We start from the raw sequence: 72,089 nt of genomic DNA on the forward strand, positions 1-72,089 counted from the left end.
GTATGGCCACTGGGGCTTGCTTAGCATCACCTGTCCTGTTTTTGAAGCCAATTCACTCTTTAAACAAGTTCACTTAAACTCCTGATGTCTATGTGAGAGATGACAGTGATATTTAGGGATCTTGCTGGCCAAGCCACATCCCCAGCCCACGTGGGCCCCACTAGTGACCAAGATGTTCCATCTCCACCTCCTCCTCTCCTGCTTGGAGGCTGCAGGGGCTGACCTGCTAGAGGAGCATTTTGGTGAAATCTAGAACCTGCGCCATCACCTAGAGGAATCCATCTGCATTAACAACTGCCTACGGGAGCAGCTGGAACACAGGCTCAGCTCCACTGCCCGAGGAAGCAGTAGGAGAGGCCCAGGGCTTCCTATTTCTGGTCCATTTAGGGAGAATCTGAAGGTTGCCCTTGAGAAGAGCTTCACAGATTTCTTTTTTTTTTTATTATTTTTATTTTTTTTTTATTTTTTATTTTTTTTTAAATTTTAAAATCTTTAATTCTTACATGCATTCCTAAACATGAACCCCCCTCCCACCTCCCTCCCCATAACATCTCTCTGGGTCATCCCCATGCACCAGCTCCAAGCATGCTGTATCCTGCATCAGACATAGACTGGCGATTCAATTCTTACATGATAGTATACATGTTAGAATGTCATTCTCCCAAATCATCCCACCCTCTCCCTCTCCCTCTGAGTCCAAAAGTCCATTATACACATCTGTGTCTCTTTCCCTGTCTTGCATACAGGGTCGTCATTGCCATCTTCCTAAATTCCATATATATGTGTTAGTATACTGTATTGGTGTTTTTCTTTCTGGCTTACTTCACTCTGTATGATCGGCTCCAGTTTCATCCATCTCATCAGAACTGATTCAAATGAATTCTTTTTAACGGCTGAGTAATACTCCATTGTGTATATGTACCACAGCTTTCTTATCCATTCATCTGCTGATGGACATCTAGGTTGTTTCCATGTCCTAGCTATTATAAACAGTGCTGCGATGAACATTGGGGTACATGTGTCTCTTTCAATTCTGGTTTCCTCGGTGTGTATGCCCAGCAGTGGGATTGCTGGGTCATAAGGTAGTTCTATTCGCAATTTTTTAAGGAATCTCCACACTGTTCTCCATAGTGGCTGTACTAGTTTGCATTCCCACCAACAGTGTAGGAGGGTTCCCTTTTCTCCACACCCTCTCCAGCATTTATTGCTTGCAGATTTTTGGATCGCAGCCATTCTGACTGGTGTGAAGTGGTACCTCATTGTGGTTTTGATTTGCATTTCTCTAATAATGAGTGATGTTGAGCATCTTTTCATGTGTTTGTTAGCCATCCGTATGTCTTCTTTGGAGAAATGTCTATTTAGTTCTTTGGCCCATTTTTTGATTGGGTCGTTTATTTTTCTGGAATTGAGCTGCAGAAGTTGTTTGTATATTTTTGAGATTAGTTGTTTGTCAGTTGCTTCATTTGCTACTATTTTCTCCCATTCAGAAGGCTGTCTTTTCACCTTGCTTATATTTTCCTTTGTTGTGCAGAAGCTTTTAATTTTAATTAGATCCCATTTGTTTATTTTTGCTTTTATTTCCAGAATTCTGGGAGGTGGATCATAGAGGAGCCTGCTGTGATTTATGTCCGAGAGTGTTTTGCCTATGTTCCCCTCTAGGAGTTTTATAGTTTCTGGTCTTACATTTAGATCTTTAATCCATTTTGAGTTTATTTTTGTGTGGGGTGTTAGAAAGTGATCTAGTTTCATTCTTTTACAAGTGGTTGACCAGTTTTCCAAGCACCACTTGTTAAAGAGATTGTCTTTACTCCATTGTATATTCTTGCCTCCTTTGTCAAAGATAAGGTGTCCATATGTGTGTGGTTTTATCTCTGGGCTTTCTATTTTGTTCCATTGATCTATATGTCTGTCTTTGTGCCAGTACCATACTGTCTTGATGACTGTGGCTTTGTAGTAGAGCCTGAAGTCAGGCAAGTTGATTCCTCCAGTTCCATTCTTCTTTCTCAAGATTGCTTTGGCTATTCGAGGTTTTTTGTATTTCCATACAAATCTTGAAATTATTTGTTCTAGTTCTGTGAAAAATGTTGCTGGTAGCTTGATAGGGATTGCATTGAATTTGTAAATTGCTTTGGGTAGTATACTCATTTTCACTATATTGATTCTTCCGATCCATGAACATGGTATATTTCTCCATCTATTAGTGTCCTCTTTGATTTCTTTCATCAGTGTTTTATAGTTTTCTATATATAGGTCTTTAGTTTCTTTAGGTAGATATATTCCTGAGTATTTTATTCTTTTCGTTGCAATGGTGAATGGAATTGTTTCCTTAATTTCCTTTTCTACTTTCTCATTATTCGTGTATAGGAATGCAAGGGATTTCTGTGTGTTGATTTTATATCCTGCAACTTTACTATATTCATTGATTAGCTCTAGTAATTTTCTGGTGGAGTCTTTAGGGTTTTCCATGTAGAGGATCATGTCATCTGCAAACAGTGAGAGTTTTACTTCTTCTTTTCCAATTTGGATTCCTTTTATTTCTTTTTCTGCTCTAATTGCTGTGGCCAAAACTTCCAGAACTATGTTGAATAGTAGCGGTGAAAGTGGACACCCTTGTCTTGTTCCTGACTTTAGGGGAAATGCTTTCAATTTTTCACCATTGAGGATAATGTTTGCTGTGGGTTTGCCATAGATAGCTTTTATTATGTTGAGGTATGTTCCTTCTATTCCTGCTTTCTGGAGAGTTTTTATCATAAATGGATGTTGAATTTTGTCAAAGGCCTTCTCTGCATCTATTGAGATAATCATGGTTTTTATTTTTCAATTTGTTAATGTGGTAAATTACATTGATTGATTTGCGGATATTGAAGAATCCTTGCATCCCTGGGATAAAGCCCACTTGGTCATGGTGTATGATCTTTTTAATGTGTTGTTGGATTCTGATTGCTAGAATTTTGTTGAGGATTTTTGCATCTATGTTCATCAGTGATATTGGCCTGTAGTTTTCTTTTTTTGTGACATCTTTGTCAGGTTTTGGTATTAGGGTGATGGTGGCCTCATAGAATGAGTTTGGAAGTTTACCTTCCTCTGCAATTTTCTGGAAGAGTTTGAGGAGGATAGGTGTTAGCTCCTCTCGAAATTTTTGGTAGAATTCAGCTGTGAAGCCGTCTGGACCTGGGCTTTTGTTTGCTGGAAGATTTCTGATTACAGTTTCAATTTCCGTGCTTGTGATGGGTCTGTTAAGATTTTCTATTTCTTCCTGGTTCAGTTTTGGAAAATTGTACTTTTCTAAGAATTTGTCCATTTCTTCCACGTTGTCCATTTTATTGGCATACAATTGCTGATAGTAGTCTCTTATGATCCTTTGTATTTCTGTGTTGTCTGTTGTGATCTCCCCATTTTCATTTCTAATTTTATTGATTTGATTTTTCTCTCTTTGCTTCTTGATGAGTCTGGCTAATGGTTTGTCAATTTTATTTATCCTTTCAAAGAACCAGCTTTTGGCTTTGTTGATTTTTGCTATGGTCTCTTTTGTTTCTTTTGCATTTATTTCTGCCCTAATTTTTAAGATTTCTTTCCTTCTACTAACTCTGGGGTTCTCCAACTCTTCCTTTTCTAGTTGCTTTAGTTGTAGAGTTAGGTTATTTATTTGACTTTTTTCTTGTTTCTTGAGGTATGCCTGTATTGCTATGAACTTTCCTCTTAGCACTGCTTTTATAGTGTCCCACAGGTTTTGGGTTGTTGTGTTTTCATTTTCATTAGTTTCTATGCATATTTTGATTTCTTTTTTGATTTCTTCTGTGATTTGTTGGTTATTCAGAAGTGTGTTGTTCAACCTCCATATGTTGGAATTTTTAATAGTTTTTCTCCTGTAATTGAGATCTAATCTTAATGCATTATGGTCAGAAAAGATGCTTGGAATGATTTCGATTTTTTTGAATTTATCAGGTTTAGATTTATGGCCCAGGATGTGATCTATCCTGGAGAAGGTTCCATGAGCACTTGAAAAAAAGGTGAAATTCATTGTTTTGGGGTGAAATGTCCTATAGATATCAATTAGGTCTAACTGATCTAATGTATCATTTAAAGTTTGCGTTTCTTTGTTAATTTTCTGTTTAGTTGATCTGTCCATAGGTGTGAGTGGGGTATTAAAGTCTCCCACTATTATTGTGTTATTGTTGATTTCCCCTTTCATACTTGCTATCATTTCTCTTACATATTGTGGTGCTCCTATATTAGGTGCATATATATTTATAATTGTTATATCTTCTTCTTGGATTGTTCCTTTGATCATTATGTAGTGGCCTTCTTTGTCTCTTTTCACAGCCTTTGTTTTAAAGTCTATTTTATCGGATATGAGTATTGCCACTCCTGCTTTCTTTTGGTCTCTGTTTGCGTGGTATATCTTTTTCCAGCCCTTCACTTTCAGTCTGTATGTGTCCCTTGTTTTGAGGTGGGTCTCTTGTAAGCAGCATATAGAGGGGTCTTGTTTTTGTATCCATTCGGCCAGTCTTTGTCTTTTGGTTGGGGCGTTCAACCCATTTACGTTTAAGGTGATTATTGATAAGTATGATCCCGTTACCATTTACTTTATTGTTTTGGGTTCGAGTTTATACACCCTTTTCATGTTTCCTGTCTAGAGGATATCCTTTAGAATTTGTTGGAGAGCTGGTTTGGTGGTGCTGAATTCTCTCAGCTTTTGCTTGTCTGTAAAGCTTTCGATTTCTCCTTCGTATTTGAATGAGATCCTTGCTGGATACAGTAATCTGGGCTGTAGGTTATTGTCTTTCATCACTTTAAGTATGTCTTGCCATTCCCTCCTGGCCTGAAGAGTTTCTATTGAAAGATCAGCTGTTATCCTTATGGGAATCCCCTTGTGTGTTATTTGTTGTTTTCCCCTTGCTGCTTTTAATATTTGTTCTTTGTGTTTGATCTTTGTTAATTTGATTAATATGTGTCTTGGGGTGTTTTGCCTTGGGTTTATCCTATTTGGAACTCTCTGTGTTTCTTGGACTTGGGTGATTGTTTCCTTCCCCATTTTAGGGAAGTTTTCAACTATTATCTCCTCAAGGATTTTCTCATGATCTTTCTTTCTGTCTTCTTCTTCTGGGACTCCTATAATTCGAATGTTGGAGCGTTTCATATTGTCCTGGAGGTCTCTGAGATTGTCCTCGTTTCTTTTAATTCGTTTTTCTTGTTTCCTCTCTGATTCATTTATTTCTACCATTCTATCTTCTATTTCACTAATCCTATCTTCTGCCTCCGTTATTCTACTATTTGTTGCCTCCAGAGTGTTTCTGATCTCATTTATTGCGTTATTCATTACATTTTGACTCTTTTTTATTTCTTCTAAGTCCTTGTTAAACCTTTCTTGCATCTTCTCAATCCTTGTCTCTAGGCTATTTATCTGTGTTTCCATTTTGATTTCAAGATTTTGGATCATTTTCACTATCAATATTTGGAATTCCTTCTCCGGTAGATTCCCTACTTCTTCCTCTTTTGTTTGGTTTGGTGGGCAACTCTCCTGTTCCTTTACCTGCTGAGTATTCCTCTGTCTCTTCATCTTGGTTATATTGCTGCGTTTGGGGTGGCCTTTTTATATTCTGGTAATTTGTGGAGTTCTCTTTATTATGGAGCTTCCTCACTTTGGGTGGGGTTCTATCAGTGGCTTGTCAAGGTTTCCTGGTTAGGGAGGCTTGTGTTGGAGTTTTGGTGGGTGGATCTGGGTTTCTTCTGTCTGGAGTGCAGTGGAGTGACCCGTAATGGGTTATGAGACATGAAATGTTTTGGGATAATTTTGAGCTGCCTGTATATTGAAGCTCAGGGGAGTGTTCCTGTGTTGCTGGAGAATTTGCGTGGTATGTCTTGTTTTGGAACTTGTTGGCCCTTGGGTGGAGCTTGGTTTCGGTGTAGGTATGAAGGCATTTGATGAGCTCCTATTGCTTAATGTTCCCTGAATTCAAGAGTTCTCTAATGTTTTCAGGCTTTGGATTTAAGCTTCCTGCTTCTGGTTTTCAGTTTTATTTTTACAGTAGCCTCTAGACTTCTCCATCTATACAGCACCGATGATAAAACATCTAGGTTAAAGATGAAAAGTTTCTCCACATTGAGGGACACTCAGAGAGGTTCACAGAGTTACAAGGAGAAGAGAAGATGGAGGGGGTAGTTAGAGGTAACTGGAATGAGATGCGGTGAGATCAAGAGAGGAGAGAGCAAGCTAGTCAGTAGTCACTTCCTTATGTGCACTCTATAGTCTGGACCACAAAGAGGTATTTACAGAGTTATACGGGGAAGAGGAGAGGGAGGAAGTAGACAGAGGTGACCAGGAGGATAAGAGAGAGGAATGAGTAGGAGAGAGACAAATCCTGCCAGTAACCAGTTCCTTAGGTGTTCTCTACCGTCTGGAACACACAGAGATTCACAGAGTTGGATAGAGAAGAGATGGGGGAGAAAAGAGACAGAGGCCACCTGGTGGAGAAAAAGGAGAGTCCAGAGGAGGAGAGAGTGGTCAAGCCAGTAATCTCGCTCTCAGGTAAACTTGGGTAGTGAAGTTTGGGTTTTTAAATGTACAAAATTGACAACAAAAACCTAAGAGCAAAGATTAAAAATCTAGAGTAGAGGTTGGATTTTCAAAGATACAATATTAAAGAAAAGCAGAAGGAAAAAGGAAGAAAGAAAAAAAATTATTAAAAAACAAACTAACCAACAAAAGAAAAAAAAAAAAAAAACACACCAACAACCATCCAAAGAGTATATATGGTGTTTGCCTTAAAAAAAAAAAATAGTAATAATAGGTTATAGAAATAAAAATTAGAGGAGAAATAGAAGACTTAACAATTAAAAAAAAGCTAGAAAAAAAAGAAAAAAAAACATAAAAGCAAAAAAAAAAAAGGAATGATTTTAAAAATATTAAAAATATATCTAGCCCTTCTCTGATGTTATGGGCCATGTGGGCTCACTTCCAAGGTGGTTCCCTCTGTTTAACTTCTTCTGTTTGCTGGTTTTTTAGGCTCACTAGTTCAGTCACGCTGTGGGGAGGGGGGATGCTGCAAACAAACAGCACTGTCGTGTGCACACCGCATCTCAGCCCCACTTGACCTGTCCTTTCTCGCGGCGCACAAACCGCTCCGGCTCTACGATGCTCAGCCGGGAACCGTCTGGGGCCGGCCCTAGGCTGCGTGCACTTCCCCGGTCCAAGCCGCTCAGGTTCGGCGCTCAGGCAGCCCTCAGAGGCACAGATTCAGCTGGGACTGCGCTTTGTGCCTTTCCCAGGTCCGAGTAGCTCAGGAGTTTGGCGAGCGTGTTCGCTGCGGCTTGTCACCTTTTCCGCTGCTGCCGCTCAGCTCTCTGGGTGGACCGCTGGTGCACCCCGTGAGGCAGACTGTGACTGTCCAGCACCCCCAGAAGTCTTAGCAAAGGAGCCTGCTTGCAGTTAGGTAAGTAAAGTCTCTCCGGGTCTGCAATTGCCCCTTTCCAGTCCTTACGGCTCTGGCTGCCTGTCCCCGGTGGGGGATGGTCTGCAGCCGGCTTTTTCCGTTCCGTCCTTTGTTCTGTGCTCGGTCCTGGCGGTGTCTTATGTTCGAGCTTTTCGCGTGGTAGCTATCCCACAGTCTGGTTTGCTAGCCCAAGTTAGATCGTTCTGGTTGCGCGTGGGGCGTTCCTGCCCGATTCTTACAAAGCACTGCAGCCCGCGCCTCCCGCGCGTCCCTGCCCTGCCCCCACTTCCCAATGGCGGATGCAGGCGTCTGTGCTGCTTTTCCGCTGGGGGAGTTACTGTTGGGCTTGTAATCTGTTGGTTTTAATTATTTATCTATTTTTCCTTCCTGTTATGTTGCCCTCTGTGTTTCCAAGGCTCGCCACAGACTCAGCAGGGAGAGTGTTTCCTGGTGTTTGGAAACCTCTCTTCTTAAAATTCCCTTCCCGGGACGGGCTTCCCTTCCTGGGACGGAGCTCCCTCCCCACCTCCTTTGTCTCCTTTTTCGTCTTTTATATTTTTCCCTACCTGTTTTTGAAGACAATGGTCTGCTTTTCTGGTTGCCTGATGTCCTCTGCCAGCCTACAGAAGTTGTTTTGCGGAGTTTGCTCGGCGTTGAAATGTTCTTTTGAGGAATTTGCGAGGGAGAAAGTGATCTTCCCGTCCTATTCCTCCGCCATCTTTCCCTCTCTCTCGCTTCACAGATTTCAAATCACTGTGGTCTGCTTTCCTCCACTTGCTCCTTACAGTCAGCAAGGCTGCAGAGCGTGGGGGTGGGGGGAGCGTGGGCAAGTCCCATTCCCCGCTCTTTGTTGCTGTATCTGAGCTCAGAGAGTAACTTTCCTCACTGCAGATATAACCAAGTCTGGTCCCCAGAATCCTGATTTCTCATCCATCTTAATCTGTTCATTTGCTGCCTGCTGACTTCTGTGCCCTGGTCCTGTGATTGGCAAGTGGTGGAGCCAGGTCTGCAGGGCCTCCCCCAGCCCTCACGAAGGTTTACCACCCTCTCCTCCAGGCTCTGACACTGAGGAGCCGGCCCTTCCCCATGTCCTTGTCCTACCCACACAGTAGCAGCAGCAGCTATTTAGGAGAAAGAGCCTCCTGAATAGCTCACCCAGGGCATATGAAATGCACACAAAGAACCCACACAGAGGAGCTGCAGGAAAGCCAGGCATTCTACCTACCAGGCCTTATGCCCAGGACATGAGTCCTCAGGGTTTTCTGCTGGGTTGGGACAGTGTCTTTGGAGACAGAGAAACAGTAACACAGAAAGCCTCTGTCACTCAAAGGTGTAACTTACCTGCTTGCACTTCCCAGGACAGGCTCTACCTCTAACTTCTATAGTCCAGGCCCGGAGTCCACACCTCAGCTCTGCAATGAGAACAGAGTCCTTAGGGAATAGGTCACTCTCAGGCCCCTTTTCTCCCTAGCCACACCAATCTCCAATTTTAGAAGCAAAGAGAGAAGGTGGAGAGAACAGATCCATACAGACCCACAGACCCAAATTTCTATAGCTTTCTCAGTCTAGAAAACATCCTCTCCTTCCTGCAGAAGACCATGTCTGTATGCACATGCTTCATACCAAGCACTTCTTTTCCTAGAAAATCACAAAAGCCATCCTTTTGCTCCCAAGTGAATTTGGAGAGTGAACTGACCCTTGAAGAGGAAGTGGTAGGTCTGGCTACCTGGTGTGCAGTGGCTAAAAACTGTGGTTCTTAAATTTAGAGTGCCTTAGAATCAGCTGTGGAGATTATAGAAGCTACTTCCTGGGTTTCAATTCTGAGATTTAGTTGGTATGGAGTCCTAGAGTCTGAATTTTTCACATAAGCATAACCATAAGTTTCTGATGCAGGTGAGCTGCATATCACAGTTTAAAACCTATTGTTCTGTAACACTAATTCAGCCCTATAAATAAGTTTGTTTTCCTTTGAGAATTTTTAATTGAAAAGTGGATAAGTCACACCACAAATTAACATAAAGATCTTAAATCATTCCCTAGGAAAAGTTCCTAGTTACATTCTTTCACCTTCCAGAATTAAAATCAAGTGCTCAATCCACAATTACTTCCTAATAACAGCTGAAAAAGTAAAACAAACAACAGACAAACATTCTACCACCACCATCAACAACAAAAAGTTCCATCAGAAGACTCATGCCTGAGACTTCCCTCGTGGTCCAGTGGCTCAGACTCTGCGCTCCCAATGCAGGGGGCCTGGGTTTGATCCCTGGTCAGGAAACTAGATCCCACATGTCACAACTAAGATCCAGCACAGCTAAATATTAAAAAAAAAAAAAGACTCATGTGTGAGGTAGACCATGCCCCAGTTTTATAGTAGATGAAGTGATATCAACTTCTGTTACACTTGTTTAAGTATTTTCCATAAGTGCTTTTGGCCATCACCACTGAGGGACTCATTGGCAGAAGCAGCAAAATGGGTGAGAAGTCAGCTAAACTATGAAGTAATTAGTTAAAGACAAAGTAGGAAAATTCGAGGACCTCTATCCCTGTGGTGAGTCAAGCATCCCAGCAACTCTTCCTTCATCCCTGTGCTGCCGTGGCTGCTAGGAATTGATAATATAATCAGTAATCAATGACGAACTCAAGCAACGCTTTTAAGAACTTCATTTTATGGACATAACATTTATGAAAACAACAGCATATGAATAAAGTAAATCTCAGACTGGTCAAAATCCAGTCACAAATTACTTTTGGGGAAAATTTCTAAAAGCCTTTCTTGTGTTTCACACTTTGAAAAGTAGTTTTTGGCTGTAAAAAATGCAAAACAAAAACAAACAAACAAGTATCTTTGAAATGGAGAATTCTGCAAAATTTAACTTTTCATGAAGGATATTCTTTCCTTCTATATGTTGGAATCCATTCTTAAAGGCAAATGAGATCAGTCTGTGTCACCACCACTGTCTCCCAGTTAGCTGTAATTCAAATGACAAACATGCTGAGTACACCTGCATAGGAAATAGGGTGAGAGTCCTCGAGGGGAAAAAAAAAAGAAAAGTAAAAAGACACCTAATGTAATGCTTCAAACATGTAACAATATCTCTTGACCTCCAACCTAAAACAGACAGATAACTTAAAGATTCATACAGGGTTCATTATATCCCCCATCTTATTACTGCTAAAGTGAATATGCTAGACACATTGAATTGGGGTTCTATGTCTGTTGTAACGAGTGACCATGAGTTTAGCATCTTAAAAGAACACACTTTTATCATCTTGCAGTTCTGTAGATTAGGGGCCCAACAAAGATCTCATTGGACTAAAATCAAAATGTTGACAGGACTGCCTTATCTTCTGGAGGCTCTAAGAGATAACCTGTTAACTTGCATTGTCTAAAAGATTTTAGAGCCCTCCCACATTCCTTGGCTTCTGCCCTCTTCATCCATCTTCTAAACTAGAAACTCAAAGTGAGGTAGAGTCCTCACTTTGCCTCATTCTGACCTGAAGGCCCTGTGTAATTACAGGGTATCCATCTGAATAGTCCAGGGTCATCTCCTCGTCTCAAAGTCTGTGTCCTAACCACAACTGCAAAGTTTCTTTTTCTAATATATTCACAGGTTTTGAGAATTACAGCGGTGACAACCTAGAGGGGCAGTATTCTGCCACTGACAATGGTGTTAACTAAGGTGCTAATTAATATTGAAACTAAGAATAAAAATTGTTTACTTTCAACAAAGTTTAGTAAAATTAAGACGATATATGAAGGTGCAATGCAGAACAGTAAAGACAAAGGCAAATCAGAACCCTAGAAGTGCTCCATTGATGACCATTATATTACGCAAGGGCTAGTCATTTTAGGTTCCTTTTCTCAGGTGGTGATTACCCTGCCTCCCAGATTGAGTTTGAGGATATAAATTTCATCTGAGCCTAAGAGCCTGTGATGGAGAAAGTGAAGGTGGTGATGGAGAAAGTGAAGGTGGTGATGGAGTCGCTAAACTAGAACCCTACTCTCCTTTGACTATGAAATTTCAGTTGATCTCCATGGAACAGATGGGACGATTTTCTCAGACTTAGCCTTGCATGAACACAGGAGACTCTGGTCGATCCCTGGATTAGGATGATCCCCTAGAGGAGGAAATGGCAACTCTTTCCAGTATTCTTGCCTGAAAAATCCTATGGACAGAGGAGCCTGGCGAATTGCAGTCCAAAGGGTCACAAAAAGTTGGACATGACAGAGCACACACCCACAAACTTGTTTTAAAAAAAGAAAGCAAACTCTAAGAAGACCTTTGGTGCAAGTCACTGTTACATGGAATAACTTACACTATGAAATCCTAAACCAGGTGATCAAACGTCATTCTAAAGTCATAGATCATCCTTAGCAAGAGAAAGCGGGCTGTAAGTACTATGTACAGGAACAAAACTGAGACAGATCCCACCAAGGCCCAGGTAGGAGAATATGCTTAGGCCAATGGCTAAGTAACCTCCTGTATTAGTCAGCTTGGGCTACCATACAAAGTTACTGTCGACTGGCTGGCTTAACCATCAACCTGTTTTCACACATTCTGGAGGCTAGATGTCCAAATCAAGATTGATGGTTGTGCCAATTCAGTTTCTGATGCAACCACTCTTCCTGGCTTGCAGATAGCAGATGCCTCGATGGCTCCTCACAGGCCTTTTCTTATTGGTTGAGCTGGGGTAGGGCACCTCTTAATAAAGGTGAAAGAGAAGAGTGTAAAAGCTGGCTTAAAACTCAACATTCAGAAAACTAAGATCATGGTCCCATCACTTCATGGTAAATAGATGAGGAAACTGGAAACTGTGACAGACTTTATTTTCTTAGTCTCCAAAATCACTGCAGATGGTGACTGCAGCCATGAAATTCAAAGATGCTTGCTCCTTGGAAGAAAAGCAATGGACAAACCTAGACAGTGTATTGAAAAGCAGAGACATTACTTTGCTGATGAAGGTCTGTCTAGTCAAAGCTATGGTTTTTCAAGTAGTCATGTATGGATATGAGAGCTGGACAATAAAAAGGCTGAGTGTCAAAGGACTGATGCCTTCAAACTGTGGTACTGGAGAGACTCTTGAGAGTCTCTTGGATTGCAAGGAGATCAAACCAATCATTCTTAAAGGAAATCAGTACTGAGTATTCATTGGAAGGACTGATGCTGAAGCTCCAATACTTTGGCCACCTGATGTGAAGAGCTGACTCACTGGAAAAGATCCTGATGCTGGGAAAGATTGAAGGCGGAAGGAGAAAGGGATGACAGAGGATGAGATGGTTGGATGGATCACCGACTCTATGGAGATGAGTTTGAGTAGACTCTGGGAGATGGTGATGGACAGGGAAGCCTGGCGTGCTGCTGCAATCCATGGGGTCACAAAGAGTCAGACGCGACTGAGTGACTGAACAACAACAACAAGGGCAGGAGCCTAAGCTCTCCAGTATCTTTTCTCATAAGAACACTAATCCTATCCGATCAGGACCCCAAGACTATGGTCTCATTTAATCTTAATTACTTCCTTAAAATGCCTTCTCCAAATACAGCCCCACAGGGATTAGAGTTCAAGATATGAATTAGGTGTGGGGTGGGGGGGGGCACGTGCATTCAGTTCCTAACATCCTCCCCAGCCTCCTCCCCACATGAAGGCATTCTCAGCTCTGGTCTCTGGGAACTGCCCAAGCACTGGGTCCTCAGATTCCTCTCCCCACAGACTTTGTCCCCTCTGTGTGACTCCAATGCCTCAACACGGGGCTCAGCTGTTGACTGGCTGACACTCAGAAGCAGTGGACTGACTTGCTTTCACCTGGATCACTTTCAGAAGAGAGCTTATACTTGCAGAAATGTGTTCACTGAGGAGACTGGCTGTGGTGGCAGAATAATGCTTCCCCAAAGATTTTCACATCCTGATCCCTGGAATTTGTGATTATGTTACTTGACATAGCAGAAGAAACTTTGCTGGTGTGATTAAATTAAGGACCTTGAGATGGGGGGCTCATGAAATCACAAAGATCCATATAGAGGGAGGATGGAGAGTTGGTATCAGAATAATGTGTTGTGAGAATAATTTGATCAGTTGTGACTGGTTTGAAGATGGAAGGGAGCTATGAGAGTGAAATGTGGGCATCTTCTAGAGGCTGGACAAGGCAAAGAAATAGATTCTCCCCTAGAGCTTCCAGGAAGAAACTCAACCCAATTGTCACATTGATTATAGCCCAGGGAGATGCATCTTGGACTTCTGATCTCCAGAACCATAAAATAATAAACGTGTGATAAGTCACTAAGTGTGTGGTGATGTGTTACAGTAGCAATAGGAAACTCCTATAGTAGAAATTGGTGGATAAAGAATATTTAAAACCAGTTCTGGTGGGAATTGGTTACCATGGCTTTAGACCAATTACTGTATCCCCAGAAATGCAAACTTTCAAACTGTTCAGTTCTCAGTGTAGATAATGTAAATAATACTGGATGAAGTACCAGCCATCCCCATATAAAAGGTTGAAACCCTCACTGGCACTCAGGGCTAAACATCTAATATGCTCCAAGACAGGGTTGTGCATGCCTGGTCTATTTGAGATAGGGTTGCAGGGACTGGGGCACTGGATTTATAATGTTCTCCACTGGGCTAGCTGCAGGGGCCTGGGCTGCAGAGGATTCTTCTGTCATATCCAGGTAGTCTAGTATCTGAATGCCCTTCCCTTCAATGATGAACTTCCCACATCTGCAACTTTTAAGGATCACATACCTGCTTTCTTAGTTTCCTAGGGGCTAAGTTGTGGGTCTGTTATCAACAACTGTCCAATCTTTATCAGTAACAACTACTCCAGAATCTGACAGGAGTTGAGAGACACAAGAATGCTTCCATGGTGACTCAGTAATAAACAATCTGCCTGCAATGCAGGAGACACAAGTTAGAGAATCAGTTTCAACCTCTGGGTCGGGAAGATCCCCTGGAGGAGGAAATGGTAACCTACTCCATGGATTTCCCTACTCTTGCCTGGAAAAACCATGGACAGAGGAGTCTGGTGGGTACAGTCCATGGGGCTGCAAAGAGCTGGACTCAACTGAGTGGCTGAGCACACATGCAAGAGACACAGGAGTAGGCTCTGGGGAATTTCTTTTCATCCCTGCAGTGGAAGAACCCCTCATCTCAAGATCCCTAGTTTAATACAGGCCAGGTGCCACAGAAGTGATGGAGCCATGGGTGGTATCCAGTGTGCAGGGCCAGTAGTGTCACTTGTGGAGAGCTACGGGGTTTGTCACTCATCAAGGGGCACCAGTGCCCTTCCCATTTGGCCTGTGCGCTCATTTCCATTGGCCTTCCTTATTCCTCCCAGTTTGTAAAGCCTGGTTCTCCAATTTGCAGGAGATTCTCTGGGCCATTAGTTTGGGGTTGGCCTAAAATTTCCTTCAATTTTTTAAGTAAAAAATAAAAGATACATTTTGCATTTTCACAGAGAACTTTATTAAACAACATAGTCACCATATCGTTTCACAACCTTGTCATTCTTCAGGCAACCTCACAATTCCATCTTCCCCAAATATTTTTATCTTTTTGGCAAAGAACTGTTTCAGGTGCCTTTTATAGCCTCCCAAGAAATTGAAATTTTTTCCATTAAGAGAATTTTGTAAAGACCAAAATAAATAAAAATCCAAAGTCTGGTGAATAAGGCAGATGAATCAGAACTCCCAGCCAAGCTGTAACAGTTTTTGCCTGGTCATCAAAGAAACATGTACTCTTGTGTTATCCTGATGGAACAGTATGCACTTTCTGTTGACTAATTCTGGACACTTTTTGTTGAGACTGACTTTCAGTTGGTCTAATTCGAAGCAGTGAAGTGAAGTGAAAGTCACTCAGTCGTGTCCAACTCTTTGAGATCCCATGGACTATACAGTCCATGGAATTCTCTAGGCCACAATACTGGAGTGGGTAGCCTTTCCCTTCTCCAGGGGATCTTCCCAACCCACGGATCGAACCCAGGTCTTCCACATTGCAGGCAGATTCTTTACCAGCTGAGCCACAAGGGAAGCCCAATGGGAAGCAGTACCTTTGGGAATTAATCATTTGATTTTCCAGAGGGGCTCATAATAGAGGACTCCATTCTAATCCCACGCCATATACACAACAGCACCTTTGTGGATTAAGACAGGCCTTTGGTGTGGTTGGTAGTGGTTCATTTTGCTTGCCCCACCATCCCTTCGATTCCACATTATTGTCCAGTATACACTTTTCATCACCCATGATCATTTGTTTTAAAAACGGAAAGTTTCTGTTACATTTAAGTAGAGAATCATGTGCGGAAATATGCTCAGGAAAGTTTTTTCCACTTATGTGGAGGGGCTTCCCTGGTGGCTCAGACAGTAAAGAATCTGCCCACAGTGCAGGAGACCCAGGTTCGATCCCTGAGTCAGAAAGATCCCCTGAAGAAGGAAATGGTATTCTTGTCTGGAAAATCCCATGGACAGAGTAGCCTGTTGGGCTACAGTCCAGGGGGTCACAAAGAGTCAGACACGCCTGAGCGACTAATACTTTCCATTCCTTTTAAGTGGTCTGCCTGACTGGGGAGCATACTCCAGTGAGAAATCTCTGGCACAAAATTATGCAAACCACTTTGGACATGTTCTATGAGTCATAGCACCTTCTCCATACAATGCACAAATCTTTATGTGTGTGTGTGTGTTTCAGTTGCATTTTGACCTTTCTTAACATAATAAAGCATAATATGCTGAAAATGTTGCTTTTTCCCCTTCCATTTTCAATATTAAAATGGCTACACAAAAATTATCAACTTTGATCACATTTTTAACTGCATGCTGATATGACAGTGTGTGACAGCTGTCACATAATAATCAAACAAACTAGTTTTGAATGATGTTAAAGACACTAAGTGCTACTAGAGCCACCTTATGGGAAAAACCAAATGAACCATTTGGCCAACCTAGTAGCTCTTGAATAAAGTATATTTCAGATAAAATTAGCCACAATCTATTTCTGATGGCTGCAGAGGAATAAAGCAAAAGGAGAAAGAAGGGAGGAAGGAAGGAAAGTTCTTTCTAGAAGTTAGCTAGGTGCTGAGTTTCTTTGTGTTTAACTCCAGGATTCTCTTCCTCCAAGCTAGTCACCTTCCCCCTTAAGCCAATGTCACCCTCAAGGATCAAGTTACTGCATTCCTTGCTCTCTATTCTGAAACCACAAGTTGGCTGTCTTCTCCCTCCTCCCCTCTCTGGGCCCTGGAGTCTAACCCAATCATATCCAGTGAGAAAACAAACCAACCAACAGATTAACCATACTCTTCAAGCAAGCACATCATCTTTCTAGCCCTTATTTTAGTCATCAACTTCTTTTTCAGAATCTTCATTTCTAGTATTCTAAACGGTGAGTGAAGGAAAAGCTTGGTCCTGGGATATCATGAGAATGAAGTAGGAAGGATGTGAGCAGTGAATATGCACACTGAGTTTCACTTTGAGATGTAACTCTGAATCTATTTGGCTGGAGAAGACTCTTGAGAGTCCCTTGGACAGCAAGGAAGTCCAATCAGTCAATCCTAAAGGAAATCAACCCTGACTATTCATTGGAAGGACTGATGCTGAAACTCCAACACTTTGGCCACCTGATGTGAAGAGCTGATTCACTGGAAAAGGCCATGATGCTGGGAAAGACTGGGGGCAGGAGGAGGAGACTGCAGAGGTTGCCATGGTTGGATGGCATCAATGGACATGAGTTTGGGAAAACTCTGGAAGATAGTGAAGGACAGGGAAGTCTGGCCTGTTGCAGTCCATGAGGTCGCAAAGCCTTGGACACGACTGAGCAACTGAATAACAAATACATATGACCCATACATATGCTTTTATTTTATACATTGTGGTGATTTGGTCGCTAAGTTGTCTCTGACTCTTGCGAGTCCATGGACTGAAGCCTGCGTGGCTCCTCTGAGCATGGAATTCTCCAGGCAAGAATACTGGAGTGGGTTGCCATTTTCTGCTCCAGGGGATCTTCCTGACCCAGGAATGAAACCCAGGTCTCCTGCATTGAAGGCAGATTTTTTACCGACTGAGGTACGAGGGAAGCTTTTTTTTTTTAATACTTGTATATATATATATATATATATATGTGTGTGTGTGTGTGTGTGTGTGTGTGTGTGTGCATACACTGTTTTACAGCTTCTTTATTACTTAGTCTTTTTGCATCAGCGTAACACACAATCTCAGAATTCCTGTTCTCCGCGTGTGAACCAGGACAAAAAGTAAGAATTTGAAGAGACTGGCAAAATTCGCCGTATCTCACCTAAGCGACAAGATGTTTCTTAGCACAGGATTGGTACGGTCCACAAGGCGGGGGAATCATGACGTCACGTCCCCTTCAGTAGCCGACCCGCCATTGGTCATCTTGGCAGTGGTGGGAGGGGAGATGAGGGCCGGGCGTGGGCTGGAGGAGAGGAGCGGCCTTAGAGGTCGTGAATGGGGTTGGCTTATGTAAATCTTGGGCTTCCCTGGTGGCTCAGAGGTTAAAACGTCTGTCTGGAATGAGGGAGAACCAGGTTCGATCCCTGGGTTGGGAAGATCCCCTGGAGAAGGAAATGGCAACACACTCCTGGAAAATCCCATGGAAGGAGGAGCCTGGTAGGCTAAAGTCCATGGGGTCTCAAAGAATCGGACACGACTGAGCGACTTTACTTTCACTTTCACTATGTAAATCTTGCAGCGAAGTGGTACAGTGCCCGGCGAGGCACTTCCCCAGTTATGGAAGTTTTCCTGTGATTTTGTTGGATTTTTAGAAGAGTTGTTCGGAGGGCCTCAGAGACTTGGAAAAGAGGGGGTGAGGAGGGTAGCGGAAGGGATGTGGGGAAATGGCAAAATGAGCGTGTCTAGACAGTGAACGTGTATAAGGCTGTGCGGGGGCGGGGGTGGGGAGGCAGGCTAAAGATCAACTCATGCTTATCTGGCAGAGACACCATAATCCTGAAAGTGGGTCTCCCAGAGCAAGGGTTGTCCTTTGCACTTTGGAATTGTTGATCTCTGTGATTTCCTCAAGTGTGGGAAACCACATTGTAGTAACTTGTGGTAGTTGGGGGGCAGCATGTGCGTTCTGCTTCCGTAACTAGTGATAAAAATGCAGTTAGTGACATGATGGTAAAAACTTACTCGGCCTCTTTATTTTCCCAATTATTAACTGTTGTTTTTTTTTTTTCTTTTCTTGGCATTCTTTGACAGTGCCAGGCCTCTGTCAGTTCAGATCATTCGCTCAGCTGTACCAGAGTCTTTGAATATTAGGCCTTATCCTGCTCTATTTATCCTTTTACATACCCTTCTATCAGTTCAGTTAAGTTGCTCAGTTGTGTCTGAATCTTTGCGACCTGGTGGACTGCAGCAGGCTGTCCTGTCCTATCATCAACTTCTGGAGCTTGCTCAAACTCATCCATCAAGTTGGTGATGCCATCCGACAATCTCATCCTCTGTCCTCCCATTCTCCTCCTGCTTTCAATCTTTCCCAGCATCAGGGTCTTTTCCATTGAGTCAGTTCTTTGCATCAGGTGGCCAAAGCATTGGAGCATCAGCTTCAACATCGGTCCTTCCAATGAATATTCAGGACTGATTTTCTTTAGGATGGACTGGTATGATCTCCTTGCAGTCCCAGTGAAGTCGCTCAGTCGTGTCCAATCCCCATGGACTGTAGCCTACCAGGTTCTACCATCCATGGGATTTTTCAGGCAAGAATACTGGAGTGGGTTGCCATTTCCTTCTCCAGAAGATCTTCCTGACCCAGGGATTGAACCTGAGTCTCCTGCATGATAGGCATTGTAGGCAGACGTTTTACCTTCTGAGCCACCAGGGGAGATCCAAAATCTAGGCCTTAAAGGGGGCACCCGGACTTGAACCAGGGACCTCTTGATCTGCAGTCAAATGCTCTACCACTGAGCTATACCCCCATGCAGTTCAGTGGACTCTCAAAAGTCTTCTCCAACACCAGAGTTCAAAAGCATCAATTCTTTGGCGCTCAGCTCTCTTTAGAGTTCAAATATCACATCTATAACTGACTACTGGAAAACCATAGAGGGACTTTTGACTAGACGGACCTTTGTTGGCAAAGTAATGCCTCTGCCTTTTATATGCTGTCTAGATTTGTCATAGTTTTTCTTCCAAGGAGCATGCATCTTTGAATTTCATGGCTGCAGTCACCATCTGAAGTGATTTTGGAGACTGAAAAACAAAGTCTGTCACTGTTTCCATTGTTTCCCCATCTATTTGCCATGAAGTGATGGGACCAAGTGCCATGAGCTTAGTTTTCTGAATGTTGAGTTTTAAGCCAAATTTTTCACTTTCATCAAGCAGCTCTTTAGTTCCTCTTTGCTATCTGCCATAAGGGTGGTGTCATCTGCCTATATAAAGTTATTAATATTTCTCCCAGCAATCTTGATTCCAGCTTGTGCTTCATCCAGCCCATCATTTAGCATGATGTACTCTGCATATAAGTTCAATAAGCAGGGTGACAATCAGCCTTAATATACTCCTTTCACACTTTGGAACAAGTCTGTTGTTTCAGGTACAGTTCTAACTGTTGCTTCCTGACCTGCATACAGATTTATCAGGAGGAAGGTCAGGTTGTCTGGTATTCTCATCTCCTGAAGAATTTTCCACAGTTTGTTGTGATCCACACAAAGACTTTGGTTTAGTCAATAAAGCAGAAGTAGATGTTTTTCTGGAACTCTATTGCTTTTTGGATGATCCAATGGATGTTGGCAATTTGATCTCTGGTTCCTCCACTTCTCTAAATCCAGCTTGAACATCTAGAATTTCACAGTTCACATTCTGTTGAAGCCTGGCTTGGAGAATTTTGAGCATTACTTTGCTATCATGTGAAATAAGGGCAATTGTGCAACAGACCAACCTAGACAGCATATTAAAAACAAAGATATTACTTTGCCAGCAAACGTCTGTCTAGTCAAAGCTATGGCTTTTCCAGTAGTCATGTATGGATGTGAGTGTTGGACCATAAAGAAAGCTGAGTGCCGAAGAATTGATGCTTTTGAAATGTGGTGTTGGAGAAGACTCTTGAGAGTCCCCTGGACTGCAGAGATCAAACTAGTCAATTCTAAAGGAAATTAGTCCTGAATATTTATTGGAAGGACTGATGTTGAAGTTGATGCTCCAATACTTTGGCCACCTGATGCGAAGAACTGACTCATTTGAAAAGACCCTGATGCTGGGAAAGATTGAAGGTGGGAGAAGGGGATGACAGGATGAGATGGTTGGATGGCATCACCAACTCTATGGATTTGAGTTTGTGCAATCTCCAGGAGTTGGTGATGGACAGGGAAGCCTTCCATGCTACAATCCATGGGGTCGAAAAGAGTTGGACTCGAATTGATTGTACTCTGCCATTATACAGAATTCGGTTGTTGACTCTGCTAGTTATTGGAAATTTGTCTATGTATAGGAGCGCAAAGAGAGTGGGAAGTGGAGAACTTGAGCCCAAGAGAAGCTGGAGTTGTCTCATGTAGGTCAGGAGCAGGCTTGAAGGGTCGTGAGCTCAGCGTTGTTTCATCGGAGCCCCGCTCACTAGGGCTCAGTGTCCACAGCCTGGCGTGCTCGACACCGAGACTCAATGCCTCTGGTGCCGGCGAGGCTGGACCAAGATAGAGACATTTGAATCACTTTTCCACAGTAGTTGGAAGGGACAGGGAAAGATTTGCAGCAGCTGGTCTCTGTGGCGTATCTGTTTAGCGTGTTCGGCTGTTAACCAAAAGATTGGTGGTTCAAGCCCATCCAGGGACCGATTGGTTTCAACTGTGGCGATGTTTTAACTATTGTTTTTATGCACCTGCAGCGCCTGAAATCTCCACCTACTTCACCTCAGCATGTTCTTTCCTCCCTTCCGGTTGTTAACTGGTGCCCCTGGTCTCTCTGACGCCTTGTACATTCCAGGGCAGCTGCCAGAGGATGAAGGCACACGCACACAGGTGGGAATTGGGGGGAATCCCTTACTTAAGATGGGACATCGCAAATTAGGCTCTATGTCACCACCTGAGCTGGCACCCCACTGCCACAGGATCTCACCGACACCCCCACCCTTTCATTTGGGACTGTCACTTTCTTTTTTTGTTTTCTTTTCTTCCCCACCACAAGTACCATCATCCAGTTTCAGAACACTCCTTTCATCTTCATTTCCCTTCAGTTCAGCTGTAGATAATCCCTTTTCTTTCCTCTAGCCCCAATTACTGTTACTCTGCCTTCTGCCTCCATGAATGTCTTTTCGATACTTCAGATAAATAGAATAAATCAATATGTAGTGCTTTCTGACAGGTTTCTTTCACTTAGTGCAATGTTTTTGAGGTTTATCCAGGCTCTGGCTTAAGTTTGCTTCTTATTACTGAGAATTTCATTGTGTAAATATACCACATTTCATGTACCAGCTGATGGGCATTTGAGCTGTTTCCACTTTTTTTTTTGTTATTATGAATAATGCTGCTACAAATATTTGAATAATTTTATCTGCACCTATTTCATTTTTTTTTCATTTCTCTTGAATAGATTTATAGAAGTGAAATTGCTGAGTTTATAGTAAGCTTGTTTGTAGTAATACTTCCTAAGGCCAACTTGACTTCACACTCCAGGATGTCTGGCTGTAGGTGAGTGACCACACTATTGTGGTTATCCGGGTCATTAAGACATTTTTCATATAGTTCTTCTGTGAATTCTTGTCACCTTTTCTTAATCTCTTCTGCTTCTGTTAGGTTCATGCTGTCTCTGTCCTTTATTGTACCCATTTTTGCATGAAATATTCTCTTGGTAGCTCTAATTTTCTTGAAGAGATCTCTAGTCTTTCTGATTCTATCGTTTTCCTCTATTTCTTTGCATTGTTCACTTAATCATAATATTGCATGAATCTCCTGGCCCAGTATCAGTCAATGAAGTGTAACTGTTATTATGACATTTTAAATGAAGGGATGTGATACGTATTTCTTTCCCCCACAAAATGTCAGGGCACACAGACACCAAAAATCAAATTTCTTAAATATCTTTGTTGGATCTCACATACCAATATCATTAAGAAGGGGAGGAGGAAGACTATGTGGGGTAAGGGGGAAGATTAACTTTTAAAAATGTTTATCTCCGTTTCAAGTGGTTATGCTCTTATGCCACTCACTGACCTTTTGAAATATAAGTTTTAACTTCTTCAAAAGTCACTGTTGGTTAAAGTCAAACCAGGCTAATCAGTGTACAAATTGATTGGGAGAACACGGATTAAATATTCAATAGCGGAACCCACTCCACTACTCTTGCCTGGAAAATCCCATGGACAGAGGACCCTGGTAGGCTGCAGTCCATGGGGTTGCTAAGAGTCAGACATGACTGAGCAAATTCACTTTCACTTTTCACTTTCGTACATTGGAAAAGGAAATGGCAACCCACTCCAGTGCTCTTGCCTGGAAAATCCCAGGGACAGGGGAGCCTGGTGGGCTGCTGTCTATGGGGTCGCACAGAGTTGGACACGACTGAAGCGACTTAGCAGCAGCAGCAGCAGCAGCAGCAGCAGCAGCAGCAGCCTTTATAACCACATATATGCTAACGTGTCTTCCAAAGTCACTGTTGCAGGTATCATTATCAACTCCAAAAGCCCAAAGCCATATTTCCCTGATACCTTGTGGTCACTGTCATCACCTTCAGTCACTTTATCCTGAAAATTGAAGGTCTCTGTGTTATTACATGATCTTAGAAGCAGAGGTGTATGTCCAATTGGTTTCAGTGCAGGAAGAGACCCTGTTTCTCTGTGAACCAATGGAGCTGAAGAGCACTCTATGTTCCCAATAAGCCCTATCAGATTTTTTTTTTTTCTCAAGAATTGCTGATTATTCCATTGTGGTGACATCTTTATGCAGACTATAAACTACTTTGTGTGCATGATAAGTTGCTTCAGTCACGTCCAACTCTTGGTGATGCTATGGATTGTAGCCCACCAGGCTCCTCTGTCCATAGGATTGTCCAGTCAAGAATACTGGAATGGGTTGCCATACCCTTCTCCAGGGGATCTTCCTGACCCAGGGATTGAACCCATGTCTCCTGAATTGGCAGGCGGTTTCTTTACCACTGTGTCACCTGGGACTATATACTACTCTGAGTCCTATTAAGAAAATAGTTTCCATGACACAAGAAACTAGAAGCTAAAACATCACTCTGAAAACTAGCCTTACTGCACTGAGCAAGTTCTCCCTAGGACTCCAGAAGTTTTTAATAAGCTTGGTGCTTAGTTGCTTACGGTATGGTATATGGGATTAAGGCTATTTTTTCACAACACTTCAGATAAATTATTGCTATGTGACTTTAAGCCACATAAACCTAACTTTTATTAGGTTTCAATTTTCGAAGTTTAGGAAGAAGTTGGACGACAATTGCTTTTCTGGTGTACTCTCGAGTTTCCTCACATAGCAGTGTCATCCCTCAGTTTGTACGGGGGGTTGTGATGGAGGTGGAGCCCCAGTGTTGAAAAGCAACCTGCCCACTCCTTCCTTCACTTAGTAATGAATGCTTAGTGGAGCACTTGGTCATTGTAGCCATTTTCAACCTTGTGAAACCACCAGCCTAGCCAATCCCAGCAGAGTTATAGTGACACACATATCAGGAGAATTTCCTATGGTTTGGACTTACAAACTGATAGGATAGGATGTAGGTTAGAAGAAGACTCTCCTTCCCAGGGTAATCCATAAGCTCATTCACCTGTTACTTGAATGGTTGGTGGTCCCAGCCCCAAAAGGATACTATCCTTATGGTTTCTTTTTTTTGACAGATCTCAGGTATTTTCATGTTATGTTTGTGATGCACAGTCTCTGTTAACTACTTCTCTGATCCTTAACCTCAACCTCTCTCTTTCAATCAGATATGGAAAAATCTTGCTTATACTCCTAAAGGCTCACATTAATTACTAAAGGGTTTGGTGGAAAGAATTATTTTTTAGAAGGATAAAAATAAGTTCTGGAGTTTCAAGCTCACTGACAATATAACATTTCTGCCTGAGGCTGAGTTTCTGCAGCTGCTCATTCCTGGAAAGCTGGTGTCGATTCCCTGAAGACAAATACCAGGAACACATCTCTCATTGAACAGCTTAGGTTTTTTTTTTTTTTTTAATTCCTTGAAGCCAAAAGAACACACTTCATGATCTAAGTAAGACAGTGGTAACAAGGCTCTATTATAAGATTTGGGCTTTGGCTGGGTGATAGGGGGAGGATGGGAGGAAGCAGGGTGTGTTCCATATTGAGGACTCTTAGCTCCAGCAACTCTATGATTGAAGTAAAGAAGTAACATCATTTTGTTATGAAGAGGATGTTTGGGATTTTGTAGTGCAAACATATCACAGTTGCTTGATGGATGCTGTTCCCTGCTGGGTTCATATGTTGTTCAGGATTTTGAGAGTGAGGGATTGATTCACAGAAGAGATTTGATGTTGGGTTAATTTGACTTCCCTTGGCAAGACAGCCAGGCTGCTGCCAACTGGGAACTCACTCATCCTGAAGAGTGAGTCTCCATGATTGAGCTTGAAGAAAATAAAAATTGGAAAACTGATACTTAAGTTTAAATGTTCATTCAGTTCAGTTCAGTCACTCAGTCATGTCCGACTCTTTGCAACCCTATGGACTGCAGCATGCCATTCTTCCATGTCTATCAACAACTCCCAGAGTTTGCTCAAACTCATGTTCATTGAGTCGGTGATGCTACCCAACCATCTAATTCTCTGTCATCCCTTCTCCTCCTGCCTTCAATCTTTCCCAGCATCAGGGTCTTTTCCTGTGAGTCAGTTCTTCACATCAAGTGGCCAAAATATTGGAGCTTCAGCTTCAGCATCAGTCCTTCCAATGAATATTCAGGGGTGATTTCCTTTAGGATTGACTGGTTGGATCTCCTTGCTGTCCAAGGGACTTTCAAGAGTCTTCTCCAACACCACAGTTCAAAAGCATCAAGTCTTCGGCCCTCAGCTTTCTTTATGGTCCAACACTCACATCCATACATGACTACTGGAAAAGCCATAGCTTTGACTAGACAGACCTTTGTTGGCAAAGTAATATCTCTGCTTTTTAATATGCTGTCTAGTTTTATCATAGCTTTTTCTCTAAGGAGCAAGTGGCTTTTAATTTCATGGCTGCAGTTACCATCTGCAGTGATTCTGGAACCCCCAAAATAAAGTCTGTCACTGTTTCCATTGTTTCCCCATCTATTTGCCATGAAGTGATGGGACTGGATGCCATGATCTTTGTTTTTTGAATGTTGAGTTTTAAGCCAGCTTTTTCACTCTCCTCTTTCACTTTCATCATGAAGCTCTTTAGTTCCTCTTCACTTTCTGCCATAAGGGTGGTGTCATCTGCATATCTGAGGTTATTAATATTTTTCCTAGCAATCTTGATTCCAGCTTGTGCTTCATTCAGCCCATCATTTAGCATGATGTACTCTGCATGTAAGTTAAGTAAGCAAGGTGACAATATACAGCTTTGACATACTCCTTTCCCAATTTGGAACCAGTCCTTTGTTCCATGTCCAGTTCTAACTGTTGCTTGTTGACCTGCATACAGACTTCTTGAGAGACAGGTCAGGTGGTCTGGTATTCCCATCTCTTGAAGAATTTTCCACAGTCTGTTGTGATCCACACAAAGGCTTTAGCATAGTCCATGAAGCAGAAGTAGATAATTTTCTGGAATCTTTTGCTTTTTCTATGATCCAGTGGATGTTGGCTAATTGATCTCTGGTTCCTCTGCTTTTTCTAAATGGAACAAATGGAAGTTCTCAGTTCATGTACTGTTGAAACCTAGCTGGGAGAATTTTGAGCATTACTTTGCTAGTATGTGAGATGAGTGCAATTGTGCAGTAGTTTGAGCATTCTTTGGCATTGCCTTTCTTTGGGATTGGAATGAAAACTGACCTTTTCCAGTCCTGTGGCCACTGCTGAGTTTTCCAAATTTGCTGACATATTGAGTGCAGCACCTTCACAGCATCAACTTTTTGAATTTGAAATAGCTCAGCTGGAATTCCATCACTTCCACTAGCTTTGTTTGTAATGATGCTTCTCAAGGCCCACTTGACTTTGCACTCCAGGATGTCTGGCTCTAGGTGAGTGATCACACTATCGTGGTTATCTAGGTCATTAAGATCTTTTTTTGTATAGTTCTTTTGTGTATTCTTAGAATAGGACTTTAAATATTAGGTTTTTTTCTTCATTTGTAGTCAAAATAAAAGGAGAGGCTGTATCCAAAGGACTTAGTGACTTAGTTTGAGGAACTTAATAACACTAGCTGATCTATTGGTCTCCTTAAATTGCTTCACCTATGCTGGTAGAGGTTGTTTGGTAATATTAAAGACACATTCCTCCACACAGAAATGCCCTTCATAGTATCCTTCACGTTGTGTGTGTTAGTGGCTCAATCATGTCTGAATCTTTGCAATTCCATGGACTGTAACCTGCCAGGCTCCTCTGTCCATGGGATTCTCCAGGCAAGAATACTGGAGAAGGTTGCCATTCCCTTCTCCAGAGGATCTTCCTTATCCAGGAATCGAACCTGGGTCTCCCACATTGCAGGCAGATTCTTTACTGACTAAGCTACCAGGGAAGTCCTCAACTGGTACTTTGCATAAACCTTGTCTGGAGAGCCCAGGAGAACAAGGATTTAAAAATAGATCTGCCACAGGAAACAGATATATGATAAATTCATAGATAAAATTATGTGCAGTTAAGTATTGTTCCCTTTTTATTCTTTTAGAGGTTGTTTGGTAACAAAGACATACCTCCACAGGAGAATGCTCTTTATAGTGTCCTTCATGTTATAAGAGCTTAGAAACAGTAACATGAAGATGAGCCCAAAATTGTTACTGTGATTCTTTTATTTTATTTTTTTGCACACAACGTTAGTGTATATTTTTCTGAAAAGTCAGAAAATCAGGTGAGTAGAAGTAAACATCTAAATTAGTTCCCTATTACTTCCTATTAACAGGTTACAAAAACAATATTTTAAAACCACCAGGCTCCTCTGTCCATGAAATTCTCCAGGCAAGGATACTGGAGTGGATAGCCATTCCTTTCTCTTGGGGAACTTCCCGACCCAGGGATCAAACCCTGGTCTCCTGCATTGCGGGCAGATCCTTTACCATCTGAGCTACCAGGGAAGCCCAATATACTCATTATCAGAGTTCTGCTGATCAGAAGTTTGGAAGGATGTGACTGGCTTCTCTGCTCACAAAAGCGATCAGCATGTCCTCCCCGCCTGAACAGGGTGATATTGACCACGTCATGGTTCTGACCATCTCTGGTGAGGGACTGCCCTCATGGTCTCATGCTCCTCTGGGGTCACATTTATTGACCTGAATTCCATAACTCCTGATTTCTTTCAGCCCACCTGAAAGAAAGTAGCTTAGGATAAAGTCTAGAACTGTGGAGCCCTTGAACTGATCTATGCCATATCTTTCTCCAAGAGGAGAATAAAATAGCAGAGGTCTTCATAAAGATATGACCCACATAAGGGCTGAGATGCTCCAGTGATTGGAGAAGAGGAGAAAACTCAAAAGACAATGGAGGCACTATAAGCCCAAACTGGGGAAGCAAGGTCCTCTTTGTGTCCCACCTCAGGTGGGTACTCCTCTGGAAAAGAGGCATTTCCCCTGCCACAGCACCTTGGACAACAAACTTGATCTAAACCCACTGAGTTGTTCTTGTTGCTGCTAGGCTTTTGGGGTCTCCATTCTAGGGTGTTTGTTTAAAGGTAGGGCTTTTTCCTTGCATGAGAATCTTCTTGGAATTTTTGTATGAAATGCAGTTTCCTGGGCCTTCTCTCCGGATGTTTTTAACAAGCAGCACAATGACTGTGATGTAGGCATTCTTTAGCTGTGCAGCTAGTGCCCAGGGAATGGAACCCTATCTGCTGCATAGTATCTATCACACTTACTCATCCAAGTTTAATGCTGCCGTATCTGTTTTACATGATACATTCTTCTCTATTATACATAAGATCCATATGCTCAAAGACGGTAATGAAATCACCATGTAAAGCAAACTTGGTACATAGTGGAATAGGTATTTGCATCTTTGACGGCTGTTCCTAGGGCTGTGCTTTCATTGCTTTAGCACAGACCTAGGGTAAGATTTGATGGAAACAACGTAGGGAGTAGAGGACATCGCCGAGAGTTAGTGATTCCTGGTAACTAGTATTGATCAATTTGACAAGTATTTGCTGAATGTTGTATCTGTCAGGCTCTTGAAGAGGCACTGGGTGAACAAGGCACGCAGAGCACCTGCTCTCAGGAAGACGACCTCTAGCACAAAAGCCAAGTGTCTTACAGAGAATCACACATATTTTTTAATGATGACTGTGATGTATTTAATACATCTATGTTCCTTGCTCCCATTTTGTCAGCAGGGATTGAAAACTGAGTGTATATAATCATACTCTGGAACTCTGATAAAAGAATTGTCACAGAAAAGCTCTTCTAGATAGGTAGATAGATAGCTAGATAGATAGCTCTTCTAGGTCTCCAGAGTAAATGTTGATATCTGTCTCTACTGTCTATGTCTTGGTCAGCAGGAGAAATAAAGAGGCAAGTTTAATAAGTCTTATAGATTTATCATTGTCATAACAATCAGGAACAATTTGTCTTCTCTCTGAAAAGGTAATGCCTTTTGGACTTCAAATTCTCACCCCGTTTCAAAGACAATGTAAATATCAGTCATAGTCCTAGAATTGTAGGACTTGGTATTTTATCCTTAAATTTTAGATCAAATAAGTAAGTTTAAAAAGAGTAAAGCAACTTTCATGTTTTGCAGTAAGAATGTATGGGGGTCTGGCACTAAAATCCTGGCTTTCACCTGGTTGATGTGTCTTTAGTGTTGTTAGAAACAGAATAGCCTAATGCTCCTTGATTCACTCCTCTATCTCATCATGTTCTATAAAATATAATATCTCTGCTCATCTAGATAATATGGATCCTAAATTAGCTGAATTCCATGAATGCATTTACAGAGCCCTGTGGGTAAAGCGTTGTGCTGTTTCCATCGGAGGGTACAGAATGAGGATACACATTCCTTACTGGAGGCAGTTCAAAGAGGACTGTTCCCAGTTCAGCCTAGATATCTGTCTGTAGATAGAATAACAACAGCAGACACCAATAGGTTCAACCTGCTGAAAGGGAAGATGAGGATGGGGAACAATAACTCAGCTCAGGGTCCTCAACTCAGTGAGGCCCACTGGGCTTCTTTTCAGTTGCCTCTCCCCAGCCACGCTTAGAAACTCACTCCAAGTGGTGAACTGGAGCAACTGTAGGGCTTATCTGTTTATTTTTCATTTCTCAGGTCTCACTCACTGACCTTTACTGCCTGATGCCCAGTCTCTTGAAAATCTTTGTCTCATATGTTTTGTTCAGTTTGTTGTTGTTGTTTTTTGTTTGTTTTGCTGTTTCAGGTGGGAGAGTAAATCCAGTTTCTGTTAGTTTATGTTTGTGTGGCATCCCTTTTTATAAAATCAGTTGGAAAATATCTATCAAGATCCTGAAAAGACTTCTACAAAATAAAGAACACAGTCACAAACATGGTGAAACTGTGAACTAAGGAAAACCCTTAACACTTGACCGATAAGGTGTTAATATACAAATATATAAGCAGTTCATACAACTCAACATCAAAAAACCCCAAGCAACCCAACTAAAAAATGGGCAAAAGAACTGAGCAGACATTTTCCCAAAGAGAACATGCAGATGGCCAATGGAAAAGAAGCTCAACATCATCTATCATCAGGGAAATGCTAATCAAAACCACAATGAGATATCACCTCATGCTATAGAATGGCTATCATCAAAAAGAACACAAATAACAAATGCTGGTGAGGATGTGGAGAAAAGGGAACCATGGTCACTGATAGTGGGAACTACCATATAACCCAACAATCCCACTGCTGGGTATGTATTTGGAAAAAAAAAATAAAAAAAACAAACAGAAACACTAATTTGAAAAGATACATGAAACCCAATGTTCATAGCAACATTATTTACAGTTGTCAAGATATGGAGGCAATCTGTGTGTCCATCAACAGAGGAATGGATAAAGAAGATTAGGAATATATAATAAATGGAATCGTTCTCAGCCATAAAAGCAATGAAGTTTTGACGTTTCCAACAACATGGATGGACTTGAAGAGTATTATGCTAAGTGAAGTAAGTCAGACATCACTTATATGTGGAATCTACAAAAATATAACAAATTAGTGAATAAAACTAAAAAGAAACAGACTCACAGATATGGAGGACAAACTAATGCTTTCCAGTAAGGAGAGGGAAGGGGGAGGGACAAAATAGGGGTAGAGATTAAGAAGTACAAACTACTATGTATAAAATAAGCTACAAGGATATATAAAACAGCACTGAAATATACTCAATATTTTATAATAAGTATAAGTGGAATATACCCTTTAAATTCTGAATCACTATATTGTACATGTATAAATTACATAAAAATTTATGTCAACTATACCTTAAAAAATACTTTTATTTTAAAAGTACCATACCAGTCCTAAGGACAATGTTTGCTTAGCTATATGTTGGGGAATGCAGTCCTCACAGCCCCTTGCCCAAAGGCTGAGGGGAGGCTCCTCTGAGGTTTGTTGTGGAAACTATTCCTTTGTGAATCAACATGCCTCTTTATTTTTTAAATTAATTTTTATTGGTGTATAGCTGCATTAAGGTTGTGGTTTCTGCTGTACAGGAAAGTCAATCAGTTATATGTATACATATATCCCCTCTTTTTTGCATTTCCTTCCTGTTCAGGTTGCCATAGAGCACTGAGTAGAGTTCTCTGTGCTACATAGTAGGTTCTCTTAGTTATCATTAGTTATGAATTCTCATTAATTATCAGTTATTTTATATGTAGTAGTTATATAGGACATGCCTCTTTAAAAGCATGTCACCCTTGATTATTTCTAATCTCCAAAAGGTCCTTCAAAGGAAAGGGTGAACATGACTACAAAGTAGCCCAGTGGAAAGTTCCAGCTTTGAAGCTTTTGTGGAGAGTCTCTCAGGAAACACTTCCCCCAGGCTGACTTATGTTCCCTGGAGAGCCAGGGAGAGAAGCCAGACATTTCAAATCCTTAGGTTACAAACAAGGCACTGAAGGAGGAATAGAGATTCCCAAACCCTCTCTCAGGAACCTCATCTGTTGCTCCAAAAGAGATCCCAGAAATTCCTCCTCTCGGTAGTCTAAAATGATCCTGTGCCTTAGTTACTAAGCAGGGGACACAGCACTAGATACCACCGTTTGTTAGTTGGGAGTATGGCCATGCCAGTTATAGAAGAGAAAAGAAAGTAGGGAAAGTCAGGTGAGATATTAGAAATATCTGTCCTCCCCAGACTGGAAGAGGCACAGGTCACACGAGTCTCCCTGAGTTCAAGATCGCTGGTGTTTCTGCAGTAAAGGAATAACCTGGTCCACTCCCTTTCCAGGGGAAAATGGGAAGTGCAATGATGGGGAAAATGATGCAAAAATGGGAAATGATGGCTGTCAATTCACAGTCTGGCACTGGAAAGGAATACAGCATTTTTATTCCCCAAAGCAACTTAGAAGGGGAGCAGGAACATTTATCTTCCAGGAAAATGAATCTAGGAAATGCCCCCAAAAGTACACACAAACTACTGAATATATATTTAAATGGTCTGTTATTAACCATTAGGGCTTCCCAGGTGGCTTAGTCCATAAAAAATCTGCCTGCAATGCAGGAGACCCAGGTTCAATCCCTGGATCCAGAAAATCACCTGGAGAAAGAAAAGGCAACACACTCCAGTATTCTTGGCTGGGAAATCCCACGGACAGAGGAGGCTGACAGGCTATAGTCCATGGGGCTGCAAGAGATGGACACAACTTAGCAAAACTAAACTACCACAATTAACCATTAACTGTCAGGGGAAAGTACAAACTCAGTCCCCCGTTACCACAAATTGTGCGTTGGAGTTTCCCAAATTTGGGGAAATCAAAGCATTCGGCACATCTGGAGTGCAATAGATAAAACTTCATTTTTTTGAAAACCATTTTCCTGATTATGAGATCTTTGACCGCCCCCAACTACCCCCCAGCTACTCCCCTACCCCCCATGACACTAACGCAAGACAGCAATAATAGAAGAAATTGGGTGAGGGACAACAGAGTATGTGTGAAAACTCTCTACTATGTGCTCAATTTACCTGTAAACCTAAAGCTGTCCTAAAAAGTAATGTCATTCATTTTAAAAAATGTAAGGATGCAACACCTCAAATCAAAGTGTTGGTGGCATCCTATAAAGGCATACTTAATATTAGCTGTTGATGTGCACCAGCCTGGAGGCTGATCATGGTGACTCCCCTGCCTGTGCCTTCAGCCTCTGCAGCCTGGAAGTTCTCCTGGAATCGCTATGGAATCATGCAGGGTAGGGTAGTTGCAGGGCTGCAGATAGTGCAGAGACCAGTTGCACCTAATGAGGGCGGGGAGAAACCATCCTGGGGCCAAACAGTGAAGATCCAGGAACTGCTGAGTTTCGGCCGCTGCCCCGCCTGTGTCTACAGAGCAAAGGACAGTGAGAACGGGAACTGAGAGCTACCGCTTGAGGCTGCTGCCCAGAGGATACAGGCGGCAGAGGAGGCTTTGGTCAAGTTTGAGACTTGGAAGCAGGAAAATAAGTTGAAGTAAGACTAGAACGTTCCGTGGTGGCTTCAACCACCAGTTTCCCAATTAACAGTCATGCTCGTGTACGGTATTCACAGAGCAGGATTATAAAATCGTATGCTGTTAACATGAGGTGAGAACGAGCTCCCCAAGCCCTCTCTTCTGTGCTGAAAACACAACACAGGGCTGAGTCTTAACAAGCGGACGTCTGGGCGCTGACACCAGGGAGAGGCCCTCGACGCCCCGAAGCCGGCCGCACGGCCTGGCTGCCTGCTCCTCGCCATCTCGGGAGGCCCCGCCCAGGTGACAGGCGACAACACAGCCTCTCCGGCTGCAGTCAGCTACGTGCCCCCCTTGCTCGTGCATTCCCCTCTGCAGAATGGGAGGGTGTGAAAGGCTTTCAAGCGTGGCCGATGTTCAAAACTTTAAAACTGGCCGCTGAATCATATAAATATCGGGAGAATGGAAAGGCCCGTGGGCGCTGAGCTCCCCTCTCAAAACCGAGAGGGTGGCGCCGTCTTGGGGACGTGGGTGGGTGGGGAGGGGGTGAACCCAGAAAGCTGAGGAGAAGGAAGGTTAGGAAGGAAACAGCCTAGAAGAAACACTGTCAGCTGCTCGCATCCGACCGCACCCCACGGGGCGCCAGCGGCGTGGGCGCTCGCGGCGCGACGTGCGGGGCCGCTGTCGCTTTAGCTTCGATCGGGTTCCCAACACAGAGGACGTTCTGTCCCCCAAAGAAGCTGGCAGTGCCCCGCGATTCTACCCTTGGACCTGGGGTCCCAGGAAGGGGACATCCCACGAAGTCCGAAGGGCTCTTGTGGGGATGTTCAGCGCTCCCAGGGCAGCGGGAAGAGGACAACTGCAGAAAGAAAAGGAACTTTTTTTTTCTGGCGAGAATTTTAATTCTGGGTAGAAAACTCTAGAAATGCTGGCAGAGCAGGTGCATTTGGAGGAGGCCCCAAAAGCCCTTCCTTGTTGTTCACCCCGAATGGGTTTCGTCTCATTCCACGAAGTCCAAACCCGAAGAGACGGCTGCGGGCCGGCGAGTCAGGCGCCCCCTGGCGTTGCGGAGGAAGCTGCGCGGGGCTGGGTGACGAGAGCGCCCGGCCGGAAGCGGGTCCTGGGCCGGCGCGGCTGCGCCAGGCCTGGCTCAGCGGCGGGAGTATCAGGCCGGTGGCGGTTCCATGGTGTAATGGTGAGCACTCTGGACTCTGAATCCAGCGATCCGAGTTCGAGTCTCGGTGGGACCTTTCTCTTTAGGCTGAGCTAAGTGTCTTTTACGCGCTTAGCCCGAATTTAGTCTCCTCCTGAAAGCGGATGCGCGCCGAGTGGACCTGCTTTCTCGCCCCAGCGTCCCCCTCCCTCCTGCTCGCGGGACGAGAACTTCTGGGACCCGCAAAAGAGGCCACGTTTCCCCCATACTCTGCAGCCTCCCCCTCAGCAGCCGAGGTCCCGGAAACTTATCCGAGCTGTGTAGGTCCGTGATCCACGGGGAAGTGGCAGGCAGATGGGGGTCGAGCCCGGGGCGTCCCCGCTGGACCTAAATGCTCTGCTCGTCGCTGGCCATCGGAGGCCCGGCCCCGCCAAGGGGCGCAACGACCGAGCCATTGCCACCTCCACCCCATCGGGTCACCCTGGGTCTCCGGGGCGAAAGGCAGAAGCTGAGCCCACTGAGGGGGCTTCTCACCGCATGTCTTGTCCCTGTGAATAAATGGTCGCGGGGGCTGTAATATCTTTGATCGGCCAGGTTGACAGCTTTCCGGTGAGAACAACTGTATTTTAATTCTTGTGCCCAATTCTATTTCGCGTTTTAATTGATCCTATTTCAATTTACTTCGATTTTTTTTTTTTTTTTTTTCAGAATTTCTCGCCCCTAAGTCTCCGCTGGACACGAAAAGCTGCTGCCAGGCTAAGATTTGAACTTGACTCCAGGAAATCTAGTCCTTTCCTCCCAAGTTCAGGCAGAAAGAAGAGCCAGGGCCGCGGATCCAGCGTCTCTGGAGACCAAGGGTCCCTTATCCAACTTCATCCTGGCCTTTGAGACACCTGTGGATTTATAGTCAAGGCTAGATTATAGTGACTATACCTTATTTAGTTAGATTTAAGTTGGAAGCTACGTCCAATTATAAAATTAAAATAAAGCAACAATTTATGTATGCCTCAGGACAACAAACCCCAAAATTGCTTTCCCCAATATCGTTGAGGACGACAGAGAATGAGATAGTTGGATGGCATCACCGACTCGGTGGACATGAGTTTGAGCAAGCTCCGGGAATTGGTGATGGACAGAGAAGCCTGGCTTGCTGCAGTCCATGGGGTCTCAGAGTCAGATAGGACTGAGTGACTGACCGACAAGACTGAGCGGTATTCAGCGACCGAATACCGTTGATAGCGGTATTTTTGTATTATGTATTGTTTTGTCTATGCAATGTGAAAAAAAACTGAAGGACTTTCTGGAATATCCTATTTCTATTACTCCCAGTAGTACCCTTAAAAACAAAAATGCTTGGTGTTAGAGAAAGAGATTCACTTAAAAGATAGATATTCAATAAAAACCCTGTAGTTCCGAATTGAAATTGGATGTTTACGAATCTTTGTGAATTCATAAATACATTCAATACATACAAATACATTCCTTGGGGCCAGAGGAAAGAGCAGGAATTGTCTGCAGCCGGGCTGGAGGGAATGGAAGATGACAGTAGTGTTCTGAAACTGGATTATTGTACCTGCGATGGGGCAAGGAAAGAAAGAGAAGGAAGGAAGAAAGTGATAGTTCCACAAGAAAGGGTGGAGGCATCGTGAGACCTGGCATTGCCGTGCCCCTGCAGGTGGTGACATAGGGCCTAATCTGCGACAACATAGCTCGAGTAAGGTATTCCCCCTCCCCACCCGCCAACCCCTGGTGCCTGTGTCTTCATCCACTGGCAACTGTTCTGGCAGGTTCAAGGCGGATGGCTTAGTGAGGGCAGGCCTCAGGGTGGTGCAGAGAGATCAACGGCACCAGGTAAAAACTAGGAGGAAGGAGCATGCGGAAATCAACAGCCTGGGGATTGCGGGTGCTGGGGAGGAAGTGAAAGGGCAGATGCATAAAACTAACGGCTGAGACATCGCTAGATTCAAAGCCGAGTTCGTCCCTGGGTGGGCTTGAACCACCAACCTTTCGGTTAACAGCCGAACGCGCTAACCGATTGCGCCACAGAGACCAACTGCTACAAGCGACTCCTGTAACATCCTGCAATGAGAATGGATTTCCCCGGTCCCTTCTAACCGCCGCGAAAAAAAGATTCAAATGTCTCTATTTTGGCCCAACCTCGCCGGCACCGGAGACACTGAGTCTGGGCCCCGAGCACGCCAGGCGGCGGACCTGGAACCCGAGTGAGCTGGGGCTCGGACGAAACAACGCGGAGCCCACAACGTCCTCGCCTCCTCCTGGCCGCCTCCAAAGCTGCCCCGCTACCCGAGGCAACGGCAGCTTCTCTCGGGCTCAAGTCCTCCACTTCCCACTCGTGATCGGCCTCACCGGTCGCGCTCACGGCACTTGCCCCGGGGCCCTGGGGGTCGCACGGGGCAAGAAAAGCAACTGGCTGTGTCCCCACTGCACTGCTCCTTCTCAGCGCCTCCAGAGAACAATTCCACGGGGCACGGCCTGGAGTTGGCTCACCATGCCCGGAACGGGGCCTGGCACCCAGCAGTCGCCCAAGAAATGCTGGGCGGTGGATGCATTCGGTCTCAGCGGCTGGGAGTGGTCGGTAGACCGAGAATTCTTACGACTCCTGCAAGTTTTCAGTCCTAGAGAAATCTAGATTTTTCAGGTCAGTCGTTTTCAAAACTTTTTTTCTAGCAGGTGATTTAAGGAACAGATAAAAGTTCTAGAAAGGCCAAGATGGCACCACCTGGACCGGCTCTGAGCTCCCCACCCAAGACGGTTCTGCGCCTAGTTGCTTGGGTCTGAATTCGTATCCTAACAAAGAACCGGTTTCTCGTGCCTGATCACCGCCAGCAACATCGTGCGGTTCTACCTTTTGGACTTGGTGGCTTGTCCCTTCCTGCCCACCGAGCAGGTGGGTGGGATGGCGAAGCGGACACCGCTCCAGAGAACTCAAGCTCTGAAGTATCCCAGACCCCAGCCGAAGCCCCCGAGGCCTGGAGTCAGCTTGGCCTTCAGCTTCGGCCTCGCAGGGCTCCAGGTGCCCCCCGGAGGAGGATGCCTGCCACACCGTAAATAACCTCCGCTGTCTAATCGGGGGCATTTGGCTGAGGTGATAGGAATCCGCCCTTTTCTGGCCTCAGGGGTCCTCGAGGGGTCCCCCTAATCCTGCCAATTGAATTTGCTTGCAAAGAGAGAGGCTCCCCACCTATCTCCATTTCTCTGGCCTAGGCTGTGCATGCTGGTCCAAGACTCAGGGGTTACTAGTAACCCCAAACAGGTAACCTCCTGTCTGTCTTTCTCTTTGCAGACAGGTGCTCCTATACATATAAAAGTCCCCAATAACCCTGCACACAAGGAAACTACCAGAGTCAAAAACTGAATTCCCCATAATGGGTACACTACAGGCAAAAATCAGTTGTTTCTATGCAATAGGAATGAACAATCTGGAAAGAAAGTTAAGAAAACAATTCCACTTACAAGATCACTTAATTAATTATTAAGGGAGGCGAAAGACTTGAACACTGAAAACTGTGAAACATAGCTGCAAGAGATTAAAGAACCCCTAAGGAAATGGAAAGACAGCCTCCATGGATTGGAAGATTCAGTATAGTTGAGATGCCAGTACTACTCGAAGTGATCCACAGAGTCAGTGCAATTCCTATAAAAAATTATCCTCTGCATTTTCTAAATGGTCCTTGTTAATAGATTTAAGGGACTAGATCTGATAGATAGAGTGCCTGATGAACTATGGACTGAGGTTCGTGACATTGTACAGGAGACAGGGATCAAGACTATCCCCATGGAAAAGAAATGCAAAAAAAGCAAAATAGCTGTCTGGGGAGGCCTTACAAATAGCTGTGGAAAGAAGAGAAGCGAAAAGCAAAGGAGAAAAGGAAAGATATTCCCATTTGAATCGAGTTCCAAAGAACGGCAAGAAGAGATAAGAAAGCCTTCAGCGATCAATACAAAGAAATAGAGGAAAACAACGGAATGGGAAAGACTAGAGATCTCTTCAAGAAAATTAGAGATACCAAGGGAATATTTCATGCAAAGATGGGCTCAATAAAGGAAAGAAATGGTATGGACCTAACAGAAGCAGAAGATATTAAGAAGAGGTGGCAAGAATACACAGAAGAACTGTACAAAAAAGATCTTCACAACCCAGATAATCATGATGGGGTGATCACTCACCTAGAGCCAGACATCCTGGAATGTGAAGTCAATGCTTTCAAGGCCTTAGAAAGTATCACTACGAACAAAGCTAGTGGAGATGATGGAATTCCAGTGGAGCTGTTTCAAATCCTGAAAGATGATGCTGTGAAAGTGCTGCACTCAATATGCCAGCAAATTTGGAAAACTCAGCAGTGGCCACAGGACTGGAAAAGGTCAGTTTTCATTCCAATCCCAAAGAAAGGCAATGTCAAAGAATGCTCAAACTACCGCACAATTGCACTCATCTCACACGCTAGTAAAGTAATGCTCAAAATTCTCCAAGCCAGACTTCAGCAATACGTGAACCGTGAACTTCCAGAGGTTCAAGCTAGTTTTAGAAAAGGCAGAGGAATCAGAGATCAAATTGCCAACATCCGCTGGATCATGGAAAAAGCAAGAGAGTTCCAGAAAAACATCTATTTCTGCTTTATTGACTATGCCAAAGCCTTTGACTGTGTGGATCACAATCAACTGTGGAAAATTCTGAAAGAGATGGGAATACCAGACCACCTGACCTGCCTCTTGAGAAACCTATATGCAGGTCAGGAAGCAACAGTTAGAGCTGGACATGGAACAACAGACTGGTTCCAAATAGGAAAAGGAGTACGTCAAGGCTGTATATTGTCACCCTGCTTATTTAACTTCTATGCAGAGTACATCATGAGAAACGCTGGGCTGGAAGAAGCACAGGGTGGAATTAAGATTGCCCAGAGAAATATCAATAACCTCAGATATGCAGATGACACCACCCTTATGGCAGAAAGTGAAGAGGAACTAAAAAGCCTCTTGATGAAAGTGAAAGAGGAGAGTGAAAAAGTTGGCTTAAAGCTCAACATTTAGAAAATGAAGATCACGGCATCTGGTCCCATCACTTCATGGGAAATAGATGGGGAAACAGTGGAAACAGTGTCAGACTTTATTTTGGGGGGCTCCAAAATCACTACAGATGGTGATTGTAGCCATGAAATTAAAAGACGCTTACTCCTTGGAAGGAAAGTTATGACCAACCTAGACAGCATATTCAAAAGCAGAGACATTACTTTGCCAACTAAGGTCCATCTAGTCAAGGCTATGGTTTTTCCAGTAGTCATGTATGGATGTGAGAGTTGGACTGTGAAGAAGGCTGAGCGCCGAAGAATTGATGCTTTTGAACTGTGGTATTGGAGAAGACTCTTGAGAGTCCCTTGGACTGCAAGGAGATCCAACCAGTCCATTCTAAAGGAGATCAGTCCTGGGTGTTCTTTGGAAGGAATGATGCTAAAGCTGAAACTCCAATACTTTGGCCACTTCACGCAGAGTTGACTCATTGGAAAAGACTCTGATGCTGGGAGGAATTGGGGGCAGGAGGAGAAGGGGGCGACAGAGGATGAGATGGCTGGATGGCATCACTGACCCGATGGACATGATTATAAGTGAACTCTAGGAGCTGGTGATGGACAGGGAGGCCTGGCGTGCTGCAGTTCATGGGGTTGCAGAGTCGGACACGACTGAGCGACTCAACTGAACTGAATCCCCTGCAATACAGTTCATTTCAGACATTGTCGATTTCATCTCTTAAAGTTTGACTGTGTCTTTGTTTATGTTTGCATGTGTCTACTTAACTGTTTGAACTTATGTAATGTTGTTGTTCAGTCCCTCAGTCATGTCCAGCTCTTGGTGACCCCATGGACTTCAGCTCATCAGGCTTCCCTACCCTTCATTAACTCCTGGAGTTTGCTCAAACTCATGTCCATTGAGTCAGTAGTACCATCTCACCCTCTGTCGCCCCCTTCTCCTCCTGCCCTCAGTCCTTCCCAGTATCAGGGTCTTTTCTAATGAGTCTGCTCTTCACATCAGGTGGCCAAAATATTACAACTTCAGCTTCAGCATCAGTCCTTCCAATGAATGTTCAGGGTTGATTTCCTTTAGGACTGACTGATTTGATCTCCTTACAGTCAAAGGGATTCTCAAGAGTCTTCTCCAGCACTACAGCTCAGAAGTATCTTCAGCTCTCAATCTTTTTTATGGTCCAACCCTCACATCTGTATATGACTACTGGAAAAAACAAGCTTCCCTGGTGGCTCAGATGGTAAAAAAAATATCCACCTGCAAAGTGGGAGACATGGGTTCGATCCCTGGGTTGGGAAGATTCCCTGAAGGAGGGCATGGCAACCCACTCCAGTTTTCTTGCCTGGAGAACTCCCATGGACAGAAGAGCCTGGAGGGCTACATACAGTCCATGGTGTCTGTAGAGTCGGACACAACTAAGCACACGACACTGGAAAAAACATAACTTTGACTGGAATATAGTTGGAATAAAAGTTTAAATGTCCTTCCCTGGTTATTCTGACATCTGTGTCAGCTCTCGGTCACTCATAAATGATCAATGCATCCCTGCATTGTGAGTCATTTCCCCTTCCTCTTTGGATATCTAAAAATCTGATGGAATGCCAGACATTGTAAATGTTATTTTGTTGGGTGCTGGATACTTTTGTGTTCCTATAAATGTTGAGTCCTGTTCAGGGTTGCCCTTAAGTTATTTGCAAACAGTTTGATGGTTTCAGGTCTTGCTTTTATGATTTGCTAAATGGTCTGGAGCAGCTGAACACTCAGTCTAGGGCTACAAGTTCCTGCTACTGAGGTAAGACTTGAGTACTCCACTCCATGATCTCCTTAATTACAAGGTTATTATTATTATTTTCTAGTCTACCTGTTGAGGGCAAGCATGACTGTGAGTGCCAGGCTTTCTGTTTTCTCTGACCCTATCAAAGATTTCCCCCTGACTTTGGGGAGTTTTCTCCCAGGGCTGCACTGATCACTACTTTGCTGCCCACTGCAGGAGTCTCCTTTGCAGAGCTCCCCCTGATTACCTTCAGCATCTCTCTCCTCCCTGGGGGTTTGTCCTATGGACTCTAGCTCCTTTGGCATCCAAGAACTTGTGTCCTCAGCTCAGCAAGGTCCACTGGGCTGGTTTTCAGTTTGCTCCTGGTGCCTCTTGGGAACTTTCCATGCAATAAGTTGGAGCCATTGTTTCCCATCTCTCAGGGATCACTCCCTGTCCTTTACCTGATGCCAAGTCTCCTGAAAATCTTTGTTTAATGTCCCCAGTCTGACTTTGTTGTTTCAGCAGTTAAGTAAACTTGGTTTCTATTAATTGTATATGGGTGTGGGGACCCTATGAACTCAAGATGTGCGAAAACCATTAAGATTCTAAAAAGAGTTATATATGGTACAGAACACAGGTTCCCACTAAAATCTTTTGAGGTCTGTATTTGTCAAACAACAAAAGACTTCACACAAAGTATCACAACTAGCAAACATCTTGCAAAGAAATCAGACATCATTGAGTGAGTGAACAACTGCAAGTATCTCAATAGAAGTTTTGCCTGAGGTGTCTCAAAAGTAATCACACCCCTTCATTCAATTTCTTAAAGATAACTTACAACTTTTGGCACCAAGCAAATGGGGAGAAAAATAGTTGCAAACCCATACCTACTACAACAGAGAACCTATTAAAAAAAATAGACATTCTTGGAGTTTTACTTTACCCCCACCCCAGCCTACCCGTCTTTTCCAACTCTGCTGCTGCTAAGTCACTTCAGTCGTGTCCGACCCCCGCGACACCCCCCCCGCGACTGCCCCACACCCCCCCGCGACCCCCCGCGACTGCCCCCCACCCCCCGCGACCCCCCACGACCCCCCACGACCCCCCACGACCCCCCACGACCCCCCACGACCCCCCACGACCCCCAGACTCCATAGAGCCCATAGAAAGACCCCAAAGAAAGAAAGACTTACTCCGAAAGAACCCATAGCCGCACCCCATAGCCCACAGCCCACCAGGCTCCCCGGTCCCTGGGGTTCTCCAGACAAGAACACTGGAGTGGATTGCCATTTCTTTCTCCAATGCATGAAAGTGGAAAGTGAAGTCGCTCAGTCGTATCCGTAACTCGACTCTCTAACGACCCCACGGACCGCAGCTTTCCAGGTTCCTCCGTCCATGGGATTATTTCAGGCAAATAATACTGGAATGGGGTGCCATTGCCTTCTCCAACTCCACCCACCACTCTGAGAAACAAATTTGAACTTCAACACATATTGAGGAGACTCAAGTTTCATTTCTGGGTCAATAATATTCCCCAGAGGAAAAAAAAACAGCCACCTATTCCAGTCCTCTTGTCTTAAAAATCTCAGAAATAGAAGAACCAAAGAGAGCCAGATAACAACTTTGTGACTAAATCACTCCTAAGAAAATATAGTTAAGTCTGCAGTTATTACTTAGTTATCAGGGGAAAGCGCGCACGCAGTCCCCCACTACCACAAATTACGCAGTCGAGTTTCCCCTATTTGAGGAAATCGCAGAGGTCAACACACCCGGAGTGCAATGGGTGAATCTCGCTCTGGGAGAACCACCTTCTTGATCATGGTATCTCCTCTGCCAGGTAAGTATGAGTTAGTCTTTCCCCTGCCCCCGTACAGCTTTAGACACGTTCACCGTACACACACGCTGACTTTGCCGTTTCCCCGCAACTCTTCCACTATCCTCCACACCCTCTCCTTTTCCATGCCTCTCAGGCCCTCCAAATAACTCTTCTAAAAAAAATCCAACAAATCTCGGGAAATTTTCCGTAACCGGGGAAGTGCCTCGCCAGGAACAGTACCGCTTCGCTGCAAAATTTACATAAGCCAACCCCATTCAGGACCTCTAAGGCGGCTCCTCTCCTTCAACTCAAGCCCCGCCCCACCCCTGTCGAGATGACCAATGGCGAGTCCCCTGTGACAACGAAGTGACGTCATGATTTCATCAACCTTAGCAATCGACCTGCTTACAACGATAGAAGAGACCTCGGACTTCCGTGGTGCCTCAGACGGTAAAACGTCTGCCCACAGTAGGGGAAACCCGGGTTCGATTCCTAGGTAGGGAGGATCCTGTGGAGAAGGAAATAGTTACCCCCTCCAGTACGCCTGTTTGGAAAATCCTATAGACGGAGGATCCTGGTAGGCTACAGCCCAAGGGGTTGCAAAGAGTCAGGCACGAATGAGCGATATAACTTTCACCCTTTAAGTGAGACTTAGACGGGGTTTATTTCTTTTCACTTTAAAATTTTTATTTTTTATTTGGGTATAGCCAATTAACAGTGTTGTGGTAGTTTCAGGTGAATAGCGAAGGGATTCAGCCATACATATACATGGAGATACAGACGGATTTTGCCAGCCTCCTGGAGTCTGACTTTTCGTGCTGGATTGCACACCGAGAAGAGAAATTTAGGGATGGTGTGTTACGCTGATGCAAAAGCTTTTAAGTAATAAATAAGTTGTAAAACAGTGAATAGAAATAGTATAGAGACAAAATAAAAGCATATGTATATTTCATGTGTATAAACAGACGGATTTAGGGTTATATCTCAAAGTGCCACTCGGTAGACTTATTTTCTGGGCAGATTCTTCCTGTTTCATTCTGACGATATCACAAGGAACATTCTTTCCCTTTGCTTACCATACAGAATACAAGAAATGAGGATTCTGAAATAGATATTGATGACTAAAATAAGGGCAAGAAAGATAACGGGTTTGCTTGAAGAGTGAGGTTTGTTTATTTGTTTTCTCTTACTGCATAAGACTGGGTTAGACATGAGGGCAGAGAAGTGGGAGGCTGGAGAAAACAGCGAACTTGTGTTTTACGACCAGAGAGCAAGGGGAAATGGAGTAACTTGATCCTTGAGGTGCCTTTGGCTTAAGAGGGAAGGTGACTTCTGGAAAATCTTGGGGAGAACAGCAAAGGAACTCAGCAAGTAGTTAACTTCCAGGAAGAATCTTGCTTTCTTCCTCCCTTCCCCACCCACAGCCCCCACCCCCCATTTCTCTCTCTGCGACCATCAGAAATAGACTCTGGCTCTTTTCATCTGACATAAACTTTAATCCAGGGCTAGTAATACCTTAGAGAATCTCCAGAAAACTGGAGAATGAATTTATACAAACTGGGAGGAATAAAAAAGGTGATGAAAGTGAGCCTACAAACCAAATGGAAAGGACACTGGTGTCTTCTGCTGAGTGACAAACTCTATAGCTTCGCAGCGCAGACCCTATTGGGTCTGGGCACTGGACACCAGCCGTGGCTCTGTGCCTTCTGCTGTACCTGGTTGGTGTTAAACTGAAGATCTTGTGGGGGAATTCTGTGGCCGTGGCCAGAAAGAATTTTCCCAGGGCCTGCTCCTTGTGTCTCTCACCTATTAAATGCTGGAGTAGTTGTTACTCAGAGGGAGTGGCCAGTTCCTGGTAATAGATCCACATCTTAGCCCCTCAGAAAACTTGAGTAAGTGTGTGATCCTCGGAAGTTGCAGAATATGGGAAATTCGTCATCAAGGGAAAGGGGGCTTCAGATAGTAGTTGATCAAGATATAACAAAGAACCGCCCTGTAGCTAGCCCAGTGAAGAACATTATAAATTCAGTGCCCCAGCCCCTGCAACCCTGTGTCAAATAGACCAGGCATGCACAATCCTGTCTTGGAACATACTAGACGTTTATGCCTGAGTGCAAGCGAGGTTTCAGCCTCTTATATGGGGATGGTTGGTACCTCATCCGGTATTATTTACATTTTCTACACTGAGAATTAAACAGTTTGAAAGTTTGCATTTCTGGGGATAGAGTAATTGGTCTAAAGCTATGGTAACAAATTCCCACCATAACTGGTTTTAAAAATATTCTTTATTCACCGAGGTCCACTGTAGGAGTTTCCTATTGCTACTGTTACATGTTACTACATACGTAGTGGCTTAAAACAACACACATTTCTTATCTTATGATTCTGGAGATCAGAAGTTCAAGATGCATCTCCCTGGGCTAAAATCAATGTGACAGTTGGTTTGTGGTTCTTCTTGGAGATGCTAGGGGAGAAATCTGTTTGCCTTGTCCAGCCTCTAGAAGATGCCCACATTCTACTCTCATAGGCAACTTTCATCTTCAAAGCTAGTTACAACTGATCAAGTTATTCTCACAACACATTATTCTGACACCAACTCTCTTTCCTCCCTCTATATGGACCTTTGTGATTCCATGGAGCGCCCATCTTAAGATCTTTAATTTAATCACAGTGCAAAGTCTCTTTTGCCATGTCAAGTAACATAATCACAGATTCCAGGGACCCAGATGTGACCTCTTTGGGGAAGCATTAGCCAGCCACCACAGCCAGCCTCCTCAGTGACCACATTTCTGCTCCCTCTGAAAGTCATCCGGGTGAAAGCAAGTCAGTCCACTGCTTCCTAGTGTCAGCCAGTCAACAGCTGTGCCCTGAGCTCAGGCACTAGAGTCAGAGAGAGAAAAGGAGAAAGTCTGTGGGGAGAGGAATCTGAGCAGCCAGTGCCTGGGAAGTTCCTAGGAACTAGAGCTGAGAGCTGCAAATGCCTTCATGGGAGGAGAAGGCTGGGGAGGGTGTTAGGAACTGAATGTATGTCACCACCACCACCACCCACCCCCACCTAATTCATATGTTGAACCCTAATCCCTGTGGGGCTGTATTTGGAGAAAGCATTTTAAGGAAGAGGTTGTTCAGTCATGTCCAACTCTTTGCGACCCCCGTGGTCTTCAGCACGCCAGGCTTCCATGTCCTTCACATCTGGAGTTTGCTCAAACTCATATTCACTGAGTCGGTGATGCCATCCAACCATCTTGTCCTCTGTTGTCCCCTTCTCCTCCTGCCTTCTATCTTTAAGGAAGTAATTAAGATTAAATGAGGCCATAGCCTTGGGGTCCTGATCTGATAGGATTAGTGTCCTTGTGAGAAAAGAAACAAGAGAGCTTGGGCTCCTATCCTACTCCAGCTCAACCACAAAGAAGAATGCTGGAGAGGACCCAGTGAGAAATCTTCTATAACATTTGCAAGCCAGGAAGAGTATTCGCATCATAAATTGAATTGACATGACATGACATGAACATGACATGAATCTTTATCTTGGACAACCAGCCTCCAGAATGTGTGAAAACAGACTGATGGTTAAGCCACCCAATCTATGGTAATTTTGTATGGCTTGCCTGAGCTGACTAATATAGGAGGTTACTTAGCCATTGGCCAAAGCATCTTTTCCTACCTTGGCCTTTGTGGGGTCTGCCCCAGTTTTGTTCATTTCCTGTAATTAGTACTCACAGCCTGCTTTCCCTTGTTCAGGCTTATTTGTGACTTTAGAATGAGAATTGATCACCTCGTTTAGGATTTTATAGTGTAAGTTATTCCACGTAACAATAACCTGCACAAAGGAGTTGGTTTTTTCTTGTTGTTGTTTTGGTAAACAGTTTTTACATCTTCCCAAATATCAACCTGGCATGTCTCGAGCAGCCAGATTGAGATTTTTGCAGAGTGACCCCATGAGCCCATGTGGCCTGCATTTCCTCTTCTTCTGGGAGATTTTTGTGGTTTGGACTCTCCAGAGCCACAGACCAGGGTTTGGGTGCTAGTGAGGAATCCATGACTAGCTCTAGAGAGACCTAGGCAAAAAAGAAAAAAAATCCCTAGAATCAGAGCATGTAAGGGGGTTGGAGGGGGATGTGATAAGAGGCTGCTCTTATGGGAATCAAGGGGGTTGGAGGATGAAAGAGGTGGTTGGGCATGTATAACTGTCCACCATGAGGTCAGGAGAAGTTCAAGAGAGAGCAGCTGCCATTCTGGGACCAGAGACCAGAACCTTCTTTGCCATTCAGGCTCTGGTCATCCTCCTCCTTCCTCTGCCTCTGTTTTCCCCTCCTCCTACTTTAGAATTGACAAGGAAACATATTATCCCTTAGAGCCTTCAGAAGGTAAGGCAGTCCTGTTGACATTTTGATTTTAGTCTAATGAGAACTTTGTTTGCCTCCAACAAAGTGGGAGATAATGAAGGTGTGTTCTTTTAAGATAATAAAAGTGTGTTATTTTAAGAGGCTAAACTCATGGTCACTTATTACAACAGACATAGAACATCAATTCAATGTGTCTGTTACATTCACTTTAGAAGCTATAAGATGGGGAACATAATGAACCCTGTATGGATCTGCAAGTTGTCTGCTGACAGGTCAAGCAATACTAGTACATGTTTGAAGTGTTTCATTAGGTGTCTTTTTTCCTTTCCATTTTTTTCCCCTCAAGGACTCTCACCCTATTTCCTAAACAGTTGTACCCAACATGGTTCTCATTTACAGCAAATTGGAAGACATTGTTGATGACACAGGTTGATTTCATTTGTTTTAGAATGGGTTCTAACATGTGGAGGGAAATAATACAATTTGTGAAAAGTTAAATATTGTAGAATACTCCATCTTCGAGATACACTTTTTTGCAACTTTTTTTTTTTTCCCTTAGGGTGAAGAACTACCTTTCAAAGGGTGAAACACAAAATAGCTTTTAGGAATTTTCCCCAAAAGTAATTTGTGATTTGATCCTGACCAGGTCTGAAATTTACATGATTCATATGCTGTTGTTTTCGTAAAAGCTTTGTCCACAAAATGAAGTTTTGTAAAAGCATAACTTGAGTCCTCCATTAATTACTGATTATATGATCAATTCCTAGAAGCCACAGCAACACTGGGATGAAGGAAAAATTTCTGGGATGCTTGAATCACCACACAGCAAAAGATACTCAAATTCTACTACTGTATCTTAAAGTTCATAGCTTGGCTGACTTTTCACCCATTCTGCTGATTCTGCCAGTGAGTTCCTCTATAGAGACAGCCAGAGGTGCTGATGGAAAATATGTAATTAGCCAAGTGTAAAAAGCAGAAGTTGAGGTCATTCCATCTACTTCAAAAAGGGGGCATGTCTCTCTACCTCAGGGCTGAGTCTTCTGAAGGATTGTTTTGTAATTGGTGGTAGTGGTGGTGAGTTTTTTGGTTCATGTTGTTACTTGTTTTATTTTTCAACTGTTACTAGGAAATAATTGTGGAATGAGTGCTTGTAATATTTTAATTCTCGAAGGCAAAAGAATGTAACTAAGGACATTTTCCAAGGAATGGTTGAAGATCTTCATGTTAATTTGTGGTTCAACTAATCTACTTTTTAATTAAAGATTTTTAATTAAAAGAGAACAAACCTATATATATATAGGTTTGAATCAGTGTTGTAGAACAATAGGTCTTAAACTGTGATCTACAGCACACCCACATCAGAAACATATGGTTGTGCCTATGTGAAAAATTCAGACTCGAGGACTCCACACCAACTAAATCTCTGGGAAACGGAAGCCAGGAAGTAGCTTTTTAAATCACAACAGCTCATTCTAAGATTCTCTAAGTTTAAGAACCACTTCTTAATATTTTTAAATAGGATATAAAAAGGCAAGACAGTAAATCATTCTTTTGAACTTAGACTTTAAGTGTTAGTGAGGTGAGCTCTTGGTGACAGTTTGTTTTCCCTGTTCTTCCCCACTCAGCCCTGACACTGGTGCTGAAATTAGAAATGAAGTAGGGGAAGAAAAGCTTATTTCTTTACATATATATATATATATATATATATATATACACATATTGCTTTAATGGCCATCAAAAAGACTATTTCATTTCCTCTCACCAACCCCGTCCACCAGTTATGTTAGTCTTCAACATATCCTTAGAGCAATGTGTATGAGTAAATATTCTACATTTGTTCATATATATACACTTTCTAAAGCACTGTGAAGACACAGACAAGGCTTTAACACAGCTGGGGGCTGCTTACGTATCACTTTAAAATGATCACTGGTTTGCTTTACACAAGACTTTCAGTAGGCTTGCTGTGGCCGTTAGTCCCCAAATCTCAGAGTGAAGTTAGGATGACCAAATAGGAAAGCATATTTAAGAGTGATGTCAGTACACTTTTTGGAGATCTTAATAGAAATAGGAGGAGAAGGGGACGACAGAGGACGAAATGGTTAGATAGCATCACCGACTCAATGGACATGAGTTTGAGCAAGCTCCAGGAGATGTGCTGAAGACCACAGGGTCACAAGGAATTGGACACGACTGAGCGACTGAACAACAATAGAAACAGGAGGTCTAGGCTAAGCATGAGATGGCATATGGGAGTCACCACTCCCACCACATGGATTCAGAGAACTCAGGTGCTGCAGTGTAGACTGATGTCCAGCCTGACAGTGACCCAGCTCTGCCGATCCCAAGTCAGGCAGTCAGGCACCCCTGCCCACACTGTCCTGCACGGCACCGCTGTGCAGTCTTGTGCTTTCAGATCTGCCGAGGAGCTCCAATGTGGGACCACATGCTGCATTTTGGGAAGCAGGTCCTGCTTCCCCTGACTGACCCTCTGAGTACAGGTGATGAGGCAAGAAATGTCTGTTGCAGGCTCCCATGCCCACAGCGTGTTCAGAAGCAGTGTCACAAGGTCCATGCCTAGTAACTAGGCATGTTTTCCTTAGAGCTGAGCCACGGACACCCTGCCTTGTTACTCCTCAACTGCAGGAAAGTCCCTCTGCTTTTCACCCTGCCCACGAGGCCATATATCTGACTCCTTCCAGACCCTCCCGTAGGTGTGGAAGAGGGCCCAGATCCTCCTTAGCAGAGAGGGTGCTGTGAAGAAGGGGCACAGGCCCATCCTTCCTGCTGTTTTAAGGACCCATGGTGGCTTCGCTTCTTGCTTCTTCTTGCCATTCCGTCTCCTGGAAGGCAAGGGGCACAGGACTGGAGTGCATGGCAGGGCCCTTAGGGATTTCACCTGGAGACCAAAGTGACACAGAGTCCATTATCAGGTCCTGCTGGTGGCTAACTGAGGCTGAAGGGGGCTGAGTGGTGACAGAAGCCAGGATCGTGGTGAGAGCCTGTCAGGATGAGCTGAAGGGAGGCGCTGAGGTCTGGAGGAGCAGCTGGTGCCAGCAGGTTAGAGGGAAACCTTCCCACAGCACCTGGTCAGATCTCTGCTCACAGCCAGCTCACTCTCCAGTTCACTTGAGAGAAAGAGGATGGCTTTTGTCGTTCCCTAGGGGAAACATGTGCATACAGACATGATCTTCCGTAGGAAGTAGAGAATGTTTTCTAGACTGAGAATAGCTATAGAAGTTTGGGTTGGTGGGTCTGATTAACTCTGTTCTCTCCACCTTCTCTCTTTGCTTCTCTAATTGGTGAATGGTTTGGTCAGGGAGGAAAGGGGCCTGGGAGTGCCCTCCTACCCATGGAAATGTGACTGAACTGAGCCTGAAGCTTCTGGTGTTCTTCTCTAAGAACTCGGTTCTCATGGCAGAGCTGAGGTGTGGACTCCAGGCCTGGACTGTAGAAGTAAAAGGTGGAGCCTGTCCTGGGAAATGCAGGCAGGCAAGTCACACATTTGAGTAACAGAGGCTCTCGGCTCATTCTGTATCTCCAAACATCTTGCCCAACCCAGCAGAAGACCGTGAGGCCCTCAACTCCTGAATGTAAAACCCTGTGGGCCCTGTGTCTTCTCCGTGTGGGTTCTTTGTGTGCATTTCGCATGCCCTGGGTGAGGTGTTCAGGAGGCTCTATTCCCTAAATAGCTCCTGTTGCTGTGGCGTGGGTAGGACAAGGGTGTGGGGAAGGCCGACCCCCCAGTGTCAGCAGCCTGGGGGGAGAGTGTGGGCAGAAAGGCCACCATAGTGAGTGGCTGGGAGTGGCCCTACAGACCTGGCACCACCACTTGCCAATCACAGGACTAGGACACAGAAGTCAGCAGGCAGAAAATGAGCAGATTTAGGATGGATGAGAAGTCAGGATTCAGGGGACCAGACCTGATTAGATCTGCAGTGAGGAGAGTTACTCTCTGAGCTCAGATACCGCCACAAAGGGAGGGGAATGGTCCTTGCCCCCTGCCTTGCTGACTGTAAAAAGCTAGTAGTGGAAAGCCTACCACAGTGTTTTGAAATCTGCAAAGTTCTTCGAAGGGCAACCTTCAGATTCTCCCTAAATAGGCCAGAAATAGGAGGCTCTGGGCCTCTCCTCCTGCTTCAGTGGAGCTGAGCCTGTGTTCCAGCTGCTCCCGCAGGCGGTCGTTAATGCAGATGGACTCCTCCAGGCACTGGCGCAGGTTCCAGATTCCACCAAGATGCTCCTCTAGCAGGTCAGCCCCTGCAGCCACCTAGCAGGACAGGAGGAGGTGGAGATGGCGCACCCTGGTCACTAGTGGGGCCCACATTGGGGGTGGGGCTCGGCCAGCAAAATCCCTAACTATCACCATCCTCTCTCACACAGACATCCAGAAATTTACGTGAGCTTGCTTGAAGAGCATACTGGCTTCAAACACAGGACCGGTGATGCTAAGCAAGCCCCAGTGGCCTCCTCCCATACGGGGGTATGTGTAAGGGAGTTGTAATATATGTACAGTTACCTGGGCAGCTGGTAGGTGTAAGGGGTTTCCCACTGTCTAGAAAAATAACTGAAGCTTCTGGAACTCGGTATAGACCCTAGACAGGTGTGACCTTTGCCTGAGTTGACTTGAGGATACTAGGGAGGAGCTCAATTAACCTTAATACCTCTCCTTGCACTGACCCTTGACTGAACATTCCTTAGCAAGGAACAATGCCCTTCCTCCACCCTTAGAGAGAAGGCCTAAAGTAAAAGTGGGTATCTCATGGACTTCCTTGGTGGCCCAGGATTAAGAATATGCCTGCCAATGCAGGGGACATGAGTTTGATACCTGTACCAGGAAGATTCCACATGCTGCAGGGCAACAAAGCCCATGCGTTCACCACAGCTAGTGAAGCTCACATGCTCTAGGGTCCTGGCTCCCTAACAAAAGAGGGCACCACAATGAGAAGCCTGTGCACGGTAACTAGAGAGTAACCTCCACTTGCTGCAACTAGAGAAAGTTCCTGCATAGCAATGAAGACCCAGCACAGCCAAAAATAATACATAAATAAATAAAATTTAAAAAGTTAGTACCTCATGTCCACTCATCCTGTGTGGTTAATGATTGGTATTCAACAATTCCCTCAAATCACTTTTATAATGGAAGGAAGAAAGCTCACTCAACTTTTCCAAAGAGATCTGTGATGTGGTCTTAGTTTGAGAGGAGCAAAAATGATTGTCCTGATGTCTTCCATTTAATGTTTCAACTTACCAGCCCTTGCCTCATCAAGGCCATTGCCTTTGGTTGCTAAAGGTTTGAATATTTGCCATCTCCAGTCCTTCCAGCAGGTAATCCAGGTGAATTTGCTTTTCCCAAAGGAGATTGGCCTATTCTATGTCCTGTTATTTGCAAACGGACCTTAAAATGCCTTTTCTTAGCTCTTCTTCCTCCAGCATAGTAACTAACCCTGATTTGGAATTGCCAGTTCAGTCTCAGTCACAATTTTCTACTACTCCATAAATGGCTGCACCTGGGTTTGCATAAAAACATCTCTAGTATGACATTATCTTCGTCTGTATGGCACTGAAGTAGGAATCCGACAGCTGATTAGAGAGTTGGAAAAAACACCGCAAAGAAAAGACAAAAAGATGCAGGAAAGAGCAGTGGGTGGGGTGCTGATGACCGACTCCATCAAGTGCCTCATTTGGCCTGGACACAGCCTTTTTCTGAGAATCCCAATTCTCTCCTGCTCGAACTGGGCTGCAGCCCAGCATTCACCTGTGTGGCTGCAGCTCTCCACCAGGTGGAGACCAGGGAGCTAGGAGTTATAAGGAGAGTGTGCATTGGGTTTGTACCCAGGGCACATTTACGGGGTGAGGATCTGTGTAGCAACAATCCCACTTTCTGTAATTACTCTTGATGATGGAAGGATGTTCTGCAAATGTTGGCACCTGGCATTCTGGAAGGGTCTGAGAGTGGGCTGCAAGGGGACCAGGGTACAGGGACTGAGAAGGATGTGACTGTGAGAGCACAGAGGTAGTCACTGACTCTCTCACACCCCTGCTCCGCCCCGGGGCCCAGGGTGGGGAGGATGACGGGTGCACTTGGAAGGACTTGGCATTGCTAGGGTCTTTGCTTTACCTCACTCTGTGAGCAGGGACTAGAGGAGAAAGGGAAGAGGATGCCCTGGTAGAAAAGAGGTGGGTCCTAAATGAGACTTCATTTCACAGGCTGACCTACCCAGCTTTGTGTTTACCTGTGGGTTTGGAGTGAAACTGGCACATGGGGGAGCCTGAGGATAGGTGTCCAGTTATGCTCACTTCCTGAGGTCTCATCACATACCCCTGGCCACTGCTGCCCAGTTCTGTCCTGGAAGAGAGTGGGGCTGGGCAGGGTTGGGCACCATCCTGCAAAGGAGACAATTCCCCTTGAGAAGCCAACTTGACAAGGGACTTGCTTTATTTAAGCTGAGTCATGCTTGTTGCTGCTAGGATTTCAAGGTCTTCATTCTAGGCCATTTGTTTAATGTTGGAGATTTTTCCTTCATGAGCATCTCCCTGGAATTTTTGTCTAAAATGCAGTTTCTTGAGCCTTATTCCCAAGTTTATAACAGGCCCTGTAGTGTCTCTGGTGTAGGTTTTCTGTACTGTGCAGCCAGCACCCAGGGATTGGGGCCTCTCTCCTGTGTGATAACACAATCATCCAAGGTTAATACTTCTTTCTCTATTATACATGCTACATTCTTCTCCACTATACATGAGATCCATGTGCTCAGAGAGGGCAATGAAATCACCATGTAAAGCAGACCTGGTATTTTGGTGGAGTTGGAATTTGCATCTTGAACTTCTGTCACCAGGGCTGTGCTTTCATTGTTTTCACATAGACACAGGTAAGGATCGATGGAAATAGGGTAGGGAGTAGAAGACCTCAGTAAGAGTTAGTGATTCCTGGTAACTAATATCGATCTACTTGACAAGTATTTACTGAATGTTCTATGTGGCAGGCTTTGAAGAGGCTCTGGGGAGGAGGGTTGACTGAGGCACAGAGAGTGCCTGGCTCTCAGGAATATGGCCTCTAGCACAGGAGCCAGATGTTTTATAGAGAATCACATCTAATTTTTAAATAAAGACTGTGATGTAGTTAATATTCATGCATTTCTTGGTCCCATTGTGTCCACCAAGGGGGAAAACAGAGTATAAATATAGGACTATTGGAAAGAGATTGGGCTTCCCTGGTGACTCAGATAGTAAAGAATCCACCTGCAATGCAGGAGACCTGAGTTCAGTCCCTGGGTCAGGAAGATACCCTGGAGAAAGGAATGCCGAATCTAAATATAGGACTACTGACAGAGATGAAATTTTTGGAGGGAAATGTCCGTCAGGTATTTTTATTTTAGGAAGGGAAATAAGAAATAAGTTTGATCAAATGTCCCCTGAAATTTAGCCATAGGTTCCTGGTGCTTTAGGATACAAACACTTGTAGTCAAGGTTTGTGTGGCAGCTCTGCTGCATAAGGGTGTGAGAATTTCGGCGAAATCTCCATATCTCTCCTGGCCTCAGTTTCCTCATCTGTAAGATAAGGTTACTCAAATCCTCCAAATTCCTTTCCTGCTGAGTTTTTCTCGGAGTGCATGAGAGACTGAGATGCATGTTAAATGTGCACTGGGATCTGCAGCCAAGACCTGACCTTGGTTCCTTCTCTGTGTGTCTCCAATAGGAGCCTCAACTGGGCCCACACACTGGAAACACAGAAAGGAGAGAGGGGATGGAAGAGGGGAAATCAACAGGTTAGGAGGATGAGAAAACCCAAAGAAAAGCAAGGTAATGGTCAAGGAGCTGTTTGCCAAGGGAGGCAAGGACAAGGACAAGTTGAGCTTGGAAAGTTCAATAGGAATTGAGGAATGCACAGCATCATCTAAGTTCTCCAGGAGCAACCTGAGCTGAGCAGGAAGGACCAGGAGGGTAACTTAATCCACAGCGAACTTGTGCACCTGCCAAGGAGATCCACACGATGGATCCAGTTCGTTTATACTGCTGGGAGCACCAGTCCCAGGAGGAGGATGAGGTTTATACTGCTGGGAGCACAAATTCCAGGAGGTAGACGATGGGACCTTGAGCCTCTGCACTAGACCCCCAGCCTGAAGCTTGGAAGTGCCCACACGTGGATGTCCTCCAAGTAAGGGTGCAATAAGGTGGATAAATGGTGTTTGGAGAAAAATTAGAGATCTTCATTCTTATCAGGGGACAGGATAATGGGACTCATTTCTGTATTCTTCTGCATTTACAATTTTGAAGCTTTACATACATCCTCTCTTAACAATGTGTTGAGTGCTTAATTTGCAGACAAGGAAGAATATGTATACTGTTCCATTATATAAATGTGTTAAAAAGGGAAATTCATCTAAACTGGTTGCTTGGGGCTAAGCGTTGAGGGAGTGATGCACTGTAAAGGGGAACAAGGAAAGTTGTGACCGATGGAAACACCCTGCATCTTGATTGTAGTTGTGGTTTCCATATTGTATACATCTATCAAAATGCATTTAGTTGTATATTTTTAAATGGTGCAGTCAAGAGGATTCATATAAAAATCTACCACATTTCTCCATACCAGCAGTATTAGGAAATGAAATTCAATAAAACGTAATAGAGATAAACATCCATGATCATTTAATGCTTAAGAATACAGACTAATGACTCCTGAAAACTACTGCTGAGAGAATTAAAGAAGACCTAAATAAATAGAAATGTATATTATATTCATAGATTGGAAGACAATATGTTAGAATGTCAAATCCTTGTTATTCTCAATAGTATTGCACCTGGCATTTCGGGGGAGGTATATTTTGCAGGCTAATTATAACATGTCAATGGAAATCAAAGTATCTCAATTAGCCAAGACACACTGAAGGAGAATTAAGTTGGAGGATTTACTCTACTAGGTTTCAAAACGCAGGTTAAAACACAGTGATTAAGACAATATACTGGTTTCAGTAAACAGAACACAAATCGATGAATGAAGAGGAAAGAGTAAACTCCAACCAAAGAGTTTTGTGTGTGGAAAGTTATCCACATCCACATTCAGTTTTTTAATAAGGTCACCAGTATGCATCACGGGGTAATGATAGACTTTTCTGCCAATTATCTGTTGTGAAAAACAGGATCAAGTGAGACATTATTAATACATTTGGGAAGTTTTTGGTAGAAATGCAGTATAGGTGAAGGACACAGCTACTTGGAAGAATCTGACACAACAGTGAACTGGAAAATATGGGATGGGGTTTCGGAGTAGAAGGGACGTGACCCGGGTGTGGCTCCCGCCCTTACAGCATGGGGGGTCTTGGCCCGTTAGAGACCCTCTCTGTGCCTCAGTTTCTTCCTCTGCAAAGCAGCAGAAAGTTATGTTTTTGGCATCAGTCAATTTTGAACACTAGAAGTACCATAAATTAAATAATCATCCCCTCGAATCATGAGGGAGGTCAAAGAAATTAGTGGGTAAGACTAAGCACACACCTGAGTACCTTTAACAAATAGATTCCAGGTCCCACCTGAACTCGCTGAATCACAGTTGTTATAGTGAGGACTGTGCACTTGTTTGGGTACTAACTCTCCCAGGTGAATCTTACAGTGATCAGCCTGGGGACAGAACAACTGAGCTGCATACCTTTTACCCAAAACACAGAAGGAGGTCAGAGCAGAAGAACAAGGGTGTTTCCAATCCAGTGACTAAAGCAGAGAACTATTGGAAGACTCTAGCATTGAAGGCCTAGGCCCATCTGACCCCATTTTACTCTTGTCCAGTGTACAGCAGAGACACAAGTCCTTGGGGACACATGCCTGTGGCACCTGACTATCAGCCTCAAGGAAAGTGAGAGCCCTAATTTTAAATTCAGTCTGGTTTGAGTGAAAGCTAAATTCACCCTTCTTGGCTCGTTGATGGGACCAATCTTCTCCAAGCTGCCACTTTCTAAAAAATAAATCATACTGCTATAAATGCAAACTTCAGCAAAGATGTTTGTTAGAAAATTTTAGAAACACTCAAGCCACCTACCAAGAAACCAGAAAGTTAGCAAGAGCATTCAATTTCAGGGAGTTCGGCCCAATAGAGCACAGTCACTGAGAGAAAAGATTCCTTGAGTTGAAGGGAAGTGATCCTGTCTGTCCTGGGACGTCCTGCTGACTTCAGTGGGCTAGGAAGCAGCTGCCCATTCTAACAGATGGGATTCTCAGGGGGCGCTAGTGGTAAAGAACCCACCTGCTAATGTACAACACACAATAGACCCGGTTTTGATCCCTGGGCCAGGAAGATTCCCTGGAGGAAGAAATGGCAATCCACTCCAGTCTTCTTGCCTGGGAAAATCCATGAACAGAGGAGGCTAGAGGGCTACAGTCCATAGGATCACAAAGAGTGGGACACGACAGAAGCAACTTAGCACAGCACGGATTCTAACAGACGGGCTGCTCTTGCCTCCAGAAGGCCTCTGGTGTCCTGAAACACATAAGCACTCAGGAAGCCTTAGAAGGGCCCAGCCATCACTTCTGCAATTGCTCAGTGCATAGAAATGGTTTAGTTGAGAAAAGGTCGGGCTCAAGGAATAAAGTCAGGTCACAGAGAAGTATGAAATGGGACAAAGGCAGGATAAAAACAATAGGCTTCTCCTACCTACAAAATGCAAGGCAATAGCTTACTTGTCTTAAGTGTTTTTTTGTTTTAATTTAACTTCGGTCAAATAAATTTTTTAATGTACCTCTTCTACAATCATGTTACCTTGAATGATTATGAAGAAAGAATGTATCATAATATGTGTGAAATGCCTGGCACGGTATCAGTCAGTGAACTATACCTGTTATATACTTCTGTTAGCATGGCAAAATTCATCCCTGTTGGACTTCAAGTCAGATACATTTTGTGAGCTTTTCTGGTTTCATCATATTTAAAATGAAGACATTTGACACATTTTTCTTTCCCCCACAGAATGTCAGGCCTCACAGCAACCAGAAAATAGATTTCCTTAAAGTCTTTGCTGAATCTCGCACACCAACTATCATTAAGCACTGTAGTTGGAGAACTGTGTGGGGATGTGGGGAAGACAAGCTTTCTAAGTAGTTGTTCCAGATTTGTATCTTTTACCTTAACATGAACAAATGCTCAGTGGCCTGTTGTCACACCCATATCACCCTCCATCCAGGTTAGACCCACAGCTAAACTGAAGAGACGGATGCTATAGGGCTTCCCTAAGTCTCAGACTCACAAGACCCGGGTAGGAAGAAATGCTGAGGAAGTGAGGAGTTGGTTCAGACCATCACTGAGGGCCTGCCTGTCTCTCTTCCCTCAAACTCAGCTTCTATATCACTGAACACAATGCTTATGTTCACCTTGGATCATCATGATCCCTGACCTATGACCTTGAACTTAACTGTGCTCTGTTTTTGGAATACAACCACAGGTCAATGGCATGAGGAAAACTCAAAGAGACGGATCCAACTGTGTGCCACAAACACTGCTCTGGAACCCTGGTCTGTTCAATAGGTGGGTGACCTGAATGAACACAGAACAATAGCACGAGGCTGTCACACCTTTCCTAAACAGATAGGCACCCCATGGACTCAGTGGCTCAGTGGTAAAGAAGCAGCCTGCAATGCTGGAGACACAGGAGGTGCAAGTTGGATCCCTGGGTCAGGAAGAACCTCTGGAAGAGGACATGGCAACCCACTCCAGTATCTTGCCTGGAGAATCCCCATAGACAGAGCAGCCTGATGGGCTACAGTCCTGGGATCGCAAAGAGTCAGACAAGAATGAGGTGACTGAGCGCAAGCACACCGTGTTTTCAAGGATGTACACATGAACTCTTTCAGTCACTTTGACAGCTTGGAAAGAGCTCTTGTGAGGCTATAATGAAATACATAAATGAAATATGAAATGTGGTGTTTAGTAACATTTTAAAAAGATCAAATAGAACAACCTAGACCCAGAGGAAGAATTTAGAAAGTAAGGATGTCAAATTTAACTTTCTTCTGAAGCCAACATGCTGCCCAGTAAAGAGAAGAAGTTGAGATAACAACAGGATGCAGCAAAAGAATACTGAGATGGGACAGAAAATATTGTTTAAATTATTTGTTGACTTAGTATTGTACTCTGATTTTTATCCTACAGTTTTTAGGACACAGACTAAACTGGAGAAGACCCAGAGAAGAAGTTCATGACAGTCTACGAGTGTGACATCCTTCACTTGTAGAAAAGCCTGAAGATCTATTAAAGAAAATATGAGGTATTATGGTTTTTCCAGTAGTCATGTATGCATGTGAGAGTTGGACTATAAAGAAAGTGAGTGTCAAAGAATTAATACTTTTGAACTGAGGTGTTGAGAAGACTCTTGAGAGTCCCTTGGACTACAAGGAGATCCAACCAGTCCACCCTGAAGGAAATCAATCCTGAATATTCATTGGGAGGATTGATGCTGAGGCTGAAACTCCAATACTTTGGCCACCTGATGCAAAGAACTGACTCACTGAAAAAGACCCTGATGCTGGGGAAGGTTGAAGGTGGGAGGAGAAGGGGACATCAGAGGATGAGATGGTGAATGGCATCATCAACTTAATGGATGTGAATTTCTGTGAACTCCAGGTGTTGGTGATGGACAGGGAGGCCTGGTGTGCTGCAGTCCATGGAGTTGCAAAGAGTCGGACATGACTGGGCGACTGAAATGAACTGAAGTGAACTGAGGTGACATTATGATAGCCTGACATGAATTAAGACCTGCTGGCAAAGGATTTCTCCCATGAATATTGTTATACACAGAAGAATGAACAATGAGAACTCAGCTTAGATAGTGTTTGGAAGGAGATAGATCAGTGGTATCGGGACATGTGTAGTCAACATCAGAGTGGCTGCTGAGGGCTTGGGTGCTATCAGTGGTAATGTGCACAAACAGTCATGGCGTAGGCACCTGGAAGGCAGGGGCCCCCAAGATTCCATGAACCCCTCCCCCTACCAGTTCTGTTGTGGCAACTGCAGATGGTTACCTAGCACGCTGGGTCCCCCCCTCCTTCACTTCTCTCTGAGTCTGAGCCTCACACAGCACCTTTGTTTCTGAGCTCTGGCAACTTCAACTTCTTTTTGTGGTTGAGAACCCTCTAGTTGTTCCCAACAGTAAGTCAGGAATTCCAGTTTTTGTCATCCCTCAGTGCCCATTAAACCAATGTGATTTTGGTTGTCTTTAATCCCCCATATATTGGGTATCTCCTCCCCACCTCTGGCTTCTACCCCTTCCACCACATGTCACCATGGCAGTATGTCTTCCCTCTTTATCGGATCTGAGTGCAGAACCTACCCTTATGGAAATCAACCAGGAGCTTCGGTTGCAGCTGGCAAAGTACAAGCAGGACTTCAGAGACCTCACAGAGAAATTCCTCATATCCCAAGCTACTGCTTACTCCCTGGCCAACCAGCTACAGAAATACAGTAAGTCTTTGAGGTCATGGTCACCAAAGCAATGAACGATCACTGTCTTCCCTCTAAGAAACTGCAAGTCTCCAGGATTGGTCTCCTTTCCCTTGGACATTTTGAATTCCATCCTGACCACAGTCCAGGAAAGGTAGTAGTGGCTCTTTTGACTTCAGTGTCCTGGGGCTGGAAAAACTGAGGCACAAGTAGTGTGGCCTTCTCCAAGTTTGCAGTGATGTGCAGGGTGAGATTAGAGTTAAAATTCCAGACAGTGACTCCTGGTGCAGGCTCAGGAGTGCCTGTGTCTCTCAGGAGCAAACTAAGCTGTGTTGACTGGAATCTTTTCTGTTCTATATCTGATCCTGCATGACTCCTGGCTGAACATCTGGGACTAATGAACTACTTCAGTTCAAGGTTCTCTGAGGTTCCATTGGCAAAGCCCTGTGCTAGTTACACTGGGGTAACATGTGGTTAGACACTGTAAGAAGGAGGGGATATGATTTAAAGGAGGTTAAGGATGAGTCTGCTTCTCATTGAAACCATGGATTCTGTGATGCCATCAAGACAGAGGCCTCCTGGTGAGAAGGAAGCTGTGTTTTCTGAGTGTGCAGGTTCTCCTTCCTGAGTCCAAGAAATCTATGTGACTCTGCGGCAAGATTGAAGATGTTTCTGGTGAAATCAGACAATCTGCACTTTCCCCCCTCTCCCCACTTGACCTGGTGAAACTTTGGTGATACAGGTTGACCAGGAGTCCGGGGAAACCTGAGTCTGTGCTACAAGATGGGTGACCAACATGAGATTGATGGTAAGTGGGGGGAGATCACCAACCCCAGTAAAAACCCAGGCAGAGTGTGAGGAGCCCTTTGCACCCACAGTCAGCCTGGTGATTGGAATCATTTTTGCCTGTTCAGTAAGAGGGGCCTGGAGTAAGGAAAGAAGTCAAGACCAGGGTACATGCACAACAAGGGGACGAGAGGAATCTTGACACCTTGTGTCTGTTTCACTTTCCTACAGTCATTTTCAGCGAAGCAATGAGGGAGTCAATGAAAAATGACGGACACAGAGACAAAGAAGAGGTCAAGCCTCCTATTTAAGACAGTGAAATGATGAGCTTTGGGGAAAGCACAAACTAAGTTTTATTTACACCACTCCTTATGATGATAACAAAATTCTAGGAAAGAAATTGTGAGAGTGGTGAAGAAGAAATGTCTCACCGGGACCTTGGTGTGGAGGTCACCACAGCACAGTGGAAAGACGTGGACTCCGCGCCAGGCTTCCTGGGCTCACATCCCTGTTGGGAACCTTCCTGTGTCTCTGTCTCCTCCTGTGTCTGTGTGGTGCCCTAATAGTAACTATTGTTTGAGTTGTGGTGAATGCTGAGTGAATCTGACAAAGCCCTGACCGTAGTGCCCAGCTCGGTGTAAATACGCTTAGTTCATAGTTCTACTGTGCCTAATAACACAGACTTTCTCAGTGTTTGGCATATCTCCTTCAGGTCCGTATGGTTTCATGTATTCTATTTCACACAAGTGTGTCCCGGCAAATTTTATACCTTGAGACACTTGTTCATTACTGAAATCCCGGCAGGAGGGAACCAGCAGCCCTGTAGTCCTGGGGGCCTTCCCGACCACTCAGGAACCGCCACCCCAGGCCCTGCTCAGTGTCTCACCTAAGAGGCTGCAGGTCTTGGTTCAGTGGCCCAGGATTCAGGGTCAGTCTCAGGCGATGTGAATTCTGACTTTGTCCAATGGCAGTTCATCCTGTCTGTGCCTAGGAGCTTTTCTTTCCTCACCTCTACAATGGGGAGTAACCTCGGTCCAGATGCCGAAAATCAGATGTGGAAATCTCTCCATGAGACTGAAGGAGTTACATCCACCACTGAGGTGGCCCGTCCTCCTCCCTGAAGGCAGTGAGCACAGCAGCAAGGCCAGCTTTCCCTGAGGCCATGTCTCTCTTTCCTCAGAGTGTGAAGCATGTAAGGACATCGTTGAATCCGTGCTGGGGGAGAAGCTGCTGTTTGAGGTGCGGAGGCCAGCAGAGAAGCCGGCAGAGAAGCCAACGCTTGATGAAAGGCTGAGGTAAGGAGGGCTGGGATGATCATGGCGAGCACAGGGCACAATATTATCAAATAGGTGGAGAACACCAGTTGGTGAATTATGGATTCCAGGTGTTATTCAGGAAGTAATTTACTTTGCTTTTAAATAAACTACTGGCTTGAATCTCATCATGAAATTCACTACATTCAAGTGAACCAGCGGTACTTGGCTCATTCACAATGTTGTGCCATCAATACCTTATTTGCCTTTAAACCACAACCCCCTCCTGACTGACGACACCCTGGAATCCTTTCTTTACCCTGTCATTCTTATGTTCTTTCCAATTCACACCAGCGGTACTTGTCCACACTATATATCTGGCTGTGTGTCATTCACTGGACAGTGCTTTGTGTTGCCACATTAAAAAGACAGAAAATGCTTTGTGTGTTTTTTAATGAAAATGGGCCTGGCCGAGTGAGGAACCGAAGAGACGTCCTCATGGTGCAGATTTAGGGAGACACTGACGCACGTGTGTGCACTCAGTCGTGTCTGACTCCTTATGACCCCATGGACTTAGCCCTCCAGGCTCCTCTGTCCATGAAGTTTCCAGGCAAGAATACTGGAATGGGTTGCCATTTCCTTTCCCAGGGAATTTCCTGGACTCAGGGATCAAACCTGCATCTCTTGTGTTTCCTGAATTGTCAGTCAGATTCTTTACCAGCTGAGCCACCAGGGTAGACATTAGGTTATCTTTACAGAAGCAAAAGATGAATGAAATGTCACAAAATCTTACAGGAGTACTTTCTGATACAGAGGAAACATTTGTTTACCTTCTTTCTCTTTGACATAAGCCAGTCATCAGATATGGAGTAGGAAATGGCACCCCACTCCAGTATTCTTGCCAGGATAACCCAGTGGGCAGAGGAGACTGGTGCACTATAGTCCATGGGGTTCCAAGAGTCAGACACAACTGAATGATAGAGCCAGTCATCATATAAGTGCCAGAATTCTCTTTTGAGGTTTCCTTGGGGATGTTCTCACAGAAATCCCTAATTGTCTTTCATCTAACTCCTTGCCTTTTACAACTGCATCTTCTGTTCCACCTAGGACGTGTGACACCCTAATCCGAAGTCAGGCAAGAGAGCTGACCCAGTTACGGCAGACACTACAGCATGGGAAAGATGACTCTGTCCTGCTCAAGCAGCACCTCAAGGACCTCCTCACCCACAATGACCAGGGCAGCCACCAAGGGCAGGGCTTCCGAGAGAGACTGTCTGAGGGATACCGACTGGCAGAGCGCATTGCCTGCAAGCTCAGCCCAGGTGAGGCGGCCACAGACCCTGATAGCACTGATCGTCTCCTAGGTCCCCAGTTGATAAGATGAACACTTCTACTAAGAATATTTATCAGCTTTCCTGTTTCGTATCCTATTTGGGGCTGTGTAGGAGCAGGATTGTCTAAGAAGACAGAGGAGAAGTGCACAGGGTGGAGGTCATCGGATCCCAACGTTTGGCTTCCTCCCTGATGGACCATGGCCACTGGGGCAGGAGGCAACATCCAGCCAGCATTAAGGCACAGAAAGGAGGAGGGGACAGGAGGCAGCTTGGTAGAGTGAATAGACCCCTACACGAAGCTTGGAAGTTCCCAGGTTCCAGGCTGAGTGCTGGGATGACACTATGTGAGAATGGTTGCTTCTCCTTATGTTAATAACTGTTCTCCTCTGTAAAATGGATGAAATAATCTGTTGATGGTAGCTAGAGTGATGAAATTTTGGAATATTTACAAGTACACTTCAGAAAAAAGAAAGCCCTTCACTTTGTGGTGTTGGATAAGGTACTTGACAGAGTTGAACTTGGCATTGGGAAAATGGTTTAAACTGGAGCACTCACTTTCCAGAGAGAGACTTTCCCAGATAACACGCAAAAGCCACCTTGAAGAGCCAGGATGTTCCCAGATGGAGGCATGTGGGACGTGGTTGTTCTCCTTAAAGAAAGGAGGGCATCTTGTGACACCTGAGAAGGTTTATAGCGGCTGTGTCTTGGCAGAATTTGTGGCAGGATGGATGATACATTTGTAGAGGTGGAGATGGAAGGTGGACAATGTGAGGTGATATAAAGAAGAAAAGACAACATTTAAATGTTTGCCCAATGTCAAGCAGAAGTTGTCCTGACGATGGTCTACCAGTTCAGAAACAGACTGCCTGCTGGATCAGAAATCCATGCTTGGGCAGTTGTTTAAAACAATGCATTAAAACTTCTGTACAGTACTAACTCATACATAGTTATTTATGACTCTGTAACCATATGAGTCCCTGTGTTTGTAGTGGGTGAAGTGACTGAATCTGACTGGACATTTCTGATTTTGTTTGCGGAAATTTATGAAGATGACGACGATGAACAAGCACAAGAAAAACTAACCCCCAGGTAACAATTAACTATCAGTTCCATTCAGTCATCAGTCATGTCTGACTCCTTGTGACCCCTTGGACTGCAGCACATCAGGCCTCCCTGTCCATCCCAACTCCCAGAGTTTACTCAAACGCATGTCCATTGAGTCCGTGATGCCATCCAACCATCTCATCCTCTGTCGTCTCTTTCTCCTCCCTCCTTCAGTCTTTCACACCATCAGGGTCTTTTCAAGTGAGTCAGCTCTTCGCATCAGGTGGCCAAAGTATTGGAGTTTCAGCTTCAACATCAGTCCTTCCAATGACTATTCAGGACAGATTTCCTTTGGGATGGATTGATATGATCTCCTTGCAGACCAAGGGACTCTCAAGAGTCTTCTCCAACACCACAGTTCAAAAGCATCAATTCTTTAGTGCTCAGCTCTCTTTATAGTCCAACTCACATCCATACTGGAAAAACCATTGCCTTGACTACATGGAACTTTGTTGGCAAAGCAATGTCTGCACTTTTCAATATGCTGTGTAGTTTGGTCATAACTTTTCTTCCAAGGAGTAAGGATCTTTTAATTTCATGGCTGCAGTCACCATCTACAGTGATTTTAGAGCCCCCCAAATAAGTCTGCCACTGGTTCCACTGTCTCCCGATCTATTTGCCATGAAGTAATGGGACCAGATGCCATAGTGTTGGTTTTCTGAATGTTGACCTTTAGCCACCTTTTTCACTCTCCTCTTTCACTTTCATCAAGAGGCACTTCACTTCTTCTTCACTTTCTGCCATTAGGGTGGTGTCATATGCAAATGTGAGGTTATTGATATGTCTCCTGGCAATCTTGATTCCAGCTTGTGCTTCATCCAGCCTAGCGTTTTTCATGATGTACTATGCATGTAAGTTAGAGAAGCAGGGTGACAATATACAGCCTTGACATACTCCTTTTCTTATTTGGAAACAGTCCGTTCCATGTCCAGTTCTAACTATTACTTCCTGACCTGCACACAGATTTCACAAGAAGCAGGTCAGGTGGTCTGCTATTCCCATCTCTTTCAAAAGGTTGTGCTGATGCACACAGTCGAAGAGTTTGGCATAGTCAATAAACCATAGGTAGATATTTTTCAGATAGTTCATCTTTCAGTGTCTTATCTTTTTGCCTTTCATAATGTTCATGGGTTTCTCAAGACAAGAATACTGAAGTGGTTTACCATTCCCTTCCCCAGTGGCCCACATTTTGTCAGAATTCTCCACCATGACCCTACATGGCATGGCTCATAGTTTCATTGAGTGAGACAAGGCTGTGGACCATGTCGTTAGATTGGGTAGTTTTCTGTGATTGTGGTTTTCAGTCTATCAGAAGCTGGTAATGTGTAGGGAAAATATTGACAGGGTCACAAAAGAACAATAAGTAACTCAAGAGAGTCACATGCCAGAAGTAAATATAAGCACAACTGCAGATAGCATAATTTATACACTCAACGCACATGGAAATGTCCCTGTATTTGGTTGTCTGTTGTCTCTGTGTTACTTGTATGTATGACCCAAGGCGAATGCAGCACCCTTAGGATTTCATATACACACAGAGAGCATCTGTTCTCTTCTAAAGGAAGTCCAAGTGAGATAAATATCTATTTGTACACAGTGGTTTTAGATCTTTGGAAGGAAGGTAACTAGCAATGGAATTAGTAAAGAAGCAACTAGAAAAATTAAAACAAGGGCCACTGTCCAAAAAAAATTGGTAGTCTGTGACAATAGTAATTAAAAGAGGCTTTGGAGGCCTTTCAATTCGTAAAGAGAAGGTAAAATATCTCAGAGAGTCTATAAAGTTTTAATATCTGTATTCACTTCACTGTGCAAGCTCAGTTGCTCAGGTGTTTCTGAATCTTTGTGACCCCCATGGACTGGAGCATGCCAGGCTCCTCTGTCCATTGCATTTTCCCATTGAGAATACTGGATGGGGGTTGCCATTTCCTTCTCAAGAGATCTTCCTGGCCCAGCGTTCGATACGGCACCTCTGCATTGGCAGGCAGATTCCTTACCACTGAGCCACCAGGAAGCCCTGATTCACTTGGCTACTTCATCTTAAATTCAACATGGCTTAGGACCTGGGGGAAGCACTGGGTTGGAAGTTCATTTGCGCTTCCTGCTCCTGAAAGGACCATCCTGGGATGGTGGAGTGTCCTTCCTCATCAGAGGTTTGTGGCCGTATGTAGGGTACCTGCTTGTCCCCCTCTCCCATCTCCAGACAGACACACTCCACTTCATAGAAGAGAGGACACTTCCTTCTCTCTTTAAGGGGCCTGCTCTTTTGCTCTCTGTGACCACTCCCCACGCCTCTAGTCAAAACCAGCCAGAATGGCTGGGGTCAGATCTTCTTCATTTAATTTTCTGTCATTCCTTTCCCATCTGACACAGCATGGAGCTGCAGGAGGTTGAAAAGAGGGAAGTGCCTGAAGAATCCAAGGATGAATGTGGTTTGATGCCTTCAATTCTCCAAGGAAGTTCTGACAGCCACCAGCCTTACAGTAATGACAAATTTAAAGATCTGGAAGCAGACCTTGGTCAGGATGGAGCCTGTGGTTGCTCTCATGCTAAAGAAGAGGAAATTCCAACCAACATCTCAGGTAGCCCCCATATCATTTCTCCTCACAAGCTCTGTAGACCAAAGAAGGTCATTTCTGAGGACAGGTTGCATAGACACATCTCAGTTGAAAGCAGGAAAAAGGGTCTGTTATGGAACTCAGACATCAGGTGGATCAGGGAGCTTGCATTCTTTTTTTTGCCCCGGGCTAGTCTCTGTCATCCTGACCCCAGTGTCAGGCATTTGACCCACATCACTTGTGACAACTCTCAGCTACCTCAGCTGGAAATCCACAGGAGTTGTCGGTCAGAACTAGCTTGGAGCCAGTGTGTTGTTCCCTGCAATGATCTAATTTTTGTAAATGCTCCTGGCCTCTCCAGAAATGATGACAGACTTGCCTCTTTACAAGGAGAGGTGGTTTCCAGGTTTTGTTTTACTGCTCTCAACCCGTCTCCCTTTTCTCAATGTTGGCAGGTCTTAGCTAAGATGTTATCTGACACCAAGACCGAGACAACTGTACCATTGCCTTACTTGGATGTTTCCATGAAGCAAAGCTGGGCTCAGGCAGTTTCTCCAGCTTCAATTGCCATGGTTTCTGTGTAGCACCAAAGATTCTTTTTGAAATTTGGGTTAATACAATTCACTGGGCTTCCCTGCTGGCTCAGATGGGAAAGAATCTGCCCGCAATGCAGGAAACCCAGGTTCAATCCCTGCCTCGTGGAGATCCTCTGGAGAAGAGAATGGCACCCACTCTAGTATTCTTGTGTGGAAAATTCCACGGACAGAGGAGCCTGGTGGGCTGTAGTTCATGCAGGCACAAAGAGAAGGACACTAGTGAGCAGCTAATGCTTTCACAATTCCCCCATCACTCTAGCCTCAAGTATAAATTCCTCTAAACCATCAACAACCACATAATCTGATGGCACTAAGACATACTATAGAAATAACCTAGAAAATAACTCAGCTCATTTTCTAGCATCTCTGTGGAAAATACATTTTTAAGTGCTTATACAGACTCAGAACAAAGGATATTGGGAGAGATACTAGATGAAGCAGCAAATTTCCTCGATGGGTCTGGATGCAGTCCAGTCTAATTCTCATAAGACTTAAGTGTCCTAGAATATCTCTGCTAAAGAATTATGTTCTTACAATGAGAATATTAACGTCCTTGTTGTAAATGTGCTTACTGAGTAGATGTGTCAGATGTGTGATTTGCCTATTATGACCTGCTGTCTCTGAATTTCCTACTAGACAATGAAAATTATCACAAGCCAATGAGTGGACAAGAGCTCCCATTTCCCAGGTAATTAGAAGATCTGTGGGCTGTGAATGCCAGTGGTGACAGCAGGAGACCTCAGATCCAGAGACAAATAGAAAGTCCTCTGTGTGACTCTTTCATGTGTTCATTCAACTGCAATCATCTCTTTCACAGGGTGGTCTACTTAGGTTTCTCAAGTTTGTGCATTTTCAACTTTTTAATGCTTCAGTTTAGCAATGTACAGTGAGTTGACCCAGGTGAAATAAGTAAACGTGGGAGTTCCTGTACTCATGTGTTTTCTCCTGAGTGGATAAAGTAGAGTGAGAGCCTATGGGCGTTACACTGGTTTGGCACCAACATGTTCATAAATATTGGATTTCAAGGAAGAAAATAGAAGGATATTCTTATTAGAACAAAATATTGAAAAAATAGTTCTTGAAGGCAGATTATTTAGTCTATAACTCCTTTTTCTCTAACTCTGAAACATTGATTTTGAAGCTGTATTTGTGCAAATAAAAATGTTAGTTGAATGGAATAGAGTCCAAACTCAAACAAATCTGTAACTTCTGAAAAGCTGTGTTCACTTGGACAAAAGATATTCAGATAAACGCAATGTGTGAGGGAAGTTTGAACCACTGTCCCAGTCCTCTGTGTGTGCTGAGGGTCAGGATGTTAGCAAGCAAGAAGAATTCTGTCTCCTCTTTCTACCACTGGTTGTATGCCCATTGCCCAGAGAACCTGCTGTCTCTCTCCAACCCCATGGCAGCCACCCTCCACTCCACATCAGGAGGAGTTCCTTCCCTCCTTAAGGGGCCTGCCCTTTTGCCTTTTGTGACCACTCCCAATGCCTGTCATCAAAACCAGCCAGATAACGTGGGGTCGAATCCTCTTAATCTTCTGTCGTCCCTTCTCCATCTGGCACAGTGTGAACTTGCAGGATGATGAAAAGAAGGTGGTGTTCCAGCAGTCCCAGGATGAATGTGTTTCAGTACCTTCAACTCTCCAGGAAGATTCTGCCTGCAACCAGCCTTACAGTGATGGAAAATTTGCATTTGATGAAGAGAATGTGGCATCTGCCATGGATGGAGCCTGTGGCTGCTCTCACGCTGAAGAGGATGAAATTCCAACTGGTCTCCCAGGTAGTCTTCAATGTATCTGTTAGTCTACTCTGGGAGGATTATCCCCTTTGATAGACCCTGTGCTTATGTACTGAAGCCTGATTTGAACCAGACTCTATAACTGCATTTAAAATGAGACATTCTATGAACGAACTTTCCTAAGTTTCTTGTCATAGTGGTCCCTGTGGTAAACCACGCTACCCAAGGCGGTCCTGGCAGACTCATGTGTACCTCAGCAGTTGTGGCACAGGAGGTACCTCTCAGGCTTCACAATTTTGAATGAACCTCTTATCGCACGTGAAATGCTTTAATTTTCATTTCTGAGTAATGTCCCTGAGTTCCTACACCTGTCCAAGGCTGTTGGCAGTCTTGTTTATACCTTTGGAGATGTCACTACTTTGGTTCACTTCTACCAACCCATAGTCTCTCTCTTTCCCTTTGACTCATCTTGTTCGAGGTCTTCTGAAACAAGAAGGTAAGCCACACTGTCATCCTTTGGGATGTTTCTCTGAGGTAAGGCAGGGCCCTGGAACTTCCCAACCTGATGAATGGCCACTGTTTGCAGCGTTGAGATTCATTTGACTTGATGGTGTGTGGATTCCACTCCCATTATATCTGTGTGTAATCACTTATCCCGTTAATAAACAACATTTCAGATGAAGAAGGCCTGAGTATTATAGCAGGCTGAGGATGTAGCTAAGTTGTTCCCCAGGAACTGAGGGGAAAAGGATGTATTTAGCTGTTTGCATAGACTCAGGACCACGATACTCTGCCAGTGACGTATCATATCAAGGAATTTTGTGCAATGGCTCAAGAAGGAAACCCAGTGCCTTCTTATGAGGCTTTTTCTAGGGCCTCCTGTATTATTTCTGTCACAATGGTCTGTTACCACATTGTGAAGACCGGCACAGGATTGGGCGTTTTTGAAAGGCATTTGCCTGATATAACTCTTCTGTTAATTTATTTGCAGAAAACCAGAATGATCACGATGACGTGAAAGGACCAGAGGTGGTTACCCCGAGGTAATTTTGAATATCTGTGGGCTCCTATACAGTGATGACATCTGCAGACCTCTGATCCAGGGAAAGACAGAAAGTGCTGAATATATTGTGTCGTCCATTTTGCCCACCCTAATTTATCCTATTTCATAATGTTCTCTGCTTTCCCTGTGGTACTTCTATTGTTTCCCATTTCTTATTTACTTGTCAAGTTTAAATCCCAAGTCAGCTGACCAGGTGAACTAAGAGTGATTTGTTGCACTCAATCTTTATATCAGGTGGGGTTTACAGGGTGAGATGCACATCTGCTTCTGTTTGCTGTTAGCGTGCTGGCATGTGTGTCATAGCGATGTCAGTGCAATGCAAATGGAAGTGTGAAAGCCAGGGTTCTGTGTCCCTGTGTGTGAGGCACGGCTGTACCATCAGAGGGAATTCAGGCTGTTCATCAGCCTGTTATTTGGCCAGAGCACTGAGCACCTGCTGCTCTTTCTCTCTTCTGCCCTGTAAAACCTCGCTGTGTCTCCCGCACTAAACAGAGTTTTCTCTCTCTAGTGGACCAGACCCTTGGCGCACTTCACCACTCAAACATTCCATCTAAACCAGATAGGACTGTACAGTTTCTCATCAGCCTTGGCTTAGTCTTTTGCCCTCCCTCCCCAACCAGGTTCAGCAGACAGCTGCCACAAATGAGAGAGAATGGTGTCCCACGGGACTCTCTGGATGAATACTATCTGACTTACTCGGTTCTTCCTGGCCTGTCAGACTCCTTCTGGCCATATAGGAGCAATGCCATCTTCTCCCTTGAGGACGTGGATGTCTCTTATGCCCGGGATGTAACCAGTGAGTATTTTCTTGTGATAGACCTCCACCTGGATGCCCACGTAGACTCTGTATGCTCTGTACTCCTCGCCTCTGGGGTGCTGAGATTTGTCATCCCTGTTGGAAGCTCTGTAGACATGATTTGAATCAGACTCTGTGGTAGAGGCTTAAGTAGAGACATCAGGTGGGTCTGGGAGCTGTGTTCTCTTCTTCATTCAGGTGAAGCCTATGGATCAGGCCCCAAGTTAGATCATGGACCCACGGCTGGTGTGACA

At 44.3% G+C, this 72,089-nt stretch overlaps 1 protein-coding gene and 3 non-coding genes across 4 annotated transcripts in view; 2 read left to right on the plus strand and 2 right to left on the minus strand.

Annotated features, from left to right (window-relative positions):
• Positions 1–19,290: 19,290 nt before the first annotated feature.
• Positions 19,291–19,362, minus strand: TRNAC-GCA. The gene has a single exon. It is a non-coding gene; the product is annotated as a tRNA-Cys (tRNA).
• Positions 19,363–34,261: 14,899 nt separating this feature from the next.
• TRNAQ-CUG lies at positions 34,262–34,333 on the plus strand. Its single transcript has one exon. It is a non-coding gene; the product is annotated as a tRNA-Gln (tRNA).
• A 1,879-nt stretch (positions 34,334–36,212) lies between these two features.
• On the minus strand, positions 36,213–36,286 carry TRNAN-GUU. Its single transcript has one exon. It is a non-coding gene; the product is annotated as a tRNA-Asn (tRNA).
• Positions 36,287–60,451: 24,165 nt separating this feature from the next.
• LOC108634826 (putative neuroblastoma breakpoint family member 5) overlaps positions 60,452–72,089 on the plus strand; it is a gene marked incomplete at its 3' end in the record, with an annotated part of 19,700 nt that continues 8,062 nt past the window's right edge. The window contains exons 1-7 of the mRNA XM_018045132.1: positions 60,452–60,629; positions 62,575–62,689; positions 63,755–63,969; positions 64,971–65,070; positions 69,804–70,018; positions 70,968–71,019; positions 71,777–71,835. Of these exons, the coding sequence (XP_017900621.1) occupies positions 60,452–60,629; positions 62,575–62,689; positions 63,755–63,969; positions 64,971–65,070; positions 69,804–70,018; positions 70,968–71,019; positions 71,777–71,835 (934 nt within the window). The remainder of the gene's footprint in view (positions 60,630–62,574; positions 62,690–63,754; positions 63,970–64,970; positions 65,071–69,803; positions 70,019–70,967; positions 71,020–71,776; positions 71,836–72,089) is intronic.

Source organism: Capra hircus, unplaced genomic scaffold (genome assembly GCF_001704415.2).
Source record: "Capra hircus breed San Clemente unplaced genomic scaffold, ASM170441v1, whole genome shotgun sequence".
In the NCBI taxonomy this organism is placed as follows: Eukaryota; Metazoa; Chordata; class Mammalia; order Artiodactyla; family Bovidae; genus Capra; species Capra hircus.